This window comes from Rhododendron vialii, chromosome 11a (genome assembly GCF_030253575.1).
Source record: "Rhododendron vialii isolate Sample 1 chromosome 11a, ASM3025357v1".
NCBI classification, from domain to species: Eukaryota; Viridiplantae; Streptophyta; class Magnoliopsida; order Ericales; family Ericaceae; genus Rhododendron; species Rhododendron vialii.
This window is the reverse complement of record NC_080567.1, coordinates 9,312,849-9,368,172: the sequence shown is the minus strand read 5'-3', so window position 1 is coordinate 9,368,172 and position 55,324 is coordinate 9,312,849. Positions and strand designations below refer to the sequence as shown.

The following is a 55,324-nucleotide window of genomic DNA, read 5'->3' as shown; positions in this document are numbered from 1 at the left end:
ATGGCCAACCAAGATTCCCTACAAGAGAAATAAGTATTCGAATAGAATCAAGTTTGGCAATGGGAGAAAACGTCTCCGAATAATCAACACCGTAAGTCTGGGTGTAGCCTTTGGCAACCAAGTGAGCTTTATAGCGCTCAACATGAATATACTTGATAGTGAATACCCAATGACAGCCAATAGTGGGTTTACTGGCAAGAAGAGGAACTAACTCTCATGTGCCATTGTGATAAAGAGAAGATATCTTATCCTCCATATGTTTCTGCCACTCAGAAATAGATGAGACCTCCTAAACAGTGTTAGAAATGAAAACGGACGAAAGAGAAGTAGTAAAAGTACGAAGGGATGGAAACAAGTGCAAGACCAAATACCTTTGCGAAGAGCTATAAGAAGTTCGTCTTGATCCCACAACGGCGGGGAAGATGGAGCGGTGGGCTAAGATGGCACTGGTCGAACTTTCGGACGACGAGCATACACCTGCAAAGGTTTTACCGGCAGGGCAGACCTAGAACCAGAACCAAAAGGTACGACTATAGGGAAAACAGACTCAGCCATAGGTAGATCATCTGTAGTGACAAGACCCAAAAAGAATGGCAGTGACTCATTAAACGTGACATCAGCACACACAAAATGACGTCGTAAAAATGGTGACTAACATTTATACTCTTTTTGAGAGCGCGAATAACCAAGAAAGACATAGCGAATGGAACGAGGTTCCAGTTTACCCTGGTTAGGATTGAGGGCATGAATGTAACACGTGCACCAGAACACCCGAGGGGGTAATGAGTGGAGAGGCCGACCAAAAAACAAGACCTTATGGGGTATCCAAGAACAATAGATGGCATACGATTAATCAAATAACAAACGGTACGGACAACATCACTCCAGTAAGACTTAGGGACCTGCATTTAAAATAACATGGCACGCATAACTTCTGATAAATGTCAAATCTTGCGTTCAACAACCCCATTTTGCTGTGGGGTCCTAGCGCAAGACAACTGGTGAATATTACCATGATCATCAAAAAACTGAGACAGAGTAGTATGAAAATATTCACGTGCATTATCGGAACGAAATATACGAATGCAAGTATTAAATTGATTCTTTATTTTCATGTAAAATGACTTAAAAACAAACTTCAACTTAGATCTCTCTTTCATAAGATAAAAGGTATGTAACACAAGAGAAATCATCAACACAAATAATATAATACTGAAAACCAAAAACATTAGGAAAATGCATGGCCCCAAATATCTAAAACTAACTAAAAAGGACTCGACACGCGAGTAGAGGCACCTATTGACACACTTGTACCTCGTTGTAGTGGGAGGGTTATTGGGAGAGTCTTTTGAAATTATCCTGATGATCAACATGCTGAACCCTATAACTACAATGAGGCACTTCAAGATAAAGATGTGGAACTTTGGCAAAAGGCTATGAAATCATAGATGAAGTCTATGTACTCTAATCAGGTCTGGGATCTTGTAGAACCACCCGAACCCATTGGATGCAAGTGAATCTACAAGAAGAAGAGAGGGGCGGACGGAAAGGTGCATACCTTTATAGCTAGGGTTGTTGCAAAAGGATAACTCAAAAAGAAGGGATAAACTATGAGGAAACTTTTTTGCCAGTAGCCATGCTTAAGTCCATCCGGATTCTCTTATCCATTGCAGCTCATCTCGGTTACGAGATTTGGCAAATGGATGTCAAGACCGCATTCCTTAATGGAAATCTGGATGAGTGTATCTATATGGTGCAACTAGATAGATTCATAGCAAGGTCAAAAACACATGTTGTGCAAGCTTAAGAAGTCTATTTATAAGCTTAAGCAGACATTTAGATCTTGGAACATCCATTTTGATCAAGCAATCAAGTCTTTTAGTTTTGATCAATGTTCGGATAAGTCATGTGTGCATAAAAAGCACAACAAAAAAGTGGTGGTGTTTCTAGTGCTATATGTCGATGATATCCTGCTAATCAGAAATGATGTGGGAGTGTTGTCTTTAGTGAAAGTGTGGTTATTCGGCCAATTCAAAATGGACTTGGGAGAAGCCGGTCACATCCTTGAGATTAATCTTATGCAAGATTGCAAGAATAGGATGTTGGGCTTATCACAAGCTACTTATATCGAAGAGATTCTTGCCCATTTTAGCATGCAGGATTCCAAGAAAGGGTTCCTCCCCTTTAAACATGGAATCAACCTATCTAAGGATCAGTGTCCTAAGACACCTGAGGAGATGGAGAAAATGAAGGCGGTTCCTTATGCCTTGGCAGTAGGAGGTCTCATGTATGCTATGCTGTGTACTAGACCTGATATTTGCTTTGCCATTGGCATGGTTAGCAGATTTCAGTCTAATCCAAGGCAAGAGCATTGGACTGCAGTGAAACATATACTCAAGTATCTGAAAAGAACTAGAGATCATATGTTGGTGTTCCAGTCAGAGAGTCTGGTACCTTATGGGTACATAGACTCAGACTTTATGACAGATAATGATTCCAGAAAGTCTACCTCGGGATATGTGTTTACCCTAGGAGGTGGGGCTATTAGTTAGAGAAGTATCAAGCAATCTTGCATTGCTGATTCTACCATGGAGGCCCAGTATATGGCAGCTTCTGAAGCAGCCAAGGAGGTTGTTTGGCTCAAAGACTTTTTATGGTCACATAGTGGGAATGAGAGTGAGATTGTTAGAAAATTATACTAAAAGTCATGCTTTTGTGTAATGGATTAATATTTGATTGTTATTTATTAATCAGTTTTATCCCTTTTTGATGAGAATCTTTTATGGGCAATGTTTGCATGATATTATTATATGTTGTGCATGCGTGTCTTTTATTCTACATAGTAGATGATCCAGTGTGTAGAGTACGACTTACACATAGAAGATTGGATCATTGATTCTTGTGAAATATAAGTTATGGTTCACAGTCTTAGATGGAATTTGACACACCATCAGTAGGACTGTAGCACAATATTTTAGTAGGTCTGTCTTGATTACAGGGAATGGTACTACAACTCATTGTGCTAGTACACTTTGTGTGTATTGAACCAGGACCATTTTGAGGTAATTGTCTTTGTACTGACTTCATAAGACAATAAGAACCTCATGGTTATTATGAATGCTTATGCTCTTAATCCAAAGATAATTATTAGAGGTGTATATTTAAATGTTGTTAACTTTGATTCTTTAAAGAATGAGATCTTTATAGTCTCGGTGAGTTGGGTCGCAATATTATGTATATTACAGCTATTAATTATTGATGGAATCCACGTCCCCGTAGGAATTGATGATACCCCATTGAGTAAGCTTAGAAGTTTCGATTATGTCAAACCCTGCAGGTGGATATTTGTATCCGACATACCGAATAAGTTAAGCGGATAGTCTCAAGGTATTTATAAGATGTTGATTAAGTGGGAGATTGTCAGTAATTTATTTTAATCAACGGGTATCTGTAATCTTAACGTGATGAGATGTTTAAGTATTTAATATCATGGAACTCGTAATATAATTGAGATAAGGATGGGAGTGCAATTATAATTCTGTAGTGGGGTGAACTAGTGAAGTAAGAAATAGAATCCTAGTGGGATTAGGGTTTCTTATTTACATTGAGAGCCCGGACTTATTACTCCTTAGCTCCCTATCGTAGCCCTATATATACACGTTATGCTCTCAAGGTCAGATAGACGTATTTCTATTATTCACGAAATAGAGAGACCTAGAGAGAGCAAACAGATCACAATAGAGTCCACACTCGGTTCGTGTTCTAGATGTGTGGGGAATACGGTAGAAGATTGTAAGGTATGGTCGACCAGTATTCTTGGCATACATTATGGTGTGCTGTAACAAGTTCAACCAGCGTTCGTGACGCGGGAGTTTTGGTAAAATCCTAATTCTGCCTCGTAGGGTTTTGCGTTTTTTGTTGTCTAATCTGTACACATCATTACTGAGTTTTGAGAATCGTTTCCCAACATTGCACTGATACGAGAATAACAAAAAAGGCATGCTTGAAGGCCCATTGGTTTGCCTAAGTGTATGATCATACTTGGAAAAGGATGGTGTATGACATGTGCTTGGTGCAGAGAGACAAAGACAAGAAGCAAAAGACAAAAGGAGAATACTCACTACCGTATTGATCTGGAATTCTTTTCGGCTGTGCAAATAGATTGTGAAGTTTTGTTTCCGTGCTTCCTCTCAATATATAGAGCAAGAGGACAAAGTGCTAGTTGAAAAAGGAGTCAAATATTCCAGTCCTATACAAACACAATTGTGTTTAGGCGGTGGACTCCAAGCACGGGATATTCCAAGCGGTATAAACTGTTTCAATAGTGGACTCCGAGCACGGGATATCCCAGGCGGTAAAAATTGTTTCAATAGGCGGTGGACTCCGAGCACGGGATATCCCAAGCTGTAAAAATTGTTTCAATGGGCCAATTAATTAATCTAGGCTTATTAATCTAAGCTTCACTTGGGTTTCCATAATTTGGGCCACCAAATTTCATTGTATCAGGATATTGAAACCTGAAATTTTAACTCGGTTTATGAGTTGAAATTTTACCAGTCAAGTTGACGTCAAATGTCATGGGCCAAAGTCAAGTTTGTTCATCATAAAGAAATCACATTGGATTCTATATTCACTTAGTGTGGATTTTAAGGACGTATTTTGATAATTAATACCCGCCAAAGACATGTTGAGAACATTTGTTAATGCTGAAAATGTTCTCGGCGGGTATTAATTATTAAAACACGTCTTGGGCTATCATTTTCCCATCAAATTTTGGCTCATCCTGTAAGTTGAATTTTTTATGGGTCAAATTCACTTCAAGTCTTAAGCAGAAATAAATCATTGCCAAATACACAAATTTTCGGCATCAAATTAAGTCAAGTTAGCGTTTCGAGACCTACTCACTTTTGTACATGAGCAAGTTTCGAGGGCATCTATAGGCATGTAAAATTTTCAGCCAATCACAAATTGCCACAAGTCGCGGGACCTAATAAATAGGGCACGGTAAATGGCCAATCAAATGTCGCCATGTGTCTTGAGGTCAAAGGTCAAAGTGACACAAATGGACCAATCAAATGGTGTCACGTGTCTAAGTGATGCAGTAATTATTTTTATTAAGTCCGGCCAATCAAATTAAGCCACTTAGTAAAATAATAATTATATTTTTCTTTACAAATAACTGTCAATCTTAAAATAAAAGAAAGAAGGATAATTATAAAAAATAATTAAATCTTTTATTTCTAATAAAAAAATAATTATTGAGATAAATACAAAGGAGGTTGGACATTCCACGACTCTCCATCCCACATCTCTATAAATAGAGGTGCTCCATTCCTTCAAAGGATCATCAATCATCATCACATTCAAGCATCCAACTCTAGAGCTCTAAAGATCAAAGCCTCCAAGCCCTTTAGATTTCCTCAAGTCCAAATCCAACAAGAAGGTTCTTCAGATCAAAGCTTCAAAGCTCCAAAGGACACTCAACATAAGTCATCATCTTCTTCGCAAATGTCGGAGAAGATTCCGCCATTCAATTCGAGATCAATTAAGCATAAAGCTCTCATTTCAACAACCGAAGAGAATAATTAGAGGATTATTTTCTTTTAGAAATTCATCAGAGATTGTAACCCTAATTTTTCAATAAAATTGACTTCGATTAGCATTTTTTCCGTCTTTTTCGTAGACTCGAAATTTGTGTTCAACACTATTTGCTGAAGAACTTTTGTATATGGCAAGAGTAGCTTTGTAACGACCCTAATTTTGGCCCTAAATTTTTTTCGAATAAAAATAAAATATAAATAGTTATCTCAAATTTTATTAGTTTAATTAAATTAACTAGTTCAATTATTATTATGTTGTATTCAGAATAATATTAGGATAACTACATGTATATGTGAAGATATATACAGTAGTGTACAAAATTTACTTTCAGTAAAATTAGGGGATTTTGTTTTCCTTTCTTTGCTTCTCTCCTATCTCTCCCGATTCTCTCTCTCTACCCTCTCTCCACTTCCCTCTCACACTCCATCACCTCCACCCTTATCCTCCCACACTCCCACCTTCCTTCACTACTCCTTTATATTAGTTCCCCACCTCCCTCCCATCTCTCTACAAAAACCAAACCAACTCCATTCTCTTCTATATCACGTACCTCTGTTCATAGCCTGTTTCTTCCTAGTTTATGTCGTTTTTAGGCCTGAGTTTCTTCACAAATGTTGTAGAGGACGTCGAGAGCTTCGATTTCAACCCAAGAATCATCCAAAACGGCCAAGAATTGATAGAGTAATTGCCATTCAAAGTTTGGTAAAATTCTCGGATTCTGATTTCCAGACAGATTCAACGACCCTTCTAATTTTCCATTTTTCTCCTACTTAGAGTAGTGTTCAGGCTTAGACTTCTTCACAAAAGTTGTAGGGCGTTTCAAGAGCTTTGCGTTAGACACAAGAATCATCCAAAATGGCAGATGGTTGGTCAAGTTATTCCAGTCCAAAGTTGCTGCAGGAATCCTGATCTTTCGCCGCTCGACGTATTGGAGCATAAACTTGATTTGGTATTTTGGCCCAAGAAAAATAAAATCCATGATAAGCCCAATAAAGAAGCCCAAATAGAAGATATCATTGCAGGAGTATAAATATCTTGTTTCTAGAAGACCTAATTTCTAGAAGATTCTAGAATATCCCTAGAAAATATCTAGACATTTGTTGTTAGTATAAGTCACATGTGTAAGATCTAGAATGTATCTATAAACTATCTTGTAACAGATATCTAGAACCTTCCATAGAACACTATAAATATGGATGGGTTCCACTCATTATGTACTATGTCAAAAAAAAATTCAAGTTCTAAGTGAAATACAAGTACTCTTCCCCTTCGAAAATCTTGTCCAAATATATACTAGATACCCTCCCCTTCCAATAAAAGCCATTTCCCCTTTTCATAATAATAAGGCGCCCTCACCCGCCTTTTCACGTTTCTTCCATCCTGACTTTGCTGAAGTCCCCCATTTCTCTGGTTTCACTGATTGTCATTTCAATCTAAAAATGTATAAGCCCAGTTGAGTCAGGAATGGGACCAACCTTTGAGTCTCAATCTTCTTTTGTTAATTATTCACTGGGACGTTGTGAGTCAATAGGACATGCTTTTCGATCTGAGAGATCTGCCTTTCCTTTTACCCTTGCCCCCTCTCCTACTGGGACTGAAAGAGATGCTGCTGGTGCTGGTGGTGGATAAGCTGTAAGCTAGTCCCAAATTTAGCTAGCCGACTCATATTGAGTGAAATTTCTAGCAATGCTAGGATCTACTGAATTCATCATCCATGACGTCCATTACTGGCTGGCTCCAAACCAAAAAGACCTAACAGAGTAATCCCTTATCTCGGATCGAAAATGCTAACGGGGCGGGAATTGAAGTGGGGGATCTCTTTACCGCCTGTGTCTATCTCCTGTCAAGTATGCTCCCCAAACATAGACTACGTACAGGGTAGTACTCTTGGAAAGATAGAATATCACCGCGTGAACATAACATGTTTTTACGAATCTGACTCCCGAGGGATCGAAAGTTTCGTAAAGGAATTGGAGCAGGCTACCACGAGACAAAAGATCTTCTTTCTAAAGAAATTCGATTCGGAACTATTATATGTCCAAGGTCCAATATTGAAATAATTTCAAAGGTTTTCCCTGACTTTGATTGCCAAGACACTGCTCCACGTGATCAAGTAGTTTGTTACTCTCATTGGTGAGATCAAGTAGTTTGTTCCAGCTAATTATCTTCTTTCACAGATTCTTGGCTTCAAAACTTTATTTCATTTTTTCCTTGTTGCCTCGGATTGAAAACAAGACTTTTTGTACTTTGGTCATGTTAAAACCCCAGACGATGACGGATACTAATACAACTGGGATTCAAAGAAGGATTAACAGACGATCTATGGACTTACTTGGCTTGGTCCCAGTTTTTAGGCATTAAAGAAGAGGCCTTCACGGATAATGGGATAAACAGCTTTCCTATGTTTCGCATCCATGAGAAGAATTGCCAACAATCATAACATACCGACACAATGAGGGCAGCACATAGAGATAATCCTTCAAGCACTGATTGGAACTCGCACCAATTCGCAACATCTTTGGTAAGTTCTGCGCTGGTCGTAGAATCCGAAGCTATGATGAAATATCCTAGGTTCCGCATCAGAGTTGGCACAACGAATGCCTATAGACTAAATGGGGGGCCCAACTCAATATAGTGAGCTTGATATCGCATTTGCTAATCTTCTCATGTATTTAGAAGAGACTATTTACTCTGCAAGGCTTTAGTTTGTCATAAGGTTCCTCCTGTATGCCTGTCAATGGATTCGAGTATTTACCGGCAATGCCCTTACCGGAAAGAGGTATGTATTGAGAGAGTGCTATCAGAGCTAAGGTCAGTTCATGTTAAAGATGATGTCCACCCAAGGAGTCCCATTCCCTCGGCTAGTCAAAGATAACTATGACCATTGGAGTATTCAAATGAAAGCCTTTCTTGGTGGAGAAGATGTATGGGACGTGGTGGAAAAAGGCGTTGAAGGAATTGGTGCAATTGTCGAAAAGCAAAAGCATGACGCCAAGGTGAAAGATAAAAGAGCTTTATCATTCATATATCAAGGAGTGGATGATGCCAACTTTGAGAAGATTGCACGTGCTACAACCGCCAAAGAAGCTTGGGAGATCCTCCAAAATTCCTTCAAAGGAGCAGACAAAGTAAAGTGAGTTCGTCTCCAAAACTCTTTGAGGTGAGTTTGAAGCTTTACAAATGAACACTTTCGAATCAATTTCGGACTATTTTTCAAGAGTTTTGGCAGTTGTAAATCAAATGAAAGCAAATGGTGAAAATTTGAATGTTGTCCGGGTGGTTGAAAAAATCCTCTGGTCATTGGATTCAAAATTTGACTGTGTTGTTGCGGCCACTGAGGAATCAAAAATTGTTGATTCCATGGCTATTGATGAACTCATGGGATCATTGGAAGCCCATGAGTTGAAGATCAACAGAAGGAAGAAAGAGCCATTGGAGCAAGTTCTTCAAACAAGGCTCAATCTAAATGAAAGATGTGATGTGAATCTAAATGGTCGTGGATGTGACCGTGGCCGAGGACATGGTCGTGGTCGTCGTCGAGGAGAAGGACAAGGAAGAGGAGGACAATATCACAATGAAGAAAGAAGTCAAAATTTCCATCCAAATAGAGGTCATGGGAGAGGAAATTATGGCAACGGAAGGCAAATGTATGACAAATCTCAAGTTAAATGTTATAATTGTCAAAAGTTTGGTCATTTTGCTTGGGAATGTGAAAATAATACTAACCATGTGGAAGAGAAAGCTAACCTTGTTAGCAAAGGAGAAGAAGTAGAATCTACGGTGTTATTGGCATATAAGGCCAAAGAAGGCGAAGACAAGAATACATGGTATTTTGACACAGAAGCAAGCAACCATATGTGTGGAGACAAAGGCTTGTTCGTGAAGCTTCATGAATCGATAAGCGGCAGTGTTCCCTTTGGAGATCTATCCAAAGTTATGGTGAAAGGAAGAGGTAAAATTTTGTTTCACTTAAAAAAGGGAAGGCACCAACTTATTTCAAATGTTTATTATGTCCCCAACATGAAAACCAACATTCTGAGTATTGGACAACTCTTAGAAAAAGGCTATGATATCCACATGAAGAATCGTAGTCTTTTTTATAAGAAATGACAAAAGAGACTTGATTGCCCAAGTGCCAATGATAAGCAATAGAATGTTCTTGTTAAATATACAAAATGATGTTGCTAAATGCTTAAAATCATGCTACAAGATACCACTTGGCTTTGGCACTTAATATTTGGGCATTTAAATTTTGGGGGACTAAAATTGTTGTCCGAAAATGGAATAGTGAAAGGATTGCCTTCCATTAATCACCCGGATCAATTTTGTGAAGGATGCCTTCGTGGTAAGCACTTTAGAAAAAGCTTTCCAAGAGAGGCAATAACAAGAGCAAGAAAGCCTTTGGAACTTATTCACACCAATGTGTGTAGACCAATTGATCCTTATTCTCTTGGCAAAAATAGATACTTTCTTCTCTTTTTGATGATTTTAGCTGCAAGACATGGGTCTATTTTTTGAAACAAAAGTTGGAAGTGTATAATGTTTTCAAAAACTTCAAGGCACTTGTTGAAAAAGAAAGTGGCTATGATATAAAAGTCATGTGATCTGACAGAGGAGGCGAATTCACCTCAAACGAATTTAATGATTGTTATGAAGAAAATGGGATTCGCCGTCCTCTAACACTTCCGTACTCTCCTCAACAAAATGGTGTTGTCGAAAGAAAAAATAGATCCATTCTTAACGCAGCTCGAAGTATGTGGAAGAGCAAGAGAATGCTGAAAGAATTTTGGGTTGAAGCAGTTGATTGTGCGGTTTACTTGTCAAACCGCTCTCCCGCACGAAGTGTTTGGGGGAAGACTCCACAAGAAGCATGGAGCGAAAGAAAGCCTGGGATCTCACACTTGCGAGTTTTTAGGAGCATTGCCTATGCACAAGTGCCGGAGCAAAAGCGGCCCAAACTTGATGATAGAAGCGAGAAGGATGTCTTCATCGGCTATGATTCAAGGTCCAAAGGCTACAAATTGTATAATCCAAGCAATGGAAAGGTGATTTCAAGCCGAGACGTGGTCTTTGACGAAGAAAGCACGTGGGATTGGGAGACTCAAGAAGAGGAGCAACATGATTTCTTTCCTTCGTTCCAAGAAAGTTCGGAAGAAAGAGAAGAGCCACAAGAGCCCATGACACCACCTCCATCACCAACTCCAAACCAAGAAGATCCATCATCAGAGGAAAGCTCAAGCAAAAGGCCGCACCGCTTGAGGAATCTACAAGAGCTCTATGAGGTAACGGCAAACCAAGACAATCTCACCTTATTTTGTCTTTTTGTAGATTGTGAACCATTAGATTTTGAAGAAGCGGTGCAAAGCAAGAAATGGAGAGATGCCATGGACAAAGAGATACAAGCAATCAAGAAGAATGACACATGGGAGCTAGCCAATCTTCCAAAAGGCCGCAAAGCAATTGGTGTGAAGTGGGTGTACAAAGCCAAAAAGAATGCCAAAGGAGAAGTGGAGCGATACAAAGCAAGACTTGTCGCCAAAGGATACAAGCAACAAGCTGTCATCGACTATGATGAGGTATTCGCTCCCGTTGCTCGCTTAGAAACTATAAGATTAATTGTTTCTATAGCGGCTCAAATGAAATGGAACATCTATCAAATGGATGTTAAATCTACTTTCTTAAATGGCTTTCTCGAAGAAGAAGTTTATATAGAGCAACCTATGGGTTATGAGGTGAAAGGGCATGACAATAAAGTTTTAAAGCTAAACAAGGCTTTATATGGTTTAAAACAAGCTCCAAGGGCATGGAATACTAGAATTGATAAATATTTTCAAGAAAATAATTTCACTAAATGCCCTCATGAGCATGCCCTTTACACCAAAGTGGAGAATGGAGATATTTTGGTTGTTTGCTTGTACGTAAACGATTTGATCTTCACCGGCAACAACCCAAGAATGTTTGAAGAGTTCAAGCGGGAGTTTGAAATGATGGATATTGGGCTCATGTCATACTATCTTGGAATCGAAGTAAAGCAAAGCAAATGTGGCATTTTCATCTCCCAAGAAGGCTATGCGAAAGAAGTGCTCAAGAAATTCAACATGGCTAACTGCAAACCAATTAGCACACCAGTGGAATGCATAGTTAAGTTATCAAGGCTTGATGAAGGAGAAAAAGTGGATTAACATATTTCAAGAGCTTGGTGGGAGGCTTGCGCTACTTGACTTGCACAAGACTAGACATACTCTTCGGAGTTGGACTAGTTAGCCGATTCATGGAGGAGCCAACCGTGACGCATTTAAAAACTGCAAAGAGGATTCTCCGCTACATAAAAGGTACACTTGATTTTGGCCTATTTTATTTATCATCTAACAGTTTCCGGATTGTTGGATATAGTGACAGTGATTGGGCTGGAGACTTAGATGACTGGAAGAGCATAACCGATTTTCTATTCTACATTGGTGACACGGCATTCACTTGGATTTCGAAGAAGCAACCAATTGTCACTCTCTCCACTTGTGAGGCATATGTAGCTGTTGCCTCATGTGTATGTCATGCAATGTGGCTAAGGAGCTTCATTTTGCACAAGAAGAAGCAACAAAGATATTCGTGGACAATCAATCAGCCATAGTACTAGCCAAGAATTCAGTCTTCCATGATCGTAGCAAGCATATAGATACAAGGTATCATTTCATAAGAGAATGGATGGCTAACATGGAGATCCGAATGACATTCACAAGATCGGAAGATCAAATTGCTGATATCCTCACCAAGCCGCTCAAGTATGAAGTCCTCTACAAGCTAAGAAATCTTCTCGGAGTTACTAAATCAAGTTTAAGGAGGGATGTTGGAGCATAAACTTGATTTGGTATTTTGGCCCAAGAAAAATAAAATCTAAGACAAACCCAATAAAGAAGTCCAAATAGAAGATATTATTGGAGGAGTATAAATATCTTGTTTCTAGAAGACCTAGTTTCTAGAAGAGTTCTAGAATATCCCTAGAAAATATCTAGATATTTGTTGTTAGTATAAGTCACATGTGTAAAATCTAGAATGTACCTATAAACTATCTTGTAAAAGATATCTACAAACCTTCCATAGAACACTATAAATGTGGATGGGTTCTACTCATTATGTACTATGTCAAAAAAAAAATTCAAGTTCTAAGTGAAATACAAGTATTCTTCCCCTTCAAAAATCTTATCCAAATATATACTAGATACCCTCCCTTCCAACACAATGAACACCCACCGAACTCCATGGTCGAGCTTTTTGTCCGGATCGAGGTAGTATAATCGCTTCCCTACTATCTCCTAGGTATAAAATAATCCCTATATGTTTAGTTTAAGGAGTTATAATGGTTGAAATCGGACTACGGATCAAAACCGGTGAAAACAAAACGATACTCTGTTTTTCCAAAAATAATCACTGTAGCATGCACGAAAGGTTGGGAAATGTTTGACTGTTATTTCACTTAGACCCTTGTGCTATTTTTTTGTTTTCAGATCTGACCCTAGATAATGTTTATATTTATTTCTACCACTATTTGTTTATATTTTATATGTGTAAAGTAATTGATGCATGCTATGTACTGATATGTTTTACTTGAGCCCTAATTGAGTTTACCTATCTACAGTATTTATGATAGAATGATATCCTAAGTTGTCAAATGTTTATTTTTATGATTTAGGTGTTAACCTTGTGTATAACTACTAAACCAATGAGTCCACCTGCACTTCTTAAATAATTGTCATTAGGAAGTAAGCTATAACTAAAATTTAGAAATCTTAGAATCAAGTTAGAATAATAATTTATTAATTGAACTTTCTAATAAAATATTATGTTGTATATTAGAAAAATAGTGACTAAATAAACTACCGTGAACTAGTAAACATTTGAAAAGGGGGATTTTGAAAAGAATTAACAAGAGGACTTTACTCTTAGTGTAAAACAAAATATGTCAGAAGTTAAGGGTCAACTAGTTTTGTGAAAATAGAAAAAGCAACTATAAAAATGATAATAATTAAAAGGTTAGCTAACGAACAAGAAAAGGGAAAGTAGATTAATTTAAAGTACTTTGACTTACTAAGTTGGTAGCTTATACTTACAATTACAATAGTTACTCTAACAAAATCAATAAATGAACATACTTGTTCAACAAAACTTAATAATCCAAAAGGCTTTGGCCCAATCCAAATTTCTTACGTGTTTGATTATTTGCACACATTGATTGTTATATTGTTATCTCATTGAAATGTACTGTGTTATGAATTGAGCTATTATTGATTGTATCATGTTGTACGTGCTAGAATTCACTTAGGTTCCTGGGTGATTATGAGTATTGACTCACGTAGACGATGTTAAGTAAATGAAAAATGGTAAAGTGTTGGAAGTGTGAGTGTGTGGATTGTGATATGAGCCATGGTGATGGCAAGGGTAACCAATGGGGCCCTGTGTTGAGAAATGTTATGAAGCTAATGTATGATGCGTCATGGAAAAATTTGCTTCTTATGTTAAAGAGGGAATAGGTCTCATGAGACGGTTAATGTTAGTGGTAGTGGATGTCCAACCTTAATGTACAATGCGTCATGGGAGGACTTGATCCTCCTGTTATAGTCTTAAGTGAGACATGCTAAGTACATAATTTAGGTGCTAAGTACATAATTTAGGTGCGCTCACCTAGGACCCTGGTACAGGATACGCAAGAGGAATGATGGACCCATGAGACGGTTGTAGTTAGTGGATGTGGGAGGAAAGGATCTCGTAGAGAGGATCTTTAGATTTCATGTAAGTTGATGAATAGTAAAGAAAATGACGATGTGTTATTATTCTGTACCTTTTGTGTATTATCATCAATTGTAATGTTGTAGAACTGCTAACTAGAGTGTATGGGGTTATTAGAGTTGGGATTATCTATTGAGTTTCAAAACTTATTATAGTACTGTTGGGTTGGTGTTTCATGTCAGGTAATTAGGAGACCGAAGAACTGAATACTCTACAAGATGATCAGTATCAGATTGATCGATCTCCCAACTGAGATGGGAGAGTTTGTCAAGCCTTGAATATCTTACCCTTATAAGCTCTGCTATTTTGAAGTATCGTTATTTGAATTTCCAAAAGTGTTATCACATTTGTCAAACTATATTTTATTTTGTTGAGTTGTAGACAATTAAGTAGTTTTGAATTTAGTATTTGAGATTTTCACTGCTAAACTCTATGTAATAAAATTTCATTTCTTAAATTAATTTTATGAATTATTAAATTCATTAAAAACGATTTAATTAACGTGTCTGAAAATCAAGGCGTTACAAGTTTTTTAAACAATTTTATGTTGCAATTCTTTCCTTTTATTTTAACCTTAGGAGGTTGATTATTGAGATGCGCCTTAAAGATTTCGTCGTGGGCGTTTGGAATTTGGATCATGAGCAAAAAGAGCACCATAGAAAAATTAATATTCACTTTGTTTAGTTTGGAGTTTTGAGAATTTTTTTTTGATATAATGAGTGGAGAGACATAGAGGAACTTATTGAGAATCATGCAAAGAGTAATTTTTTTTTTCTAAACTTGACGCAGCGAAATTAAAAAGACATTAGTTAGCATACAAATCCAAACAAATAAACACTCGAGAAAATCGAGCAGTTCTTGAATCCACAAGAAGAGAGAAAAACTCTAAGAATAATATTGATTAAAAGTTAAGTACGAAATTAGGTCACAACCCCTTTTATAAGGCCTAAACCTATAAATCCTAGAAAATAGATTGACAAAATAAAAAATCCAAAAATTAGGGAAACTACGAAAATTGAAAAATAGAAAGAAAAATAAGCCTTCCCCAACTGGAACCACCCTCTACGGAATCATACGTTAAGAGTTATTAACAATCTAAAACTTTCCTAAAATAGCAAAAACATTAAATTGAAGGCCTAAACAAAAGAATCAGGCTGAAATCCACCATAGGCCACGGAACTTAAGGAGGTGAGTCATGACTGGAGTGCAATTCTACTTCAGCCCACCAAGTTTGAGCTCAATTTGAGCTCATCCGAAATTTGCTAAATCAGGCAACAATTAAAACCTTCTTGGACTTACAACAGTGCAATTGATCCAGGAATTCAGCGGCCACTTGTCCGACGTCAAAACTTGTAAGTGAACAAAGTGATTATTTGCTGGAGAAGCAATTTTTTAGAAACTGTACGTAATTGATAAGGAAGGGAAAAGTATCTCCGTTACAAAAGAAAAAAAAAACGATCGTACTGGTTTGTGAAGGATGGTTGATTATAACATATGGAAGTTGTATCAAACCAAAGTGATGCGATAGCTTATGCTTTGTTCGGTTTACAATTTTGGGAAAATTTGAAAAGTGTTTTTGGGATAATGAGTGGATAGAAATTAAGGTAATAATTGGAAATAGTGATAAATGATAATGAGTGGGGAGAGATAGAGAAAGAAACAAGAATAATGATTTGAGATAGGGGAATGAGTGGATAGAGAGAAATGAGAGTAATGATTGGAGATATGAGTAAGAGCATTAACAGTGATATAATCAAAACCAAAAGGTTGCTAAGGTTTGCAACATTTACTCAAAAAAGAGCTTGCATTGTAATAACCAAACTTAGCAACCTTTTAACAACTCATTAAATTTTGGCCTTTGGATAATCAAAAATAGGAACATTTTGCCAATAATCAAATTTAGTTGTCCCCACATTTCCTCAATCAAGTATATCATCATTCCACAAAAACCTTCTTTCTCTTCCATTTTCAACATGTTTCTATGAAAAATACTTTTAAAAACAGTTTTTTTTTTTTTGCCACAACAGTTTATTTCATAGCATTTTTTAACTAAATTTTTTTTTCAAAAACTGTTCTTTTTATTAAAAAAAAACTTTTTTTTTTCAAAATCTTTTTATTCAAAAACTGGTTTTTTAAAAACTTTTTCCCAAAAACTGTTTTTTTAAATCAAAGTTTTCAAAAAACTATTTTCTCCTTTTCTAATAACCTATTTTTATTAGTTTGAAAACTATTTTAAAAAAATTATTTTCTATGTCACAATTTTTAGATTTTTATAAGTTGGAAATGTGACGTGGCAAGTTTTGGTTATTTAAATTTGATTGTACCATTGTGGACCTCCACATTGCTAACATTAGCAACCCCTTAAATGTATAAATAAATAATGATGTGACAACTTTTAGTTATTCCACTGCAGATGCTCTAATAAGTGGATTTGGAATTGGATTTTTTGTTTTCCATATTTTGAACCAAAAAGGCATTAACTAGTGTTGTCTTAATCTGTTTTGAATTGGGAAGGGAATATATGCGACAAGTTGTGCTGTAGAAAGCTATTGCAATGAAATTACCGGTATAGAAGAATATCGCATGTCCTGAGATGGGCTGTGTTTGCTCCTGATGGACTCGACTATTATGCTGATTACTATGTGTCTTTCTTGGTGTTATGGTTCACCTGTCATGGTGATACACATTTTTGCAAGGACAACTAGCTAAAGTATTTGGTTTTGTCCAGAAAAGCCTACTTCAAGGGCTTAGGAGTCGGAGATTTCACAAGAAGTTAAGATTGATCATAGGTATAGGACACTGATCTCAGGTATAGTGGGTGGACAAATGTCTTTTCAGGATACAATAGTTCAATACTCTGGTAGTGGTATCACTTGGCCCTGATATATAGTAGGATACTGGTTCATAAATTTCTTTCAGTATGTACCGATTTGCTGTGTCGTTCCGCCACCAATTCACATTTACAATTTCCATGGTAATTTTGGCAATGCTTATTGTGTTTGTTCACCTATTTTTGAGCCACGGTCACCTTCCAAAAGGCGAATCATTGAACATGGTGTTTGACCTCCTAGGGAGACTTGAATCTGAGCACGCAATTTCACCATCAAACTCAGTTGTTAACTAAGCTGGTTAGTTTGTCAAGCATAGTGTGAAATAGATCGACTTTTGTATGGAGTCATGCTGATTCATTGGTGCAGCACTTGGGTTTTGTACTGGTGAGTGTTGTACTGGTGGTTGATACCACAAACCATGATTCCTGATCGAAGCCAACTTCATAATAATCATATTAAAGATAGGAGTATATTGAAGTTTTCTGATTTAATGATCTCTAGATACGAAATACAATTTTCTTTATTTTGTTGTGAACCAGCTTCAAAGCATAGCTAAGCATGTCGAATATACCGTATTTTCGATCCTTTTTCTCTCCATGTACATAGTAGTTACACTAGACGATTTGGTATTGAACATGCATATATACATTACTTTACACAAGAGCGGCCTCCTTTGTCTTGCTCGCATTTTTCTGCTTTATGAATCCAACAAAAAGGTCCGTTCTGCTTGTGTCACTCTCCGGAAGTCTTGTGCTCCGACCACCTTCTGACATGCTCTTCACGAATTCCACCAAGTGCCTCCAATTCTCCCCATCAAACAACCTCTTATTCAATCTCAAGTATGTAAATGCACTCAATCCATTCCCAGAGTCCAATCTACTTGTTGTCAAAACTTGTGCGTACGCACCGGCGTCGTATCTCTCCAACGCGTTCTCTCCAGCGAGTTCTATTTTTGCAGCTTTTGTTGCCATCTTTACTTGCCGAACTAGCCCTTCTGGTGAGCAGTTTGCATTCTCGGGTTGCTCTCCATCTCTCATTTCCATGCATGTGAAGTTCAGTACCACTCCATGCTTACCCATCATCCGTGCTATTGGTAGGTAACCATCTTGATGTCTAGTGTTGTAGTATCCAGCAGTCAGTTCGGGCGCATGGGATCTACTTCTGTAGTGCCAATGAATCCCAGCCACTTTTCCAGATAGTTTAGCTCCAGTTCCTTGGAATATTCCTTTTGCAGCTGCTAGGATTCTGTCTCCATGCTCTAGTAGCATCCCAGAGTACCACTTTAGGAAGAATTGTCCATACTCATTGTTCCAAATTCCATCTCTTCGGAAAAAGGCAGTGTCTTCTGGGTATTGGTTGTACTGACCGGAATCAAGAGGCCCACTCGTTCCCCAGTCAGTTTTCCCCAATGTCTCTGCAGATGCTTGAAGTGAAGCCTTCATGTACTGTTTGTGGGGTAGATTTGTTAGAAACTCATTACATGCAATTTATGTTTTATGGACTAGGGTACGAGCATCATGTGTGTGGGGGTGTGTCTAGGTGTTAGACTCTTCAAACTTCTAATTTGGTACATGGACTCAGAAAATATGTACCATATGTTACAAACTTACAATGTTACCATGCCAATTTCAGTTGATAAACTGGTGTTTTGTATACCAGAGTATCAAAAAGGGCAAGTATTCTTTTATAAGAAAGGGAATAATAGCCCTTGTAACTTAGCTTAATTACCATTTACAATAGGTTTCTGTCTTTTTTGATGCTATGGTGAAAGATTTAGCATGATGCATGTTCCCATTTTTTCTTGTTTACAAGATGTGGATGCCTAATCCTCTGATCAAGTTTCCTAAATTGTGCTCATCAATTCTTACTTCATATAGAGTTCAAATTTGAAGGGATGTACGAAAAAATGCACTTTCAATTACCTTGTCATAGCACTGAAATTCTCCAATTCCCGGAAACCTCCAAGTTCCATTGCTTTCTGGGTAGGATGGATATCTGAGCTCTCCGCAAGGGCCCATACCTACTTGAATTTCCTGCGTTAGAAAAAGAATTTAGTTTCTACTGCTAAAACAGGCTATGTTCATAATTGTAGCATGTCAAACGATAGGAGATTATAGCTATCCACCATTTGTATTCCATAGTCCGTACACTATGGGAAGATTGGCTGACAGACCATTGGTTATCTGTTTCATTCTTCTTAAGTTTCCTTAGATCTGGCTTTGTCTCTGTGGCTGACATTAAGTATGGTCAAGTGTCCATTCAACTTGTAAACTCATAGTGAAACTGAGGAAATGGGGTCTATCTTCATGGGTCCTTTAGGGTGAAGGACCCATAAGTCCATAACAGTCTTTGCCCTAAAGGGTCCATCAGATTTTGTCCGTTGGACCTTTTTAATATGCTTATGTGGTGTGCTTCCATCTGTTACCATACACGATTGCTTGTCTAAAATAGGGTTTATGATCCTTTGCTGCCTTGTTTATTTCCTCCTTTTTCTCCTCATATAAGACTGAAGATCCTCAGATTGAGAAACAGTATTAGTCTGTTATGGTGTCCACTGGTGATGTTTCATTATACATCATTTTCGTTTGGTTATCACTTTTATTATTGGTTTCAACACCCTCATAATTCTACACAAGAGAGGTAATTTGAAAGATAATCCTTACCACAATAACGTCCCCCAGGTAATCCTTGAATGTGTCGCGGAAGCTTCTCATGTAATCAGAGTAGACCTGGATGGGTGTTCTTCCTCCAAGCACAGGTAATGAATCACAACCCAAGGAGATATATTCGGGATTTCTCCGGCCTGATCTGTCTGTGTAGACAAGGTCAGGGTTTTTGCTGATTTCTTCAAGCACCCATGGGGGTAGAGGAATGCTGAAAAATCAACACAAGAAAAAGGTTATCAAAATATATTGCTTGATTAATTCCTTCTCACACGGTAAAGGGGTCCTTAGAATGCAAGAGATACAAACTTTTGACCAATTTATCCATAAGACAGTTTGCTGTTACAAAGGTAATAAATTGTTCAACTAGGTATCGGGCTTTTCTTGCTTTTAGCTCACAGTGGAGGGATATCGTAAAAAGAGGCATTTCAACAGAAGCCTTCTTCAGTTCAATGGATAAAAAATGCCCTTAGAGAGCTTTTTTGGCTTATAAAGGGAAGAAAGGAATCCTTAATAGCCTACTATGAAGCATGGATACTGATATGCGATACGGACACAATACGATATGGATACAACGATACAAGAAAATCCAAAAAAAAACAAGATATGTATACAGCTAGGATACGTTAGACTAAAAGACGTTTTTAAAGGTTTGTAGCATTGTATCAGCCATAATAACAAGAACAGGATAGAACTACTGCATAAGTCTCTTGGTTACTTGCTCCATTATTGAAGTTTAATTTTATTGAACACATGTATGATACAATAAGGGGAAATAGCATTTTAGTGGAGAAAGGGGTAAATATTGCCCAAGTGATGGAGAGGTTTTTTCGAACTTGCATGAATATGGAACGGAGGAAAAAAATTTCCCATACATGAAACGGAGGAAAAAATATTCCCCATACATGGAGTTCGAATCTGGATCTTCTAAGTTGCCCCTTCTATGAATTAAAGTTGCTTATTCTATGGATCTAAGTTGCCCCTTCTATGAACTTCTTAGGTATTCGATTTTTTGAGTATTTCTTCAATCTCCTTACCATTTCTATTATTTTTTGAGAAATTTGGGATCTGAGTTATTTGTAGATTTGCATGAAACGGACCAACTAAAATTCTCCATGCATGAAACGGAGGAAAAAATTCCCAAAACATGAAGTCGGTTTGTAGTCAAATCTGAGTTTGAATCTAAGTTGCTCCTTCTATGAATTTAAGTTGTCACTTTTATAGACCTAAGTTGTCTCCTCTATGAACCTAAATTGCCCCTTAATTAGCTAGTAGCATAACTTCTTCACATTTTCAAGTAAAACCAAACAAGAAATTTTAAGTGGCAATTCCTAGAATCTAAAAGCAAAAGTATAAAGTGGATGCTAGAAAACATACATCTTATTTTCTCTATCATTTCTCTTTCTAAAAAATTACCCAAAAATAATACTTTAAAAACTCAAATATGCAAGTAACCCTGATCTCAAATTTCTCAGAAAATAATAGAAATGGTAAGGAGATTGAAGAAATGTTCAAAAAATTGAATACTCAGGAAGTTCATAGAAGGGGCAACTTAGATCCATAGACGGGGCAACTTAAATTCACAGAAGGGGCAACTTAGGTTCAAACTCAAATTTAACTACAAACCGACTTCATGTTTTGGAAAAAAAATTTCCTTCATTTCATGCATGGAGAATTTCAGTTGGTCCGTTTCATGGAAATCTACAAGAAACCCAGATCCCAAATTTCTCAAAAAATAATAGAAATGGTAAAAAGATTGAAGAAATGCTCAAGAAATTGAATACCAAGGAAGTTCATAGAAGGGGTAACTTAGATTCATAGAAGGGGCAACGTAGGAGACCCAGATTCGGACTCCATGTATGGGGAATATTTTTTCCTCCGTTTCATATATGGGGAATTTTTTTTCCTCCGTTCCATATTTATGCAATTTCGAAAAAACCTTTCCATCACTTGGGCATTATTTACCCCTTTCTCCACTGATATGCTATTTCCCATACAATAAAACGTTCAAGAATCTCAGTATGTCCCTCTTTCTAGAAAGTAAGTTAAGAGCTACAAATCAATAATTTTCATTATTCGTAACAATTATAATATACTATTGTGCAAGGAGTGTCACAATCTTAATTTCATAAAATTAAAGTTCGGATATGTTCTTCAAGTATCCAAAAAGTATGTGATACAAAAAGAATTAAAAGATGATACTACCGAAATATGTATTCAAGAGTATTAAATGATTAATAGTATCGAATACGGATAAGATAGGGATATGACTCCCAATTAGAAGTATTTGTGCTTCATAGTTAACCAAAAACAAGCAGACGACGAGCGATGAGCCAGGAACAACCTAAGTATTTGTGCTTCACTGGGTTATCTTTCAGAAATTTTGAGGGGTATAGTGCATACCTAAGAGGTTGAGTCCCTTGTGGGGATCTTCAATGTTATCTTTACCTATATAAAACTATAAATAGGTATAATTGTGTATACTCCTGTAGACCTATATAGTATTAGGTTAGTCTATTGGGGAAAGTGAATGCTGGAAAATCATTTGAAAACAAATTACAATAACACTCTCATACCTGCAAGAGTCTCCAACATTTCCTCCGCACTGATGAAACGACATAACAACTTGTAGCTTTAACCCATGCTTTTGCACCATCTTTACAAGCTCAGCATACCCTTCCCAGTTGTACTTGGACGGCCCTTCTTTCTCCACCAATCCCCACCAAGCGTCGACCATCACTCCTTCAACTCCTGCACTTTTTAGTGCCATCAAGCTGGCATTCATCGCTCTCGGCTTGTTCAAGTGGCCCCCGTACGATACGGTGTCTAGTGGCAGCATCACAAACACAGGCACCCTGGAATCGCTCTTTCCGTGTGCTTCCGTTAGCCCGTGGAGCTTTTCCCACTTGTCGCTTCTCCTGTCTTCCAGATTCAAGGTTTTTTCATGCAAGAGTTGAGTTTCTTGCATCGAACTCTTGGCTTTGAGGCGGCACGATGGCCTGATTTGTGTAAAACAAACCATGCTGGAGAATTCATCAAGAGTTTTGAAACTTCTTGCATCTCTTAGATTGATAAAAGAAGTTGAAGAACGCAGTGTCAAAGCCATACTGTGATCTTTGTTTGGTATTTTGAAGAGATAAGATAGGTGTGGGAATGAATGAAGGCAATGTGTGCTGCTATATATAAAGGAAAACTTGCATCTGGGTTTCTGAAGGAAACAATAGTGGTGGGCTCTGACTTAAAGGAAAAAGTGCAAAAAATCAATATCAGTCAGCTCACCTTTTTTTCCTAAGTCATCATCAGAGATCTTATGTACCGAGTTTTTGGGGTACCCATGTACTAAGCGCTTTTCAGCCGCAGAATCACGTGAGATTCTTGAATGCGTTTATGCCACTTTTGGAATTCTTAAAAAATGTAGGGACTTGAAAAGAAAAGAGTGTCCAGGAATTTTGGAATTCAACTGTCAATTTGCTAGAAGATAGAAAAAGTTTGAAATGAGATTTGTATTTGGCAAATGTAGTTAAGTTACCTCAAGCACTGTCTTTTGGACAGTAAATAGTTTTGCCATGCTCATGATATTGCTAATCAGTCCTCACAGATATTCATGGGTAAATTGTAGCACCAATTAAGAAGATCTTAGCTGCTACAGTAGCCCTAATAATATCTTCTTCTTTTGATCGGCAGCCATAAAAATATCTTGTTGCCCCGCGTTAATCTTTTGTGATTTAGCCTAGTATTGTCACTGTTAACGCTGCATCTGGACACGGATATTACGCTGAAATTGGTAGATATTACTTATATGATTGATATGGATGCAAAAATGGTTGATATTCTGTACGTAGACCAGGTGGAACTTTGGAAGCTGCCCAATTAACCTTAATTTTCTCCTTTCTGCTTTTAGTTTTTTCATTTGTTTTAAATGTCAATTTAGATGGATTGCTAATATGTTTCGGTATATCATGTGGAATGATGAAGAAAAGATATGCGGGTAGCAGTAATAGGATGTATTGTGCATTCTCCGAGACTCTCTCATTCTTTTCTTATTTTTATTGTACATGATTTCATTCTTTTATCTGAATGAATTTTTTTTTTCCCGATAAAAAAAAAGAAAAGAATGAGTTACCTTTATAGGCTTTTCAAACTCGTATGAGGGGGAAAAATAGAAAAGAAAAGAAATTTGTTGGTTTCTCGATCCTTCTTGGTTTCCACCAAAACCACAGCCATATGTAATGGTCTGATCACTAATGGGTGGTTTTGTTTTGCCTCGGTCAAGTTCTCTTTTTTGTATGTTTTATGTTTATTACGTGGCAATCTGGGTATATGTGGGTGAGAATATTCTTTGCTTTTTGTTAGTTTCGGATAAGAGCTGGGACTCTTTCCATAAGGAAAACATGTGGTGGCTACGAATTCTCTGCTTTCAGTTTCATGGATTTTATTTTACATTACCTTTTGTAACAAATTTGTGTCTATTTTATTTATTTATTTTTGTGGTATTTCCATTGCTGTGTCGTCCTTGCCATTGGAGTTGAAATACACGGCGCTTTATGCACATATATATATCCGTATGTTCTGTTGCACTAGTTTTTTGATATGCACAAGGGCAGAGACGTTCCAATGCAAGATTGACAAAAGAATCCCAAGTCTTAAGCTTGAATGTTTTGAATCACAGTAAATGCAAAAAAAAAAAAACCGAAATGCTACTGGTACATACCATCTGTGCACAGATTGTACACAGATTTTGTGGTGGGGCCCACCATTGGTCCCACACAAATGATCCGAGCCGTTCATTAAATGTAAAACATTTTTTCAAGGGTTTCTCTAAAAAATCAGCTCAATCCAATACCTATAGGTGCTTGATCTAATCATCTAACTTTTCATTACCCGGAAATCTAAATGAAAATTTAGATAATTCGATCGAGTACTTATAGGTATTAGATTGAGCTGATTTTTTACGGGGACTCTTGAAAAAATATTTTACATTTAATGAACGGCTCGGATCATTTGTGTGGGACCCGTGGTGGGCCCCACCACAAAATCTGTGCACAGATTGTCTGTACCAGTAGCATGGTTAAAAAAAAAACGCATGCATGAAAAGTGTGTCGTGTTCATATCCATACACACAACTAAAGCTGCGTAAAATAAAGATTTACCTGATACCCGATTAAACATTGTTTATGTGAACACATTTTGAAAGTCTAGTTACATAACCGCGGTAGTCATTGTTGGAAAATTTTCAGATTAGTGAATGGAAATTGGGGCACACGGAGGGTCACTGAGGCAACCGAATGATCCCTCTTTCCGGTTCATTGTATCTGGACGAGTTCCACAGATTTTCAGCAGTTTTTCAGCAAGTTATTGCCCATAATGTATGGTTATTGGCAGGATTATTGAATCATGTATTGATTTCGGCAGTTTTTTCCAATTCATTGCTGCGTATTAATGGCCCCCGAATTCAATTCCGGACTGTTACAAGGGCGACCTGGTGTATATATTCAGCATCCCATTTTCAGAAGTGACTCACGAGTTTACAAAATCACAAATCCACTCTGATATTGATATTGTTTTTGTGTGAGAGAGAGACAGAAGTAGCATTCAGTTCGCCAAGGCGGTTTTCTGGTGGTGTTCCGGTAGCCGTGGTTTGACCGTTCTATTCTGGGAGACAGACGCCGATCAACCTACAACACCCAACGGTGAGGCGGTGAATCTATTTTTAGGTGACTAATTCAGGGCTCGGTTCCCTGTTACAATTTTCTATACGTTTCTTTTTCTGTTCATGTAACATATAATCTGTAATACGTTTATATTGTTAATGGAATTGTACTCCGGAATTTCCGATTATATCGCAATATTCATATTCGTAACAGTCATCTCCTGAGGATCTCAATTTCTTGACTTGGTTTCTAGCCTGAAAATTAATGTTTTGATTGGCATTTTTGCTTACGGCTTTTACATCCTTTTGGAATTTGAAACTTGATAGTATGTTGTGATTCTGACATTTGTATCTTGAGTGTTTTGAATCTGTCAATTAAATCTTAAATGTTTTGAAGCCGGCATATGGTCTAGTTTCTTACACTTCTCCTACCACACATTACACGTCAAACCGCATTTATCCATTGCGTGTTTTTCTATGAAGTCTATTTTGGGAATCAGCTTCCTTTAACCAACAGAAGATCACCAACCAATCAGAATTTAGGTGTTGAAAAAAGAGCTTGTTGGATGGTACGTACAGAAAGTTGGGAAAAGTTTAGGTAGATATCATTGTCTTCTAATTGTAGGCTGACTCATCTTTTGGGAAAACGCTTTGGACCCAGACGAGTCTGATCACACAGGACTCACGTGCATCAGACGGTTTTAAACACATCCGTAGTCGGATTTTGTGTCCGATTGTTTGTGTCCCTAGCACTGCCTTTTTATAACATGGCACATGTAGTTAGTTCTGATCAACCTCTCTTTCCTTTTCTTCTCAATGGTTTGTTTTAAGCACTACGGAATTTAACAGATTTCTTCCACTGACTCGAAATGAATTGCACACCGACTCTCTATGTGCGCTGGCACCGGCACGCACATATATATGTCGGTTGATGAATGTATTCTATGTGGAAAACGTACGTCAATTGAATTTGTTTTTGTGGTTGGTCCTTCTTTTAGTATTCCATGGTCAGGTTCATTATATACCTTTACATGATCAAACCTTTTTACTCCTGGGATGGTTAAAAAGATAACTCCCGATTTTGTTTGCATTATTTTAGGACGCATATTATTGGACTGGAATTCAAGACATCCTGAAATTTCAAGGCATGCGAGCCGCCACTTTCTTAGAGAAGTTAAGTATTGTTACGCGGCTTACGCCTCTAGTATTTACTAGAAATTATGGAAATTTGGGACTGGTAAGGAAATGTGGGTGAAGGAGTAGTGATCTTAACTAAAGAATGATTGGAGTTTATTTGACAGAAGATTCAATGTGGAATGTGGATTAGTCTTGTCTGCAAAATCAAATGCGATAGTTTTGGATTTTGTTCTGAATGCAGTTCGAGGACTCAAGTAGGCCTAGTAGTTTTCATGTCTACCATGTCATTCTTCTGTGGAGGCCATTGAACCTTATCTCTTCTCTCTTCTCTCTCTCTCTCTCTTTTTTGGGGACACACGTGTTCTGAAAGGAACTTGGAGCATGTGAGTTTGATAGGCTAAAAGTGGTGTGTTAATGTCCTTTTCAAGAAGAGAAATTATATATTGTTGTGTACACCTCAGCTGGCAATAGGATGGTTGAGGTATGTTTGATCAGGCATCAGTATCAACTGGCAATAGTATGGATGAGGTATGTTTGAGAAATTATTTTGTACGTAGACTTAGATATGACAAACTATATATATGGTAAACCAAACTGATCGGGACGGTTTTTAACCAATTTTTTTATCCGTGGTGATGGTTATGGTTTTAAATTTGAAAAAACCGGCCGGTTTACTTTTGGTTTTATATGATAACCGCACCAAAATTGAACCGTACATGAAACCGAAGCACAACATAAATACCAAAACTACGCAACTATTGTCTAGATCCTAAGCACAAGCCAAGGCTCACTCCACACCACCTCTGAGGGTCGGGTCACATGGAGCTAGCTAGCAATCTATCCAACAGCCACCTAGAGAAGGCACAACTTCCAAATCAGAGGCAGCAAAAACAGAACCGATGGAAACAGACGATAATGCAAGCGAAGACGGAAAATCAGCACCTTGAACTACTCCAATAAGCACGCCGGCCTACTTCGGTTGAGGAGACGCACCGACGCGTAAGACTTGCGGGTCCTCGACCAAAGTGATGGAGATGACACTTCAGCAAGCCCCTGTTGTCACGGCAAGCTCTGGGCGCGGAGAACAAAAAGGAAATCCTCTGTGGGCTAGATTCCCGATCAAACGCGACCACAACGACCGATAACTGAAGAACCATCTCAGCCGGTTTAAGTCCCCAAGGCTAAACAAACACGTGAAAACCAGACACAAGGCCAAGCCTTGGTCCTTATTCACCCACCATCGCTGCCCGCCAGATCTAGGGGAAACCCAGACCGGAAAACAAACCGGATCTAGGGGAAACCTAGACCAGTGACCACACGGACTGGAGAGACCAGCTGGTAAACAAAACAAAACAGAAAAGACCCCCATCACCCAACCACACACCTTACTAACTCACCACTGGTTCAAGAACTTCAAATCTAGAGATGCCGGACAAGAAACAGGGCAGTGGAACCACCTTATGCCGACCACACAGGCATTGAGGAGTCCTCGCCGTTTATCAACACCGCCGCCCGAAGACTAGGGAACTCAGAAGTGCAGGCAGAGAGAGAGAGAGAGGAGAGAGGCGAGGAGGGAAGATTGGAAGGAGGAGGAGGGGGGAGGAGGAGGGGGGCGCCCCCCCCCCCCCCCCCCCCCCCCCAAATCAAGATCTAGGGTTTCAGTTTTTCTCTAAAGAGAGAGAGAGAGAATCTTAGAGTAGTGTCTTTGTGTTTGGAAGACGAATTTTATGTTGCTAGGGAGATTGATACACTTTGTGTTGATTTTTTTCTGCCCCATTTGTCTGGTTGATTATGGTGAAAAATCAAGCCGAACCGATAACCGACAATTTTGGTTATGGTTTAGAGAAAAAGAAAACCGCTGATTGTGGTTATGATTTCGGTTTTAGGGATAAGTTTCGATTATGGTTTTAGTTTTGTTCATCGTCTTTGTCGTCATATTAACCTAGCCTTTTTCATTAGAAACCATAAACACATCACGGTCTTCATTAGATGAAGTACCTTTGTACATGCACTAACTTGGTTTATCCTTTTACTTCTTGATTAAGTCATTCTGTTTTAGCCACTTCTTGGTTTACCTGTCATGAAGAAAGTTTAAATGATAGGCAAGCAACGGAATTGAGAAAAGGAACCGAATTTTAGCCTACCATTTTTCAGTTTTCACACCTCCAAAAGTCTCTTGTTTTTGTTTTCTTCATTATTATTGGTATGGTCCCCCAACTAATTTCCAAAAGGTACCTTCCTTTTCTCATAGCTTGTGGTTCATGCGTTGAAACGTACTCACATCAATCCCCACACAAACGTTTCACACACAACCCGAATGCGAAAAGGCCCAAAACTCATGCAATGGAGTACTTGTTTTGGAGAGAGGAGAGAGTTTGATTGCGATAGTCGGCGCCACCATAGATGGGGCGTTGAACGGGCGACCTCACCAACCAGGGTTCGACCCCTGGCCCCTTCCTCACCCCAAAAAGTACTATCATTGTGGTTTTCTTTTAAAAATCACGGTACGAGGTGAACTGAGAGAGCAAAGGCAAAAATATCTCCAAATTGAAGCTTGTTGGAAACCCATGAACCAAAATATCTCAGGGCCTCGACCAAAATATCTCACAGTATCTCCCATACAGATATTTACGCCAAACGTGGCAATGGATGGCAGCTTCGAAACAATTGATTTTCATTTCAAGCACTCATATTTGGATAATACAGGAGAACCATACACACACGTAGGGCTGTCCGCAGTCCGAATTGAACCGGATTGCTATGAATCTAATCCTAATCCGCAAGTCATGGTTTTTAAAAAATACAATCCGTGTCCGGACCAAAAGTCCTACGGTTCGGTTTCAATCCAATCCGTGAGTCAAGGTTCGGTTCCAGTTTTATCCAAGGATTATATTCCATAAACATGAATTGCAAATCCAACCATAAAAACCAAATCTTGCCACCTAAAAAACAAGGCCGTGTGGCCCGTGATCCTTGGTCTGAACTCCTCTTCAATGGGTCCGGTGGTTGCTTAGCCTTCTTGCCCCAACCTACACAGTGAAGGCATGACTAAGACCTGACCGGGGTTTTCCCGGCAAAGCCTTCCGGTGAGAGGATGAGAATGTACAGAGAGCAAAGCAAGAGACTAGGGTTTGAGTGTGAGTTTTTGGTGTATCTCTTTAGGGCTGCATCACTTAGTATTTATAGAGTCTGCTTGGCTTGCTCTCCAAGTACAAGCACATGCCTTGCACAAATCAGTTGGCGTCATTGTGACATCACCGATAAGATCTAGAAATCGCTTCTGGGTGAGCTGATGCCCCCATGTGCGCCAATCATTATCTCTTGGCGTACCTCATCCATCAATTATCGATAAAAAAAAAAAAGCAATTAAGTAAACAAATTCGAAATGAAACAAAATCTGTAAAAACACCCAGAGAGAGGTACTGACCTTTCGCAGAAATAGGCAAGAGGAGCGAGAATTGAAAAGGCAAGAACGTCGCGGAAAACGCAAAAGACGAACTGGTTTACGCCAACGTTGAGAGCTACTTTTGTAATCACGTGGTATCCTCCGTTGAACACTTGTACGAGTGCCATCGCCGTAACCACTTTTCGTGCGTGGGGTGGAGCGTGGTGTTGAGAAGGGCTTAACCCTGACTTTGGCCGTGCCAAAGAACTCTCTTCTCAGCCAAGGTGTTGGGCAGGTGAGGTGAGACCCTTCTCTGAGCTTCGGTCATTGCCGAGCTTGGGCTTCAAAAGCACTAGGACCTCCTTCAGCATAGCCTTGGTACATGTCCGTCGGATATGTGGTCCGAGCCATTAGGTTTGGCCTACTACAATAGCCCCTAAATCTCTGCCGACGCCGTTGCCACCCGCTGATTGGCTAGCGGTTCAGCGTCGCCATTATGGGTAGAAAATTCGAACTGCCCTCCCTCTCCCCCTATATAAACCGCTTGAGGGGAGAGAGAGAGCCATCTGTTCACTTCTCTCTCTATATCTCCATATCCAGAGCTACACTATCTTTGAACTCTGTCGCCTTCATCGGATCTCATCAATTCAAGACCCAAATTTACCAGAAATCTTCAGGTATGTGGTTAATCCATGTTGTTCTTCGCTTTTCTTTAGTTTTATGCACCGTTCTCCATTGTTTTTTCTGTGTTTTGGGAGGTTTTTGTTCTCAGTGAACAGTGGATACCCGGGGGTGAATAGTGATGTTCATCCACATCTTCAAACTATTCTTTCGAGCCCCAGTCATGGTACTGGCTAGCTTCAACCGAACCTGAATCTATCTTCAAAGTGAAACCAACCGTACTATCCTTGGTGAAACGGAGCCAAACCATGAATTAGATCTACGAAGGACTTCCGAGCCCTTGACTGTAGTGTAGTCTTGGGTGAGCCTATAGGTGTAACTGAACTTCACGGGTTCTTTGACTTACTTACTGACGACACAGATTTTCATTCAGTTTCTTTTGTTTTGTTAGGTGTGGCTCACCCGGTCATCATCATCTCCTCTGACTCCAAAGGCTCGGGAGACGACTCCACCGACTCATTGATCTGAGAGTTGTTGAATAGGGGTAGGAACTGATGCTGAAGCTCCTCCGTCTCTTTGAACAGGTCTGTTGCCTTGAACATGTCCGAAGATTCAAACACCGAGAGTGATTTCGAATATAGAGGCGGGGAGTTCCTTACTGACCCTAAGATCTCTTTCACACCGTCTACTCCGTCCGAGGCCGACCCTCAGAGGGGAATGGCGTCCGAGTTGAGGTTTCGCTCTAGAGCCAAAGCCTCAACATCAGCGCAATTTGAACACAACATTGACGTGGGGGAGGACAGAGAGGTTGTCGATCTTTACAAGAAGGGTCAGGTTTGTCCCCACGCCCATTTCCTCAATGGCGATCCTAAGGAGTATAGAAACTTTTGCTGAGAGTACGGCATCCCGGACGATGTGGTTATTAGCCGAGTGGCTAGCGACCAAATTAAGGACAAAGCCAATAATAGGCCCGAGCACATCACTTTCCTTTGATGGCTATTTGCGAAGCCGGGCTCTGATTGCCTCTTCACCCTTTTCTCAGGGAGCTTCTGGCTCAGTTCAACCTAGCCCCGCATTTGTTTGCTGTCAATAGCTATAGGATTGTTATGTCCATAATCGCACTAAAGGAAGGCCAAGGGATGGAATTCTCCGTTGTCGACCTATTCAACACGTACATTATGTCTCGGCATGGGCGTACCAAGCGTAGGTACCTGTCGACTCATAGGAAGAAGGAGTCCTTGATCTCTGGGCTTCCCGACATTAATAAATGGGCCAATTTTTATGTTGAGGTGCATGGTAATTATGAGTGCGGTGACCAGGTCCTCTGTCGGCACTCCGTCTCGAAAGTAAAAAACTTTAGAGGTTTCTCATCTTTTGTTTTCTACTTTGATGTGTTGTACTTTGGCTTCGTTCGACGATTCCGCTTTGCTGATCGCTCCTTTTCTTTTGCAGATCACAAAGCCATCACCAAGAACCTACATGCTGTCTCTTCGGAAAAGAATGTTGATGTTTTGAAATTTCAAGCTTGCCGAGACGCGCCCACATTACTTGGCTATACACCATCTTATAAGGGTGAGCTTAGGAAAAAGGAGAAGAATGAGGGGGAGCCGAGTGAGAAAGCGGGGCCTTCGGAGGGGAGGAGCCAAGAGGAAGTGTTAGGAGTCGAGCGTGAGGCTGCTGTTGTACAAGAAGTTAGCTGGTTATTGGTTCGGTGATGTTCAGGAACCAGTGCTTCCAGGATTCAACGTGCCGTTGCGAACCATTGTGCTAGACTTTGCTAACAAGATGTCAAGAAGGAACACCGTCTGCGTCAACCTCAAGTGGAACACTCCGATAGCGCCGAGCAGATCCGAACCGGTCATGCCCCAAGAGAAAAGGCAGAAGACAATGCACGACTTTCTCACCAAGAGGCCACCGTTCCCTCGACCTATGGAGAAAGAGAAGCCTAAGGCGTCGTCTATTTTCGGCTCGGGAGTGGGCCTCAAGGCCGTTGAGACTATGCAGGTAGTTGTCGCCCAAGAGTTCGCCCCTTCCTTTGCCGCGGTAGATGGGAGACTGGTGACGATCAAGGATAGCGTCAAAAGCGACCCTGGTCTCACCGTCACCATGCTTCAGGGGCTCGCACTGCCGAAGGATCTGGAGAGGATTCCTAAAGATCTTCAGCCGAGTCTCGTCCAAGCGAGTGCTTTTCTGGTTCAGGTTTGTATATTGGTTTTCCCACATTCCATTTGATTTTTGCTTTTAAGTTTAGTTCCTTTTATTCTTCTGAAATCAATCAATATCTTTCTGTAGGCTAAGCAGGCTTTGCTGAATGCCACAAAAAAGGCAACACTTGTGGCTGTCGAGAAGTCTCGCTACCGGAAAGAGATCAAGGTTTAAAGAGGGAAGCTGAAGACGACGGAAGGATAGTTGGAAGTGGCCGAGGCAAAGGTGAGCAGGCTGGAGTAGGAGAGGGATGTTGCCCTGAAATGGGCTAAGGCTGCCGAGCGAGAGCTAGAGAAGGTGAAGAAGGAGGAAAATAGGAAGCTCAAGACGGCCGACGCCAAGGGATACCAGGATGGCTTTAACCAAGCTGGAGAGGAATACAAAAGGGAGGCGAGGGAGACGGTGAACGAGGAGTTGGTCTTGAAGATATCGATTGCTTATAGAGCAGGATACAAGGATGGGGTTGCCGCTGCAGCCGGTGTGTTGCAGTTGGAGGCCGACATGAACTTGACATAGTAGATTCCTGTGCCTATCTTTCCCGAGCTTGTATTGTCGTACACGGATGAGGAGTGTGAACCCCTTCCCCCTGAAGAATTTGAAGACAGCGAGGACGAAGGGCTCGAAGAGGGAGATGTTGACAAGGCCACTAATGACGGAGCTAAAGCAAAGGCCGCCGATGACAGAGCTAACGCCATTGCAGATCATCAGAGGGGCGTTGATGGAGAAAATCTTGAAGATGATTAAAGCTGGAGCACCACCCGCAGGTGCCGGCTTTAGGGTGGTCGGTTACCGTAGTCATTTCAACCCTTCTAATCCTTTTCACTCCATGAGAATTTTTACCTTTAACTTTGGACTGGATGGCTCCGAAAAGTTGGATTAAACCGTGCCAGGTGTAATAGTTCAATAGAGATTTGTGCCAAACTTGGGCATTTTGGATGTAATAGTTTATGGGAGGGCAGCACTGAATAATCTACCACGCCGTGTCTCCCTGCTTAGGAATTCCATAGTACTTGGTAACTTGATATCGCTTGGATGCCTTGATCAATTCGTACATGGTTTTGACCTTTGTTCTTAATGCCTTAGTGTCACACCCCACCCCGGGCCAGCACTCCAATGAGCCCAAACTGACGTGAGGGTGCAACATCAACCACCAATCCATTTCTACCATTCAAGTTCTAGCAATTAAGTTAACCAACAACCATTTTATTGATAATGCAAAACATAATGTTCTTACAAACACAGCGGAAGTCTTAAGGAAACGTTAAATTGTACAGATATTAACATAGGCTGCAACTACATCCCTATCTACAAAATTTCACCAAAACTCGTCCAACCTTTCCGACACGCTACCCTAAGCAAGGGTACAACCACAAGACAATCAGCAGTGGATATCTACAACGCCTGCAAAACTGGATTCCAAAATGGAATCCAGGAGTGTTTATGAGACATGGATGCAATTCCATATTCAAAGGTACAGCTAAAAGATATTCTCAACTTGTAACAGTTTATCGAGAAATAAAAAGTAACACCAGACAAGCTGCCAATAATTTAAGGCATAAGCCTTTTGGCATTAAGCCAATCATCGGGCACACAGCCAATAGTTTAAGGCATAAAGCCAATCACCGGCACACAGCCAATAATTTAAGTTCAATTCAATATAGAACAACATCTATAAATCAAACACTCACCTTGTACTCCAAAAGAGAGTACAACTTATGATTTCGGTGCTCCTTGATTCACTGACTCGTCACCTATCCACAAGCCAAACATTTTAGTATAGAAATACTTTTAAGGTTTTAACAAATGCATTAACAATATCCTACCTCAGTTCAACAATACAATACAACGTTTAATTTAGTCAAATTCGGTGTCCAACTCTTATTTTCTGCAATTATAAACACCTATCGTTGTTCTTTAAAACATGTTTACAATAATACAACAACTCCAGCTACCAATACACAATTACAGCATCTATACTTCATATTTTTCAACTTCCAAAACAGTTCCAGCATGTAGCATGTGTTTCCTACACTTTCAGCAATTCTATGTTGAAAATACCAAAATTCAGCCAAACAATCTATTGTATTTTGGCCATACTTTTCTATAGGTTCAAAAGAGTACTACAAGACCACCACCACTAGCAAGAAGACTTTTAGTTCATAAATCTAGATATAAAATTTGCTCAAATTGGACTCCGGAAGACTAAGATATGCTCAATTGAAATTACATAACAAGAAACACGAAATCATGATTTCAACAGGACAGTCTACGATCGAAAGCTCATTAAAAATCACATACTCAATCTTTTCCAATAATTCCAACACTAAAACATCACCAATTGATCAATGTTTAAAGACTCATGAAAACGCATAGTCATTAAGCATATTCAACTATGATAAAATTGATGAACAACACAGCTCCAAAAGCTGCCCAGAATTCCAGAATCTCCAAAACCTGAAATTTAATTCAAAAACTGCTATAATCTAGAAAGAGTCATGGCACAACCCATACATATTCAGAAAGATATATGAGTCTAGTTTCGGAATCAAGAAACAGTGCATAAAACCGATACCCGAGCAAGAAGTTATGCCCGTTTTTCCAACACGTGTGTGTGGCCCGTGATGTTTGGTTCGAGTCCTTCCTCCGTTGGTTCAGTGGTCTACTAGCCTTTTCCACATAGCCTGCACAGTGAGCGCACGACTAAGACCTGGCCGGGGGTTGCCCGGCAAGGCCTTCCGGCGAGAGGATCAGTATGTGCAGGAAGAAAGGGAAGAGACTAGGGTTTTGAGTGGTTATTCGCGTGTATGAATGCGTACCTTTTCAGAGGCTTTATCCTTTGATATTTATAGAGCTCCCTGACTTGCTCTCCAAGCACAGGCACGTGCCAGGCGACGTTACCGTGACGTCACCGAACAGATCCGGTAATCGCTTTTGGGGGTGAGCTGGCACTCCCATGTGCGCTCATGACTATCCCTTGGCATAACCGCCTCTGCAAGTGGGTGGGCACGTGGCCGAGCCCGAAAGATCTTGATGGTTTGCTAAGTTTGAAGGGAAGCCGAGCCCGCAGGGTATTCGGGCTAGGTGAACATCGTCTGCGGGGTCGCCCCTCAATCGGCGGCCGAGCTTGACATGAATCATGTCCGTCGCCAGACGAGATAGGCAAAGGCTGAACCGACGATCGGCATGCCTCGGCTCAAGCCGAGCCCGGTGGAGTGGGTTTGCTGCCCCAAGCGGCAGCTGACGGTGGAAGAGGAGTGGAGGTGGTCCCTGGTGCGATAGCAGTTAGGCTCGGCCTGCTACAATAGCCCCTTAATCTCAGCCGTCGCCGAGCGCGCGGTTAGGATTGATTTCAAACTTTGGCCGAGTCTTCCGAACGCCGAACATGATTAACGGTTGCTGGGCAGAATTTGGCCGAACCTAAATCACTTTCAACAAACCGCCATGGACAAGAACCAACGGAGGTGCGCCAGGTGTCTAATTTTGGTCGAGTACGGCTGGCACGCGTGCAGCTCTACAAAGCGAACCTGTCATCGCCACGTGTCGAGCGCTTACTGGCTGCTGGTTCGGCAATGTAATGATGGGGGGGAAATTCGAACTTCCAACCCTAGCCTTATATAAAGGACGACGAGAGGAGAGAGAGAGGTTACAAACTCTCTCTCTCTAGAACTCCATAGCCAGAGCTCCACTTTATGCTCGTTCATCTTCAAGCCTTGATTCCCAGCAGATTCTTCATCAAATCTCGTTGAAATCTCCAGGTATGTGTTCGTTATATTACTCTCTCTTCATTTCTGCATCTTTTACGCCCTTTTTCGTCATTTTTTCTAGGTTTTTTGGGGGTTTTCTGTTCTGTGTGAACAGTACGAGGGCTGAGATGAACGACTGTTCATCTTTGCCTTCATCCTGTTCTTCCGAGCCCCAACTCCACTATTTGTTGGGTTTTGCCGACGCCGAGCCCCAAAATTAGGGTCCTAGATTCTCCCGAGCTTGAATCCCAATAGGAAGAAGATAAGGTGGGCCAGTAGGGTAGCCGAGCGTAGGGAGAACCATATCCGTCGCCGACGATAAGGTTTCTCATCATTTTCTTTGTGCTGATAGGTCTGGCTCACCCAGTCGTAGTCATTTCTTCCGACTCTGAAAGCTCGGGGGAAGATTCTGGAGACTCGATATTCCGCGAGTGGTTGGAAAAACATAGACGCCGACATCAGATATCATCGCTTCAAACATGTCTACCGACTCCAATGACTCGAATGCCGAACGTGTTTTTGAGTACGGTGCCGACGAGTTCGATACCAAGCCTGAGATATCATTTACAACATCAACGCACTCTGAGGCCGAGCCTCACTTGGGGCCAGAGGCCGAATCCAGATTCGTCCCACAAGCTGACGCCCCCACCTCTATACGTTCCGGGTACAGTGAATCGCAATCCGAGGGTAGAGGGGTCGCCGATCTCTATGAGAGGGGCCAAGTTTGCCCCCACGCTCATTTTTTCAGCGGAGATCCTAGGGAGTACCAAAATTTTTTTCGAGAATACAGTATCCCCGACGATGTTGTAATCAGTCAAGTGGCGAGCAACAGAATAAAGGATACGAGGGGAGACCATCCGGAGCACATCACTGTCCCTTTGATGGCGATATGTGAGGCTGGGTTGAGGTTCTCTCTCCACCCCTTCTTGAGGGAACTTCTAGCTCGCTTCAGCATCGTCCCACATTACTTTGCTATCAACAGCTACCGAATAGTAATGTCGGTGATTAAGTTGAAGGAGCTCCACGACCTTGAGTTCACCGTCGCCGACCTTTTCCACACCTACATTATGTCTAGGCACGGCCAGACCGAGCGTCGATACTTGTCGACACGAAGCAAGAAACAACCACTAGTAGATGGCTTGCCCGACACTGACAAATGGGCCAATTTTTATGTCGAAGTGAGCGGTAACTTTGAGTTCGGCAACCAGTCTAACCGTAGATTCATCGTTCCAAAGATCAAAGACTTTAGAGGTAGCTCGACCACCCTTGTTGTAGCCGAGCCTGGTCATTTTGCAAATTTTTTCGACCGTTGACTGTTGTTTCTTCTTGCAGATCATCGAGCCATCACAAAGACTCAATAGTCTCTGTCCGTCGAGGCGCACGTCGATATCCTCTTGTCACAAGCTTGTAGAGACGCACCGACGTTACTCGGTTACAAGCCGTCCTATAAGGGAAAGCTCAGGAGAAGGGGAAAGGAAGCGGGGCCGAGCACAGAGGGTCAAAGCCAAGGGAAGAAGGTGGGGCCGTCAGGAGGCAGTAAGCAGCCGAGGGTTAAGTTGCCAACGTTCAGGAAGCCAGCAGAGTTCTGGTTCCAAGAGAGTCGGCAAGCCGAGCTCCCGGGTTTTCATATTCCGCTTCAAACACTCGTGCCCGAACATACCGGCGAAATGGGCCGACGGAACGTCGTCCGCGTCAATATAAGGGACGGCAAAGCGGTCCGTCAGGAGCCCGGGCCCGCCGAGCCTACTGAAAAGAGGCAAAAAGTCACCCATGACTTTTTTCCGACCAAGCCGCCGAGCTCTCGTCCGAGCGAGCAGGAGAGGACCGAGTCGTAGGCCGCTGGTGGCTCAAAGGCAGCCCAACAACCTCTTGGCTCGACTGGCGGTGTCGTCGCCCAGGAGTTTGCTCCTTCCTATGCCTTGACCGAAGGCAGAGTCGTCATGGTGGAGGATTCTGTCAAAGTTGAGCCTGGGCTGGCTATTGTGATTCTCCAAGGTCTAGCGTTGCCGAAGGACATGCAAAAAATTCCTGAGGGCCTTCAGCCGAGCTTGATTCACGCCGGTGCTTACCTTGTTCAGGTATGATCCGACCCTGGTCCTTTTTCTCACCGTCATTTTTGTCGTTGAGTACTTCCATGCCGACGTTCTCTTTGTTTATCAGGCTGGACAGGCCTTGCTCCGCTCATCAAAAGATGCCGAGCTCGTTCTCGCCGAGCGCGCTCGATTTCACGAGGACTTGAAGGTCGAGCGAGATGAGGTCAGAAGCTACAAGGGAAGTCTGAAGATGGCGAAAGCTCAGGTCACCGAGCTGGAGAAGGAAAGAGATGAGATGGAGGAGAGAATGAAGAAGGCCGAGCGCGAGGTGTCCAAAGTTCTGAGGAGGGAGAAGAAAAAGATGAAGGAGGTTGATGGGGCAGCGTATCAAGCTGGCTTTGATCGAGCTGAGGCCGAGTACATGCGGGATGCTCGGTCCATGGTAAATGATGCCATTAGGATAAGGGTCCTCATCGCCTACCGAACGGGATACAAGGACGGCGTGAAGGCCGCTTGTGGAGTTATGCAGCTGGAGGCTGATATGAATTTGACGAAGTCAATTCCAGCTCCTGTTACACCCAATCTTGTCCTCCCCTATATTGAAGAAGAGTGTGCACCTCTCCCTCCAGAGGAATTTCCCGAGAGCGAGGATGACGTTGAAGACCTTACTGAAGCCGACGCCGATGCCAACGCTGGAGGTAGCACTGGTGGGGTTAAAAATGGTAAGGATTGCGAGAAGGTTGCCGAAGATGCCGAGCCCAAGACTGGTGAGGGTGCCGAGCACGAGCCTATGAATGTTGATAAAAATGCCGAAGCCGAGGCTGAAGTTGGCGCCGTTGCTAGGGCTAGTGCCAACATTGAGGAGGCTGCTGAAGGTTGAGGATGCCCGCAGGTGCCGGACTCGGGGTAGCCGGTCACCGTAGTTAACTACTCTTTACTTGTCGTACTTGTTAATTTTTGTCTTCTTTTCATTTGAACTTTTTGTTGGGCTGGACGGATCTGAGTTTGGATTTTGTCGTTCCAGATGTAATGAAGGCTAGCTTTGAACATTTCGCCGAGCTTGAATGCATGATCTCTTTTAATGAATGACTTCTCTTTTTGCAATGCTTGCTTGAATTTGTAGTTACTTGCTCGTTTGAAATTGTTTGAGATTATAGTTATCCGTAGCCCCCACTTTGGTCTGGGTTCGGCTATTGTAGAAGTGGCTATCTGTAGGTGATTGCCGAGCCTTGACCAAAGTTTAGTAGAATGGAGTGGTGTTGTGCTCGGCTATTTTGCTAGTTTGTGGGTGATGCTTAGGTTAGCCGCCGAGGTCTGTGGAGTGTCTGTACCTGTGGTTTAGGGCTCGGCCAAGGTGCCAGCCCCTAGGAGAGGTTATGAGGTGTTGTAATGTTTGTGGGTGGTTTGCTCACCAAAACGTGAGTGTAACCGGGCTGTGGCCGACCTGATTGTCTTGCCAAGCCGAACCGGAGCCCAAATTCCAGCCATATTGTGTGTCTTTGGGCTCGGTGGACCTGATGTCCGTTTTGCTTCTTTGGGCAGTAATAGTGGCTAAAGCAGAGGCGTAGGAGCCGTTTGTGGGTGTGACCGAGGTCAACATTTGTGGTCGGCCAAGTAAGCCGAGGTAGAATATAAAGTAAAAAGGAATTTGGAATTGCAAATGACAACTGCCAGATAAAATTTCTTTGACTCCTCAAACATGAAGTACAGGTTGAAATGTAAAGACTTGGGCCGAAGCCAATAAAGAAAAATAGGATAGGCAGTGGCCGAACATGAGGCACACTGTTGGGATTTCGGCTGCATGTATGCCTTCTTGAGGTTCTGTGCATTCCATGGGTTAGTTAGAACTTTCCCATTCATGTCCTCCAGCACGTAGGCGCCTTCACCAACAATCTTGACGATACGAAAAGGTCCCTCCCAGTTGGGCTTGAATTTTGTTTTCTTGCTGGCTTGCACAACTTTTCGCCAAACCAAATCGTCTGGCTTGAATTTTTTGATTCGCACGCTACGGTTGTATCCCTTGGCCACCTGCTGCTGGTATTCAGCGAGGTGCAGGCGAGCGTCATCACGCTTCTCTTCCGCCAAAATCAGCTCTTGTGCCATAGCATCGTCGTTGTCTTGGGGTCAAACGTTTCTGTTCTAAGAGTTGGAAACTTGGATTCCAACGTGATCATGGCTTCCATGCCAAACGCCATTGAAAATGGTGTATGGCCCGTTGAACGCCTTGGTGTAGACCGGTAGGCCCATAGAACGTGTGGCAATTATTCAGCCCATTTTCCTCTTTTGGAGTTCAGCCGACGCTTGATGCCGGCGCAGACGGTTTTGTTTGTGGCCTCTGCCTGGCCATTTCCCTGGGGGTAGGCTGGTGTGGAGTTGAAGAAACGTATCCCAAACTCGGCACAAAGGTTGGTGAGGTCCTTGCCGACGAACTGAGTTCCGTTGTTTGAGACAATGGCGTATGGGACGCCGAACCTGGTAACAATGTTTTGCCATACGAATCTTCGAACATCAGCCTCAGTTGTCGTTGTGAGGGGTTCAGCTTCAACCCATTTAGAGAAGTAGTCTGTTGCCGTAATCAGAAACTTGAAGCCTCCAGGAGCCGTTGGCAGCTTTCCCACGATATCAAGCCCCCGTTGGGCAAAGGGCCAAGGACTAGTGATGGGGGAAAGGTTCTGGGTAGGCTGTTTCGAGATAGGTGAAAACAGCTGGCACGGTCGACATTTGCGGACAACTTCTTCGTAGTCTTTCTTCATGTTCTTCCAGAAGTAACCTTGGCTTATGGCACGTTGACAAAGGGAGCGGCCGCCAGAGTGGCAGCTGCAACTGCCTAAGTGAAGTTCTGTCAGAATTTCAGGCACTTGGGTGGGGTGGACAACAAGGAGATACGGTCCGGAAATGGATTTCCTGTATAGTTGGCTGCTTTCAGAAAGCCAGTAGTAAGCGTCCTTGTTTCTCACATGGTAAGCTTCCTTCTTGTCTGTGGGTAGGGTGTCGTGCTTTAGGAACGCAACGATCTCATCCATCCAGCTGGGACCGAGTTCGACATTGAGTATTTCTGGAGTGGGCTCAAAAGATGGGCGGTCAATGTCGCCGAAGTTGATGGTTCTGAATTCTGAGGCTGTGGATGCTGAGGCGAGGCCTGCAAGTGCGTCCGCGTGTGCGTTGTGCTCGCGGTTGATCTGTTCGATGCTGAAATTGCGAAACTGAGAGATGAGCTCAGCTGTCGTGGCTTGGTATTTCAACATTTGAGGGTCCTGAGCTTCATAGTCACCGAGTACTTGGTTAACGATGAGTTGGGAGTCGCAGTAGACTACGAGGTTGGTGACTTTCATCGTGATGGCTGAGCGTAAGCCAGCGAGGAGGGCTTCATATTCAGCTTCATTGTTGGTGGCTGGGAAGTCGATGGTGAGGGAGCTTTCATGAAGTGTTCCACAAGGTGAGACCAAGACTACCCCTACTCCAGCTCCGTTGCTGTTGGAAGCCCCGTCGACGTTAAGTCGCCAAGTCTCGCCTTGAAAAAGGTGTCATGGCATGGTCACGGAGCTACGTTCCGCAACGTCCGATGGTGTTGGAGCATTGAGTGCCACTGTGTCTGCTGGAGTGAGTTCTGCTATGAAGTCGGCCAACACCTGGCCCTTAATTGTCGTTCGTGGCTCAAAGCTAATGTCGAAGTTCGCAAGTTCGACAGCCCATTTTGATACCCGGTTGGAGAGGTCTGCCTTCCGAAAGAGAGCTTTGAGGGGGTGTTCTGTTAAGATGACGATGGGGTGTGATTGGAAGTAGGGCAGTAGTTTCCTAGCCGCTGAAACGAGAGCAAAGGCTAATTTTTCAAGTGGCAGGTAGCGAGTTTGAGCTGGAAGGAGCATTTTGCTTGTGAAGTAGATTGGCATGTCAATGGCACCATCCCGCTGCACGAGTGCAGAACTGGTTGCGTGGGCGGACACGGCGAGGTAGAGATATAATGTTTCAAACTCCTTGGGTTTCACCATTAGTGGGGTCGAGTTTAAGTATTCTTTGAGTTCGGCTAAGGTGGCGTCACAATCCGAAGTCCACTCGAAGCTGCGTCGGCTTCTTCCCTTCAAAGCACGGAAGAATGCGTGGCACTTGTCTGAAGATTTGCTGATGAATCGGTTTAAAGCCGCTGCCATTCCAGTCAGCCTTTGTACTTCCTTGATCGTCCTTGGTGGGCGCAAATCTTTAACTGCTTTTATTTGGTTAGGATCGGCCTCAATACCTCTTCGGGTGACTAGGTATCCAAGGAATTTTCCCGCGCTCACCCCAAATGCGCATTTTTCGGGATTCAGCCATAGCTTGTGTAGTTTGAGGATTTCGAAAACTTCAGCCAAGTCTCGCAGGTGGTTGGATTCCTTCTTGCTTTTGATGACCAGGTCATCAATGTAAGCTTCCACGGTGTGACCGATTTGTTCTTGCAACATCTTGAATATTGCTCTGTTGAATGTTGCACCCGAATTCTTGAGTCCAAAGGGCATGATGCGGTAGCAGAAGATGCCATATGGTGTAATGAAAGCAGTTTTCTCCATATCGTCGGGGTCCATAGCAATTTGGTGGTAGCCACGGTAGGCGTCGAGGAAGCTTAACCTAGCGTGGCCTGCTGTCGCGTCCACAAGTTGATCAATCTTCGGGAGTGGGAACCAATCCTTCGGACAAGCGTCGTTGAGATTGGTATAATCCATGCAAACTCGCCATTTGCCATTTTTCTTTTTGACGACCACAGTGTTGGACAACCATGTTGGGTGTTGTACTTCTTGGATGGCATTGGCTTCTAGCAGACGCTTGACCTCTTCGATGACGGCGTCGGCTTGTTCGGCTGCAGAACGCCGTGCCTTCTGGATGACAGGTTTAGCGTCTTTCTTGATGTTGAGGGAGTGACTGATGAAATTGGGATCGACCCCCGGCATTTCGTTGGGGGTCCAGGCAAAGACTTCTATATTTTTCTTGAGGTATTGGAACATTTCTTCGCGGTCAGCCTCGCAGATGGAAGAGCTGATTAGGAGGAATCGGGAGCCATCCTCGTTGATTGGCATTTGGACGAGGTCCTCTTCTGCTTTGTCTTCGGCTTTCTGGCCGACGTCGTCGATCACGGCCATGTCGGGAACTTCAACCCACTGTACTTGTTTGGCCTTGGTGGAGTTATGGACAGCCGAGACGTAGCACTTTTTGGAGGCTACTTGGTCACCTCGCAAGTCTTCCTGTCGTCCATTGGAGCCGATGAAGCGGACAACCTGGTGGTAGGTCGAAGCGATTGCTTGCATGTTATGAAGCCAGGCTCGGCCAAGAATTGCGTTATACGGACTCGGCAAGTTGACGACGATGAACTCAACGGTCAACGTTTTCGAACCTGCGACAACCGAAAGGAAAATTCGACCGAGTGGCCAAACCGGTGCTCCGTTGAATCCGATGAGCGGGACTTTGGCGGGTTGTACGGCTGACTCTGGAAGGCCAAGTTTTTTGAACAAATCATAGTACATCACCTCTGCCGAGCTTCCCTGGTCGATGAGGATTCTCTTGACATCGTGGACTCCGATTTGCACGGTAACGACAAGGGCATCGGAGTGTGGAGTTTGTACGGACTCAAGGTCGTGCTCGGTGAAAGTTATGGTCCACTTGGGCATTTCGTCCGGGCGTGGGCGTTTTGACCCGGGTCCTACCGCAAGTACCTGTTTAGAGGTGGAGGCGCGATCGAGGTCGGCTCGGAGGTGTGCTTCGGATTCTTTTGTCACTGGGCCATGGATGACATGTATCGTCGGCCGTGGTTCATTAAGGTTGGGGTTTCGGACAGGTGGGCGGGTGGGTGTTTTTGCTCGATCAATGTATTGGTCGAGATGGCCCTGGGCCGCCAAACGTTCCAGCAGCGCCTTGTACAGAGCACATGCCATTGTGTAGTGGCCGAGCTCATTGTGATATGAGCACTTCTTCCTCGGGTTTTGATCCGCTTGGCCGTTGTCTGTGCCGAGCTTGCCTTGCGGCTACTCGAACCATGGCTGCCTCATGATTTCCTTTAGGAAGGACCAGATGGGTTCTTTGAAGTGGGTGGTTTCGGCCACGTAATCGTGCTCTTTTGGCTGGCGTCTCTTCCCCTCTTTGATGTTGTTGACATGTTTCTTTAGCTAGGATTGCTGAGTTGCGATCGGTGTCGGCTGCTGAGAAGCTGCCGTCGGTGGAATGGTCGTTGAACTTGGTATCCCTTGAGCGGCTCGGTCCGCATAGAATTCTTCAAGAGCACAGAACCGTTCTACGACGCACATCAATTCTCCCATGCCGTGCGGGGGTCGAATAGCCAGTTCGTCGAGTATCTTGCTGCCAGATTCCAATCCATTTTTGAAGGTGCGCGCAGCCCAGTACTCGTCGATTCCGGGAATTTCATTGAAAAGTTGCCAATAGCGCTCGGCGTAGTGCCTGAGTGTTTCATTTGGGAGCTTCCTCATTTGGGACAAGGACTCAGGCTCCTTGGCTGTTCTGTTGCTGGTGATAAAGCGAGTGTTAAAGCCGCGTTCAAGGTCGGCCAGGTTTCGTATGGATCCAGCGAGCAATTTGTTGAACCACTGGAGTCCAAGAGAGCCGAGGCTGGATGGGAACGCTTTGCATTTGATTTCATCCTTTGTAATGCACATCTCGATGGTTTGGTGAAAGTGAATCAGGTGAGTGTAAGCTTCGCAGGTGCTTGGATCGAACTTCGTGAATTTGGGTAGGTGGAAGTTGGGTTCGGCAATGGTGTTGATGATGTGGGAGGTGAAGGGTGAGATACCAAGGTCCTTCAGTTGCCGCTCAAATCCTAGACGCGGTGGTTTGCCGTGCTCATCTGTCTTTGTTCTCTTGTAGTCTCTGTCGGGAGACTTTTCACGGTTTCGATGCCGGAGTTTGTCTCGTAAGTCCGCTGTCATCCGACGATATCCATCAACCATTTCTCCTTTGTCTTTACCGGATTTGTTTCGTCGTTCGATTCTTCAATACGCACGCCTTTTCCATTCCGTCGAACCTGGTTGCTGTTGTCAAATTTTTCTGCCGGGATTTCCCTGAGTCGTTCAGATACATGGCGTCTAGTCTCCACGGAATCTCGGATACGATGGGAAACCGTTGTGCGAGAGAATTCTGCGCGACCAGTCGAGTATGTGCTTGTACACGACTCGGTATCCCTAGTGTTATCGTGGCGGCCCTTTGAGCGCTGCGTTCCAGATGTTATGTTCCGCTTGTAAAGTATGATCTCCCTCGCATCACCTGGATCTGGTGGGATGCCAAGGAGGTCCTTGACGGAGCCGCGGTGGCCGGCTTCGTGAGGACGTTCTTGTGGCTGTGGTGGGGGTGGTGTTTGCTTTCGTCGCCTCCCGCTTCTGCCTCCCGCCAATCTAGATGCAGCGGGAGCGGTATCTTGCTGCATCTGTTGTTCATTTGGGCGACTTTCGCTCTCAGAGCTGCCAACTAGTTGTCCCTATCTTCGTCGCGACATTGTAACAAGCGGATGTAGGCCGTTGTTACGTCGTCCGCCACTAGGGAGAGGCCTGAACTGGGTGGAAGTGAAATGGACATGTGCCTCTCAGAAAATGATGTAAGGATTGCGTTTCCATTGGCGTCTTTGGCCCCTGAGACGGTGACGTCTGCCAGATCTCCGCCCATGGTGATCGAAGCTTTAGTGGTTGTTCAAAGGAGGAGAGGATGGGATCAAGGAGGTTCGAGCAGTTTGGATCAGAAGTTTTGTAGTTTCACGTCGGGTTCACCAATTGTGTGGCCCGTGATGTCTGGTTCGAATCCTTCCTCCGTTGGTTCAGTGGTCTACTAGCCTTCTCCACGTAGCCTGCACAGTGAGCGCACGACTAAGACCTGGCCGAGGGTTGCCCGGCAAGGCCCTTCGGCGAGAGGATCAGTATGTGCAGGAAGAAAGGGAAGAGACTAGGGTTTTGAGTGGTTATTCGCGTGTATGAATGCGTATCTTTTCAGAGGCGTTATCCTTTGGTATTTATAGAGCTCCCTGACTTGCTCTCCAAGCACGGGCACGTGCCAGGCGACATTACCGTGACGTTAACGAACAGATCTGGTAACCGCTTTTGGGGATGAGCTGGCACTCCCATGTGCGCTCATGACTATCCTTTGGCATAACCGCCTCTGCACGTGGGTGGGCACGTGGCCGAGCCCGAAAGATCCTGTTGGTTTGCCAAGTTTGAGGGGAAGCCGAGCCCGAAGGGTATTCGGGCTAGGTGAACATCCTCTGCGGGGGCCGCCCCTCAATCGGCGGCCGAGCTTGACATAAATCTTGTCCGTCGCCGAACGAGATAGGCAAAGGCTGAACCGACGACCGGCATGCCTCGGCTCAAGCCGAGCCCGGTGGAGTGGGTTTGCTGCCCCATGCGGCAGCTGACGGTGGCAGAGGAGTGGAGGTGGTCCCTGGTGCGATAGCAGTTAGGCTCGGCCTGCTACAACGTGTCTGTGCTGTTTGTACAGACGCGAATCAGACACCAGTTCAGTTCACAAATTTTGTAGGCCAAAACTTTTCGAGTTATTTTCTAAAAATTTAACACGATGCAATAGACTCACAGATGAACCTTCAGGATTCTTTTCAAGAATTTAGAAGATTTTTAGGTACCTTGAATAAATTTGTCAAAAACAGGACAGTTTCAACTTGGTTCAACACAATTATGCATATTCATAATATACCACAAATTTTCTGAAATTAAACCCAATTCCAGCCTCAAAAACCATCTCCCATGTATTCAATCCAACTCTAACTAGATGCCAAGTTGGGAATTAAACAACAAAATCATATATTCAAGTAAAGAACGTCATGAATTACCTTACAAAGTCTCCAATTTAACCTGGCTCTCACTTCCCCCTTCTCTTCTCCTTCTTCCACCGTCTCTCTCTCTCTCTTTCTCTTTCTCTCTCTCTCTCTAACGTAGGAGACAACTCCTTCCCTGATGGGTTTCCTTTTTCTTTTTTTTTTTGTTCTTTTCTTTGTTTTAAAGAAACACACACACACACACAACACATCAGCACACACACGGCACTCATGCACAATTTTTTTTTAAAATTGCACTTTAGTCCTTTAAGTTATTAAATATAATATTTAAGCACCTCAATTAAAAAGGATGTTACACTTAGCATTTTTCCATGCCTTGGAAATGTTTTGATCACGCTACTACTTTGAGTATGTGATTGTTCGTAGCCCCCACTTTGGTTGGGGTTAGGCCATGCCGATCCTTGACCAAAGTATGAAAGTGTTAAAAATTTTGATTAGTGCCCCCTACTTTTGGTGAGGGCTCGGCCAAGGGGCCAGTCTTTAGCCAAAGTATGGAAGACTTAGCGAGAATTTGATTAGTGCCCCCCACTTTTGCGGAAGGCTCGGCCAAAGTGCCAGTCTTTAGCCAAAGTATGGAGGACTTAGTGGATTTTTGAAGTTTGTGGGTGGTTGACTCACCGAAACGTGAGCGTAATCCGGCTGTGGCGAACCTTAGTGTTTTGCCAAGCTGAACCTTAGTGTTGTGGAGGACTCAGCCGTAATGTGAGTCTTAGGCTCGGTGGACCATATGTCCGGGGTGCTTCTAGAGCATTGTAGTGGGTGAAGTGGTAGCACAAGCATCGCTTATAGGTTTGTGACCGAAGTCATCGTTTATATGTTTGGTAAGTGCCGAATGTAGGTAATACTTGGTAAAATTGTGAAAACATTGAAGGGTTACCCAAAAGATGTCAATTGCCGAGCAAGACACTTTGCTTGTATTAAAAGTTGCAACTAAGTACAAGGGGAAATAAACTGTCCAAACTAAAGTCAGACGTACATATGATAGGTGGCCAGAGCCGGAATAAAACATGAAATAAACAAGGCTATAGCCGAAATAGACAGTAAAAAGATAGTTTGGCTGAAGCCTTGACATTCCTTCCTTAAAGTTCACATGTATGCCTTTTTCAAGTTCTGGGCATTCCATGGGTTGGTGAGGACCTTTCCATCCCATGTCTTCCAAAACATAAGCTCCTTCACCAACCATCTAAACCACACGAAATGGTCCTTCCCAGTTTGGCTTGAATTTAGTCTTTTTGCTGGCTTGGACAACTTTCCTCCACACCAGATCATCAGGCTTGAAGGACTTGGTCCTCACGTTGTGGTTGTATCCCTTTGCGACTTGCTGCTGGTATTCCACAAGTTTTAGTTGAGCATCATCTCTCCTCTTCTGCAAGAACCAGTTCTCTTTCCATGGCTTCTTCGCTAGTTTTCAGATCGAAGTGTTTCATCCCCAAGGTAGGAAAGCTAGACTCCAAAAGGATCACGACCTCCATGCCGAATGCCATACAAAATGGTGTTTGTCCGGTGGAACGCCGAGGGATGGAATGGTAAGCCCATAAGACTCTTGGCAACTCCTCGGCCCACTTGCCCCTTTTTTGAATTTAGCCGACGCTTGACGCCAGCACAGACTGTCTAGTTTGTTGCCTCGGCTTGTCCATTCCCTTGGGGGTATGCAGGAGTGGAGTTGAAAAAGCATATCCCAAATTCTTCATAGAGGCTTGTGAGGCCGTTCCCAACAAATTGGGTCCCATTGTCGGAGACGATAGCATACAGAACACCAAATCGAGTCACAATGTTCCTCCAAACGAATCGTCGAACATCAACTTCAGTGATTGTAACCAGAGGCTCGGCTTCCACCCACTTAGAGAAATAATTTGTTGCTGTTATGAGGTACTTGAATTCGCCTGGTGCCGTTGGCAGCTTGCCAATGATGTCAAGCCCCCATTGGGTGAAAGGCCAAGGATTGGTGATTGGAGAGAGATTTAGTGCATGCTGCTTAGGGATGGGAGAGAACAGTTGGCACGGTCGGCACTTTTTAACAACTTCTTCGCAATCCTTCTTCATGTTTTTCCAAAAATATCCTTGGCTCATCACTCATTGGCAGAGGGAGCGGCTGCCTGAGTGACAGTCAAAGTTGCCAGAGTGGAGTTCGGCTAAAATTGCTAGCACTTGTGTTGGGTGGACAACCAAGAGGTACGGACCAGATATGGATTTTCTATAAAGCTGGCCACTCTCGGATAACCAGTAGTAAGCGGCCTTGTTCTAAACTTGATAGGCTTCCTTCTTGTCCGTCGGTAGGGTATCATTTTTGAGAAAGTCAACAATCTCGTCCATCTAGCTTGGACCGAGTTCCACGTTGAGTACCTTTTGTTCCGCTTCAAAGGTTGGTCTCACAATGTTGCCGAAATTGATCGTGCGGTATTCTGATGCTTCACATGTCGAAGCGAGGCCGGTGATTGCATCGATGTATGAGTTATGCTCACTGCTTATCTGCTCAATCTTGATGTTCTTGATTAGTTTGGATGCCATCGCTTGGTACTTCAGCATTCTTAGGTCTCAAGCTTCGTAGTCCCTGAGAACATGATTGACAATAAGTTGAGAATTGCAGAAGACGGCCAAATCCTCGACTTTCATGGCAAAGGTGGAGTGTAGGCCAGCCAGAAGGGCTTCATACTCTACTTCATTGTTTGTGGCTGGGAAGTCTATGGTAATAGCGCTTTCATGGAGAGTTCCGCAAGGAGAAACCAAGACAACCCCTACCCCTACACTATTGTTGTTGGAGGCACCATCGACATGAATGCGCCATGTGTCTCCTTGGAACGGATGCCAAGTTTTGTTGACCTCTGGTTGTTCAGCTGCAGGTTGGGGCGATGCCGGATTGTTAAGATTGCTCGGTATCCTCTGGAGTTAACTCGGCTATGAAGTCGGCGAGAATCTGTCATTTGAGGATGTTGAAATTGGTGAGCTCGACAGTCCATTTGGACACCCAGTTCAAGAGGTTGGCTTTTCGGAAAAGGCTCTTGAGGGGATGCTCCGTTAGGACAATGATAGTATGGGACTGGAAGTACGATAGAAGTTTCTGCATAGTCGACATGAGTGCTAGGGCCAATTTCTCAAGTGGGAGATAGCGTGTTTGCGCAGGGAAAAGTGTTTTGGTGGTGAAGTAGACCGGTTGATCTTCTGAACCTTCTTGCTGAACCAATGCCGAACTCACAGCATGAGAAGAGACGGCGAGGTATAGGTAAAGATTCTCAAATTCCTTGGGTTTGACAAGAAATGGGGCCAAGCTGAGGTAACTTTTGAGTTCATTAAGAGCCAAGTCATAGTCTGCTGTCCACTTGAAGCTGCATCGGCTTTTTTCCTTGAGGGCTTGGAAGAATGCGTAGCACTTTTCCGATGACTTGCTGATGAATCTGTTTAATGCGGCCACCATGCCTGTCAGTTGTTGAATCTCTCGGATTGTCCTTGGTGGCTGAAGGTTCGCGACGGCCATGATTTGGCAAGGGTCAGCCTCGATTCCTCGTCTTGTGACTAAGTGTCCGAGAATTTTTCCTGCACAAACGCCGAACGCACATTTTTCTGCATTCAAGCGTAGTTTGTGTGTCTTCAAAATTTCAAAAACGTCAGCCAATTCGCACAGGTGGTTGGATTCCTTCTGGCTTTTAACAACTAGGTCATCGATCTATGCCTCCACCGTGTGGCTGATCTAAGTGTGGAGCATTTTGAAGATAGATCGGATGAACGTTGCGCGGAGCATTTTGAAGATAGATCGGATGAACGTTGCGCGGAATTCCTGAGCCCAAAGGGCATGACTCTGTAACAGTAGATGCCGTATGCGGTTATGAACACCGTCTTTTCCATGTCTTCGGGATCCATCGCATTTTGGTGGTAGCCATGGTAGGTGTCAAAAAAGCTTAGCCAACCATGGCCAGCCTCAGTGCCTACCAGTTGGTCGATCTTTGGTAGGGGAAACCTGTATTTGGGGCAACCGTCGTTCAGATTGGTGTAGCTGGCACAGACTCTCCACTTGCCATTTTTCTTCTTCACCATGACGGTATTTGATAACCATGTGGAATACTGTACGTCTTGAATAGCATTGGCTTCCAAGATCGATTGACTTCCTCAATGACTGCCTCGGCATGCTCAGGGGCTGAGCGTCTAGCCTTTTGTACGACAAGCTTCTAATCCTTTTTGACGTTGAGGCTGTGGCATATGAAGTTTGGATCTATGCATGGCATCTCGTAGGGAGTCCAGGAGAATACATCAATGTTTTGTATGTTTTGTTTGAGGAATTGGAACATCTACTCATGCTCGGCGTCGCTGAGGGAAGAGCCAAGCAGAACGAAGCGGGAATTGTCTTCGTTTATTGGCATAGTAACAAGGTCTTTGATTGCTTTCTCTTTGGCGGGCTTGCCAATGTCTTCGAGTACCTCAAGGTAAGGAACTTCGACCCACTAAACTTGCTTCGGGGTAGTGGCATTATGGATGGCTGAGACGTAGCATTTCTTGGAAGCGACTTGGCCGCCGCTTCGGTGTAGTGGCATTATGGATGGCTGAGACGTAGCATTTCTTGGAAGCGACTTGGCCACCGCGTAAATCCTCCTATCAACTGTAGGCACTGATGTAAGGGACGACCTGATGGTAGGTTGAGGCGATGGCTTTCATGCCATGGAGCCAGGTTCGGCCAAGTATGGCGTTGTATGGGCTCGGCACGTTTACGACGACAAATTTGCCTCTTAACATTCTCGTGCCGACGACGACTGGAAGGAATATTCGGCCGAGCGGCCAAATGGGTGCTCCATTGAAGCCGATGAGGGGTACTTCCGCCGCTATAGTGCAGATTCTAGGAGATCAAGTTTCTTGAAGAGGTCAAAGTACATGACCTCTGCCGAACTGCCTTGGTCGATGAGAACTCGCTTCACATCATGCATACCAATCTGAATAGTAACCACGAGAGCGTCGGTGTGAGGGGTTTGCACCATTTCGAGGTCATGCTCGGTGAAGTGATTGTCCATTTTGGTACATCCTCCGTTCTTGGTCACTTTGAACCGGGGCCAACCGAGAGTATTTGTTTAGAGGTAGAAGCTTGATCTAGCTTAGCATGCAACTGGGTTTCCAATTCTTTTGTTACCCGGCCATGGATGACGTGAATCACCATCCATTGCTCATTGGGATTCAAAATGGCAGTGGTGGGCTGTCGGGTAGGTGTTTTGGCTCGGTCAATGTACTGATCTAGATGACCCTGGGTCACAAGACGTTCCAAGAGTGCTTTGTAAGGAGCACAAGCCGTCGTGTAATGGCTGACCTCATTGTGATAGGAGCATTTCTTTCTTGGGTTTCGTTCGGGTTGACCCGTGTCTGTTCCGAGCTTGCCAGTTGGTCATTCGAACTAGGGTTGTCTCATAATCTCCTTGAGGAAAGACCAAATGGGTTCCTTGAAAATTATGGTCTTAGCCATGTAATCAAATGTCTTTGGTGGGCGCTTCTTTCCTCTCTTGATGTTGTTGACGTGCATCTTTGGCAAAGATTGCGGGGTGGGAATTGGTGCCCGCAGCTGAGGAGTGGCAGTGGAGCAGTTGGGTGGGGAATCCCTTGAGCAGCTCGGTCAGCGTAAAGCTCTCCGAGTGCACAGAACCTTTCCACAATTCTCATTAGTTCATCCATGCCATGCGGGGGACAGATTGCCAACTCATCCAAGATTTTACTACCGGACTGCAACCCATTTTTGAAAGATCGTGCAACCCAATATTCATCAGTCCAGAAATTTCATTGAAAAGCTGCCAATAGCGCTCGGAATATTGCCTAAGCGTCTTGTTCGGATGTTTCCTCATTTGAGATAGGGACTCTGGCTCCTTGGCCGTCTTGTTGCTTGTGATGAAGTGGGTGTTGAATGCCCTTTCAAGGTCGGCCAAGTTCCGGATGGACCCAACGGGCAATTTGTTGAACCACTGGGGTCTGAGGGAGCCGAGGCTAGAGGGGAATGCTTTGTACTTGACTTCATCCTTCATGGTACACAGGTTGATGGTTTGCCGAAAGTGGATTAAGTGCGTATAGGCCTCACAAGTGTTCGGATCGAATTTAGTGAATTTCGGTAAGTGGAAGGTAGGTTCGTTGATTATCTGAGGCGTGAAGGGTGAGACGCCGAGTTCCTTCAACTGTCGCTCGAAGCCTGGGCACAGTGGTTTGCCGTGCCTGTCAGTTCTTGACTTCTTGTACTCCCTGTCTTTAGAGCCTCTGCCTGAGGGCTTCTCATGGTATTTGCACCGAGGCTGCTCTTTCATCTCCGTGTTTGCTCGGAAAGGACCGTCAATAGACTTTTCTCTTTCGTGTCGAACCTTTGGGTCATTTGTTCGGCCATTGTTTGGTACTTTGACACAAACTCCCTTGTTGTCCCGTCGAACCTTCCTTACAGCTTCTAAGTTCTCAAGAGGAATCTCTCCAAGGCGCTCTGAAACATGGCGCCTCGTCTCCAACGTGGCTCGACTATGATGGGATGCCACGCTGCGGGAATATTTTGCGCGACTGATTAAGTAAGTACTTATGAACGATCCAGCTGTGTCCCAAGACCTGCTCCGCTCTTGGTGACTTTTTGAGCGATTTGTTGTGGAGGTAGTCGGTTGTTTGTAAAGGATCAACTCCCTCGCATCGCCCTTCTCAGGTGTGAAGCCAAGACGATCCTTCACTGAATTGCGATAGCCCATCTCGAAGGGTTGCTCCTGCAGCAGTAGAAGGGGTGGTGGAGGCAGTGTTGGTTGTCGCTGCCTTCGGCCACCAGCAAATCTTGAAGTTGTTGGTGTAACTTCTTGCATGTGTTGCTTCATTTGAGCTATTTTTGGCCTTAAAGCCGCCAGCTCGTTGTCCCTCTCATCGTCCCGTCACTATAATAGGCGAATGTAGGCCGCTGTCACGTCATCCTGAGCCGGAGAAAGCCCATAGCTAGCAGGGATAGAGATTGACATGTGTCCCGCCGCTGGCTAGAGGATTGGGTTTTCGTTGGGGTCCTTGGCCCTTGAGATGGTACCGTCTGTCAGTTCTACACCCATCATGGCTGAGATTGTGGCTGTTTTGAGAAGAGGAAGGTGGTTGAAAGGATTTTGAGCAGCCATGAATCAGAAGCTTTCACGTCAGGTTCACCAATGGGTTCGGTGGTTGCCTAGCCTTCTTGCCCTAACCTACAAAGTGAATGCAGGACTAAGACCTAGCCGGGGGGTTTTCCCGGCAAGGCCCTCCGGAGAGAGGATGAGAATGTGCAGAGAGCAAAGCAAGAGACTAGGGTTTGAGTGTGAGTTTTTGGTGTACCTCTTTAGGGCTGGATCACTTGGTATTTATAGAGTCTGCTTGGCTTGCTCTCCAAGTACAAGCACATGCCTTGCACGGGTCGGCTGGCGTCATAGTGACATCATTGATAAGATCTGGTAACCACTTTTAGGGTGAGGTGGTGCCCCCATGTGCGCCAATCATTATCTCTTGGCGTAACCACTTTCCTCGCATGGGGTGGACTGTGGTGTTGAGAAGGGCTGAGCCCTAACTTTGGTCGAGCTAGAGAACTCGGTTCTCGGTCGAGGTGTTGGGCAGGTGAGGTGAGACCCCTCTCCGAGCTTCGGTCATTGCTGAGCCTAGGCTTCAAAAGCACTTGGACCTCCTTCGGCATAGCCCTAGTACATGTCCATCGGATATGTGGTCTGAGCCATTAGGTTCGGCCTACTACACAAGCATTACAATCTGCCATTACATCCAACAAGATAGCAACCAAATGAAGTAAAGTACACAAGTATTATCCAGAGTTCCAGATTAGTTATAGCAAGGCAACAATCAAATGACTCCATCAACACAACATGCAAATTCTAGTCAAGTATTCTCCAAGCATTATCTACTTATTACATTCC

The 55,324-nt window shown here is 43.0% G+C and overlaps 1 protein-coding gene across 1 annotated transcript; it reads right to left on the bottom strand.

Annotated features, from left to right (window-relative positions):
* Positions 1–17,663: 17,663 nt before the first annotated feature.
* On the bottom strand, positions 17,664–23,094 carry LOC131307588 (beta-amylase 3, chloroplastic). The gene is made up of 4 exons (XM_058334191.1): positions 22,453–23,094; positions 19,877–20,087; positions 19,136–19,246; positions 17,664–18,658 (listed from the first exon to the last, which is right to left on the bottom strand). The coding sequence occupies exons 1-4, from the start codon at positions 22,980–22,982 to the stop codon at positions 17,867–17,869; spliced, it is 1,644 nt and encodes a 547-aa protein (XP_058190174.1). The 5' UTR covers positions 22,983–23,094; the 3' UTR covers positions 17,664–17,866.
* Positions 23,095–55,324: the final 32,230 nt, after the last annotated feature.

Bases quoted from the DNA above. Each gene is read 5' to 3' on its own strand.
- LOC131307588 (XM_058334191.1), bottom strand. From the start codon at position 22,982: ATGGCTTTGACACTGCGTTCTTCAACTTCTTTTATCAATCTAAGAGAT. The intron at 20,088-22,452 runs GTATGAGAGTGT...TTGATTTTTCAG, and splicing joins AATGTTGGAGACTCTTGCAG to CATTCCTCTACCCCCATGGG. The intron at 19,247-19,876 runs GTAAGGATTATC...TTTCTAACGCAG, and splicing joins ACCTGGGGGACGTTATTGTG to GAAATTCAAGTAGGTATGGG.